At 45.3% G+C, this 72,089-nt stretch overlaps 3 protein-coding genes across 4 annotated transcripts; 1 reads left to right on the forward strand and 2 right to left on the reverse strand.

Annotated features, from left to right (window-relative positions):
* Positions 1-16,665: 16,665 nt before the first annotated feature.
* LOC136517606 (poly(ADP-ribose) glycohydrolase 1-like) lies at positions 16,666-20,217 on the forward strand. The gene is made up of 9 exons (XM_066511220.1): positions 16,666-17,292; positions 17,416-17,617; positions 17,732-17,836; positions 18,125-18,243; positions 18,369-18,512; positions 18,616-18,685; positions 18,960-19,097; positions 19,216-19,278; positions 19,777-20,217. The coding sequence occupies exons 1-9, from the start codon at positions 16,748-16,750 to the stop codon at positions 19,939-19,941; spliced, it is 1,551 nt and encodes a 516-aa protein (XP_066367317.1). The 5' UTR covers positions 16,666-16,747; the 3' UTR covers positions 19,942-20,217.
* A 126-nt stretch (positions 20,218-20,343) lies between these two features.
* LOC136517607 (thiocyanate methyltransferase 1-like) lies at positions 20,344-22,956 on the reverse strand. Of its 2 annotated transcripts, XM_066511222.1 has the most exons (7): positions 22,331-22,956; positions 22,078-22,229; positions 21,885-21,971; positions 21,659-21,766; positions 21,195-21,294; positions 20,813-21,091; positions 20,344-20,697 (listed from the first exon to the last, which is right to left on the reverse strand). In XM_066511222.1, the coding sequence occupies exons 1-7, from the start codon at positions 22,434-22,436 to the stop codon at positions 20,591-20,593; spliced, it is 939 nt and encodes a 312-aa protein (XP_066367319.1). In that variant the 5' UTR covers positions 22,437-22,956; the 3' UTR covers positions 20,344-20,590. The 2 variants fall into 2 exon arrangements, with proteins under 2 accessions (XP_066367319.1, XP_066367320.1); XM_066511223.1 differs by lacking the exon at positions 20,344-20,697 and having other exon boundaries at positions 20,945-21,091; positions 21,663-21,766; positions 22,331-22,763.
* Positions 22,957-23,488: 532 nt separating this feature from the next.
* LOC136518917 (pentatricopeptide repeat-containing protein At2g27610-like) lies at positions 23,489-25,649 on the reverse strand. Its single transcript, XM_066512604.1, has one exon. The coding sequence runs from the start codon at positions 25,647-25,649 to the stop codon at positions 23,571-23,573; it is 2,079 nt and encodes a 692-aa protein (XP_066368701.1). The 3' UTR covers positions 23,489-23,570.
* Positions 25,650-72,089: the final 46,440 nt, after the last annotated feature.

Here is a 72,089-nt window from a genome sequence, read left to right on the forward strand (position 1 = left end):
GAAGGTGGATGCACACTTTGCTACTCTTGATCTTCACTAATGAGGGCTCTCTTTGGGATTCTCAAATCTCAATCACCTCACTAGGACCTTGCTCTTCTTGGCACTCTCTAAGGTGTTTCTCAGCTGTTGGAATGAGCAAAAGTAACTCCACACACGAGTGGAGCTTCTATTTATAACATGGGCTAAAAAATGAACCATTATGTGCCTCTACGGGGTGACCGGACGCTCCGGTCATATTGACCAGACGCTCTGGTCATGTTGACCAGATGCTCCGGTCAATACACCCTGAACTCCAGAGTTTACAGTGTGATCGGACGCTGCCAGCGTCCGGTCAGCACTGACCGAACGCGTCCGGTCACGATTTTCCCTCTCTGGAACCTTACTGGAAATGACCGGACGCTGGCCCTCAGCGTCCGGTCACTTGACCTTCTAGCGTCCGGTCACACCGAACGATTTCACCTTAGTCAAATGAACTGACTGGACTCTGCGCTAGCGTCCGGTCACACCGAAGCCAGCGTCCGGTCAGTATTTGACCCTCCATTCACTTCCAACTCCCGATCATACGTGAATGAAGTGTGCTCCATTAGATCTTAGGCATATGTAGGAGCTACCTAGCGCTAGTTTTAACAAGTGTGCACCACACCTAACTCACTAGAATCACCTAGGTCAAGCTACTCGTCCATACCCCCCTTAATAGTACGACCAAAGGAAAAACAAAGTCCTAAACTACTCTAAGTGTCTCTTCAACTCCAATCGACACTTAGAACTAGTCCATCCTTAACCTTGCCGTCCATCCTTTGAAAACCGAAATGATTTCCATCGTAGGGGCATGACCACCTTGATTGCCCAATCGATCTCCATTACTATGACCTAACTTAATTGCCTCTGCAAAACACTCGTTAGTCATAGTAATCTTGTATTGTCATTAATCAACGAAACCCAACTAGGGGCCTAGATGCTTTCAATCTCCCCATTTTTGGTGATTGATGACAATACCACCTCGAGTATGTGAAAGAATTGAGGTTTTTAACATGCTTGGATCATATAAGCTTTTGTCAATAAGAACAAGAGAGTTAGGCAAGCTTATATGAACCAAGCCAACATGATGTACTCAAAAGATATGAATTAAGCATGAGTACAAGTAATAAAGCTCATTTGCATCGGAGTAAAATGCGGAAGCAATGGCAAATGAGCATAATACAAGTGATATGACATATAAATAATTAAAAGTAGAGAGCACACATGTCATATATCACGGTCACGTAGATATCACTATCACATATATATAGTTCAATGCATGAAAGTAAACACACGATGAATGCATAATAGTGTATCATACATAAAAACTCCAAATGTAATATATAAACTAATATAATAACTAAGCTCCCCCTAAAAAGTTGCTCCCCCTAAGACTATCATACTCGAACCCTCTCCCCCTTTAGCGTCAAACACCAAAACCTAAGGGTCGGTCGGCGGGACTGCAGTGGATGAGCCGGGCACTGAGGTACGAGGGGCAAGGTGGAACTAGGTTCCATCATCGTCTGATCCGGAACTCTAGGCTGTCTTACCCTCTGTAGCTGGCAGTGTCGCTGAAGCGGTCTGGGTCTGAGCTAGGACAGGTGCTGCCTATGACTCTGCTGGTATGCCTGTAGTAGGATCTGAAGATGCAACTGAGGAAGGAAGCCTCTGTGTAGTCACGGCGACAGGAGCTGCTGTAGAAGGACCTAGGGCATACAAATGTGGTGGTGTAGGCTGCCCTGTCAACTCACTAAAGGAGGCTCCAAGACTCCTAGAGACTGAAGTATCTAGCTCAAGCAGCGACGATGTCTGTGCCAGTGTGAAGCCCGTCTGAAATGGAGTGAACTACGGGGCTACCACTGGTGAAGCAAACCACTAGGACACCTACTCTGTAGGAGAAGCATACTGTGCTGGTGGCTGTCCCTAACTCTAAAGCCCATTGGGCTGTAACACTAGAGTCATCGAAGTAGTGGCTGCCTGACCAAGCTGGGGCGAAGGCTGTGGCGGTGGAGCCCCAATAGCAGTCACAACATGCTGCATAAATCCAAGAAGCTGCTGCTGCATGAGGATCTGCTGCTGATGCATGTCCTGCTGCTGCTGCTGTAGAGCCTACGTCTGTTGCTGAATAGCTAGCTGCTGCTAGATCACGTGTTGCTGCTGCTGGAACTCATCCTGTCGAGTCTGAAACTGTGCAAACGTAGCAGCTATCTCCTAAGCCTAGCGTGCCTGGTCCTGCCTCATCTGCTCAAGTTAGCAAGAGAGCGGGGTCTGTCTGTGGGGCAGGTGGCGCTGAACTGGAGCTACCGGCCTCATGATCATGCTGACATGCAGGCATCTGAGGAATAGGATGGTAATCATCATCTGAGCTGTCACTGGGATCACTCCTCTCCTGCTGAGCCTCAAGCTCCTCCTCCTCAGTAGCTGCAATACCCCTGATGATCTCATCCTGCTGGGCTATAGACTCTAGCACCTCAGGACGTCGATGTGGCTGACTAGGTGTTGTAGGTGTACTGTGCCTGATCATCTGCGTCATGTTATAGGCAGGAAACTCTGTGGTGGCACCACTGTACTCAGCAAGCATCTCTGGCGGCCTCACTGTGACTGCCCTATGGATAAGCCATGTGATCCAGTGAGCATAAGGTAGCTACCTATGTCCTCTGAAACCCTCAGCTATCGTGTCCTCCATCTCTGACAGAATAAGATCCCAAATATCAAAAACTGTCTGCTGCATCAGAGAGTTGATAAGCCAAAGCTGTATCCGAGTCAAGCCCTCTCTGTATCCCATCTTGGGAAGCAGTGTCCTCCTCATAATAGCCTCAAGTATGCGAGCAATGGGATTTAGGTCACTGGGGTTCCTGCGTGATCCCTCTCCAAAGGGCTCAGTGAAGCAGTGGCGAACCAAGTCCATAGGGGGCACATTGCCACCATGAGGACATCTGGGGGGTGTTGTCTGGCCATAGCACACCTCGTGAAGTCTGACTGGCTGCTCCTGAAGTCTCAGTATCTCCCTGACTCTCTGACTTGTCAGGCGGTAGTCTCTTCCTCCAAATGCGAAGTGAATATATCTATGCTGTGGGTCAATCTAGAGGGAAGCATAGAACTGCCGAACCCAAGATGGAACATATAGTCTGGTCCGTCCAATCAAACCTGATAGCCCTGGTAGATATGTGAGGTAGGGGCGAATGTGCTCTCCAGCTGCTGCAACTATAGAGTCAATGTGGCACACCCTCTGAGATCTGAAAACTACCCCACTGTTGATATAGGCATTATAGAAATTCTCCTGTAGTGGAGTGTAGAAGCCCTCTGAATCTCTCTCATCCCTCCTTGGCAGAAACCATACCTCAAAATCAACAAATATCAGCTGTTGAACCTGCTTGGCTGTGGCGGCCCTCAAGTCAAGATGGGTCACTGGAGGCGGACCCTGTGGTCTGGGCGGTGGACGAGAACCCCTCCGCTGTGTGTCAGCCCTCGGTGTAACTAGGGCACGAGTACAACTAGAGCGGCAAAGTTGTGGCTGAGGTGCCTGCTCTATCTTCTCGGCCTGCTGGCCCTCCTGAGTCTGCTCTGTTAGCTCTGCTGGTGGGGGCTGCTGCTGTGGCTCCTGCTGTGACTCCCCCTGAGGCTGAGGCTCCTCAATGGCAAGACGTCATTCTGCCATCATGACAGTCCTAGGTGGACCACCATGAAGACGCTCAATACGCTCAAGTCTGCCCTGCGCTTCTGGTGACAGATGATCTACAATAATAACTCCACTGCATGCACCTCCTCTCTCAGCACGCTCTGCGGCCTCAGCGACTGCAGCTGCTCTGGCTGTCTCTACATCAGGGTACTTCCGCTTCTTTGATGCAATCTTCTTCATTGCCTTGCCTTTAGGATCTATAGGCTGGCGAGGCAGGGGTCTCCGAACCTCATCACCAGGACCACCTTCGACGTTCTTCGTCCGAGCCATCTGAAAGATCTAAGGAAAAACTGCCGCTGACAAAGAAACAACTGCCTCTGTCGAAGATCAACTGCCGCTGACACTTTCGAGGCTTGGCCTCGATCCTTACTCATGAGCTTGGCCCCGAGTTAACTGACAACTGCCACACGATCTCAACGACACCGACTCGCTGCACGATGGAATAGATGGATATACAAATAAATACAATATACCTAATAGATGTAAAAACCTAGGAAGCAAGCAATTTAGGTATGAAATTGAAACACGGGCATGCTACCTGACGAACCGGCGATCTAAAAAGAAGAGAAGCAATCTGCGGGAAACCACTGACACGGCTAGGGTTAGGGTACCGACTCGATAATGGACGGCGACACAAAGTGATGAGTCGACGGTGAGAATTTTCAGTGGAGGAACTGGCGAGGATGCAAGGCACTGCAGAGGCTTGCTCGGCGGTGGAACTGCAGTGGGTCACCGGCGCGGTGGTGCTTGGCAGGGCACGGGCATGGAGGAGCAGCACCAGGCGTGGGCGAGCTACGGCATCTCACGGGCAACAGGGAGGCGGCAGCGGCACGAGGGCAAGCGGCAGCTAGGGCACGTCGTAGCTCTAGGAGGTGCTGGCGGCGCGGGAGCAAGCGGCGGCGTGCGCGCGGGCTAGCACGACGGCTGTGGTGGCATGCGGGCAAGCAGATCCGGTGACCTAGGCATGGCTGTGGTGGCTACAGGAGCATGAGACAGCAATGGCGATGGGGGCAGTAGGGATAGGTCAATGTCACGCTAAGATTAAATTGGGTGGCCCCCCAAGCGGATTAGAAGAGGAAACGAAGAAAGAGTTCTGAAGCCGCACGAAAACTACTGATCGAATGCTCCGGTGGTAGTGACCAGACGCTACCACCCAGCGTCCGATCGATTCCAAAGAGGTCCAAATCCTCTAGAATTGTGATCGGACGCGTCCGGTGGACACCGACCGGACGCAGCCAGAGTCCGGTCACCTAGCCTTGACGTCTTCATCATCGACCGGACGCTAAAAGCTCCTTCTGACCGGACGCTGGAAAACACTGTTTTAGCGTCTGGTCACTCCTTCGGCAGCAGGTTCACCTCCTGTGAACTGACCGGACGCTGGACATCAGAGTCTGGTGCAGCGTCCGGTCACTCCTTCTTCAGCAAATCTTTAAATTCCTTTGCGCTACCTGTTCCCAATCAAGTCCCAACTCCAATAAGATCCAAATAAACACCAATTGGGACTGATGTGAGTGACCTCTCTCAAACCCACAAGTTTTTCAAAATATTTTGCCTTAGGCTATAATTCTTTTTAAGAAAATAGGCAATAAGAGGGCGATTTAAGATAAACGACAAAACAACATTCATGCATATGCAATACTTGAATGTAAATGTAGTTTCTTGTCAAGTTTGATCCAAGGTTAAGCTTCTTCACACTGCTTTTCGGCGGTTATCTTAACCATGTTAGACAAGCCCTATATGTAATATAAAGCATTAAACATGTTGTATATTACAATGCAATGCAAGGAACAACACAAGCTCAATTTTTAGTGAAGTTACTAAAATCAAGCATATTGAGCTCATTCCGCAATCTACAAAATGTTGCCTCATCTAGCGGTTTAGTAAAGATATCCGCCAATTGATCCTCGGTCCTTACACCTTCTAGTGATATATCATTTTTAGCAACATGATCTCTAAGAAAGTGATGGCGGATATCTATGTGCTTGGTGCGAGAGTGTTGAACTAGATTATTTGCAAGTTTTACCACACTTTCATTGTCGCACAAAAGAGGCACTTTATCTAGAACTACACCATAGTCTAGCAAAGTTTGTTTCATGTAAAGTATTTGTGCACAACAAGCACCCGCGGCAATGTATTCCGCTTCGGTGGTGGACAAAGCCACACTATTTTGTTTCTTGGAGGACCAAGACATAAGTGATCTACCAAGCAAATGGCACCCTCCGGATGTGTTTTTTCTATCAACTTTGCAACTGGCATAATCCGAATCGGAATAGCCAACTAATTCAAATATAGCTCTTTTGGGATACCAAAGGCCAATGCTTGGTGTGTGCTTAAGATACCTAAGGATTCTTTTTACGGCAATTAAATGAGTTTCCTTAGGATTAGCTTGAAACCTAGAACACATACACACACTAAACATGATGTCGAGCCTAGATGCGGTCAAATACAACAAGCTACCAATCATAGAGCGGTAGAGAGTTTGATCAACCGGGTTACCGCCCTCATCTAGGTCGAGATGTCCATTGGTTGGCATTGGAGTCTTGATTGGCTTACATTCATCCATCTTAAATCTCTTGAGAAGATTATTAGTATATTTCTCTTGAGAGATGAAAATCCCTTCTCTCATTTGCTTGACTTGAAAACCAAGAAAGAATGTAAGCTCTCCAATCATTGACATCTCGAACTCCTTTGACATCAATTCACCAAATTATTTGCATGAATCTTCATTTGATGATCCAAAGATAATATCATCAACATACACTTGACAAATAAAGATATGCCCATCAAGCTTCTTGGTGAATAGTGTGGTGTCGACCTTCCCAATGATGAAGCCCTTCTCAATGAGGAAGTCCCGAAGGTGCTCATACCAAACTCTTGGGGCTTGCTTAAGCCCATATAGTGCCTTGGACAACCTATAAACATGATTAGGATATCTAGGGTCTTTAAACCCAGAAGGTTGATCAACATAGACTAGTTCATTTATAAAGCCATTTAAAAATGCACTTTTCACATCCATTTGATAAAGTTTTATTTCATGATGTGATGCATATGCAAGGAGGATACGGATGGCTTCTAATCTTGCAACCGGGGCAAAGGTCTCTCCAAAATCCAAACCTTCCACTTGAGAGAACCCCTTTGCAACTAGTCTTGCCTTGTTCCTCACAACAACACCTTGATCATCTTGCTTGTTTCAGAACACCCACTTTGTTCCAATGACTCTTGCACCTTTTGGCCGCTCTTTAAGAGTCCAAACTTCATTGCGAGTGAAGTTGTTCAACTCTTCATGCATGGCATTTATCCAATCCGGATGTTGAAGAGCTTCTTCTACCTTAGTAGGCTCAAAGCAAGAGACAAAAGAGTGATGAGCAATAAATGAAGTAAGTTTTTTAGATCAAGTCATTACACCCTTTGATGGACTCCCTATGATCTGATCTTGTGGATGATCTTGAAGTAGGGGTGTATTTTTTCTATTGACCACTTGAGGGGGAGGTTGTGGAGCATCAACATCTTGTGCTTGTACCACTATTTGTTCATGGGAGACATGAGTATCTTTATTTTCTACTCTCCCATCTTTTTCATCATCTTATGGCACACTTGATGATGAAGGTGGATCAATCACTTGTACATCATCTTCATCATCTTTAGGCTTGATGTCTCCAACCGGAATGTTCTTCATAGCCTCCCTCAATGGTTCATCACCTACATCATCAAGATTCTCATGTGCTCCTTGGGAGCCGTTAGATTCATCAAATTCCACATCATATGTTTCTTCAACCAAGCCGGTGGCATGATTAAATACTCTATATGCTTTGGACTTTGATGAGTAACCAACAAGAAAACCAATATCACAACGTCTTTGAAACTTCCCTAGGTGTTGCCGCTTCTTGTAGATGTAGCATTTGCAACCAAACACCCTAAAGAAGGAGACGTCCAGCTTCTTCCCATTGAGCAACTCATAAGGTTCTTGCCAAGGAACTTTTGAAGGAATAGGCGGTTGGATGCATAGCATGCGGTGTTGATTGCTTCCGCCCATAGAGCTTCGGGGGTGTTGTACTCATCAAGCATTGTTCTAGCAAGAGTGATCAATGTCCGGTTCTTCCTCTCAACTATACCATTTTGTTGAGGAGTATATGTTGCGGAGACTTCATGTTTGATTCTAACTTCATCACAATAAGCTTCTATGTTTGTGTTGTCAAACTCTTTCCCATTGTCACTTCTTATCTTCTTGAGCTTCGCTTCAAATTCATTTTGTGCTCTCTTGGCAAACTTCTTGAAGCAAGATGCAACTTCGGATTTGTCATGAAGGAAGAATACCCATGTATACCTTGAATAATCATCCACAATCACAAGACAATAAAGATTTCCTCCCAAACTCTTGTATGTTGTTGGTCCAAATAAATCCATGTGAAAGAGTTCTAGCACTCTTGCAGTTGACATAAAAGCTTTTGTTGGATGGGTATTTGCAACTTGCTTGCCGGCTTGACATGCACTACAAAGCTTGTCCTTCTCAAACTTCACATCCTTCAACCCTCTCACCAAGTCATTCTTCATAAGCTTCTTGAGTGAGCTCATTCCAACATGAGCAAGTCTTCTATGCCATAGCCACCCAAGTATTGTTTTGGTGAAAAGGCATGTCTTCAAGTTTGCATCTTCAGAGGTGAAGTCCACTAGATATAGATTGTTGTATCTAAATCCCTTGAATATCACATGATCATCATCCTTCTTGGATACAACAACCTCCTTCTCGGTAAACAAGCATTGGAAGCCAAGATCACACAATTGTCCAATGGATAGCAAGTTGAAACTCAATGAAGCAACATATAGAACATTTGAGATGGAATGATCATTTGATATTGCCACTTTGCCCAATCCTTTGACCTTGCCCTTTGAGTTATCTCCAAATGTGATTCTTTCTTGCTCATCTACTTCTTCATCTAGTGAGGTGAACATACGAGGATCACCGGTCATATGTTGTGTGCAACCACTATCAATAACCCAATGACTTCCACCGGTCTTGTAGTTCACCTACACACAAGAGATCAAGCTTTAGGAACCCAAACTTGTTGAGGGCCCTTTACCTTCTCAACAAGTGACTTTGCAACCCAAATTTTCTTAAACCTATTCTTATTTGGAGGTCCTAAGAACATCACTTTCATCTTTCCACTTGAATCCTTTCTAAGCATGTAGTGAGCATTGAAAGCAAAAGGTCTATCATGTTTGGGCAAGGGTTGTGGTGGTGGAGTTTGGCACTCATGAGCAAAGTGGCCTTCTTGTCCACACTCAAAGCATCTCTTTGGCTTTGGCTTTGACTTTGATTGTTGTTGTTGAACTTGAGCCTTCTTCTCTTTGTTTCTCATGTACCCAATGCCACTTCTATCCATCTTCATGACGGTGTTCATTAGAAGCTCACTTTGAAGATATTTGCCTCTAGTGAATTTGCTCAATCCAATCTTAAGATGTTCTTTCTCCAACTTGAGCTTCTTGTTTTCTTCCTTGAGTGCATCATTGTTCTTTTCTTCCTTGAGCTTCTTGTTCTCATCTTTGAGCTTCTCATTCTCAAGAATCAAACCATCATCATGAACAATAGTTTCTAGCACAATAGGCTTGGTGGTTTTGAGTTCTTCAAGATCCTTCTTGAGCTTTGCATTATCATTCTTGAGCTTGACATACTCATCATAGTTATTGCACTCAACCACTTGCTTGCCTTTGCCACTAGATCTTTGCTCAATGCTCTCATCAATAAGATCATCACATGATGTAGCTATATCAATCTTGACAACATCATTAGTAGCATCATGTGGCTCATTGGGTAAAAATTCTTGAGCAATAACAAGATTGTCATGATTAATCTTGAGAGTAGTATATTCATCTTTTAGCTTGTTATGGCTAGTGATGAGCTCTTTGTGCACCCACTCAAGTTTATCATGTTTATCTTTAAGCTCTTTCTTAGAAGATTTGAGCTCCTTGAGTTTGGATGACATAGCATCATTTGCTTCTCTAAGCTCAACACTAGTCTTTTTGGCTATGTCACATTTAGCTAAAAGAGAATCATTCTTAATCTCAAGCTTTTCATTTTTAGCTCTAGTCTTTATAATGATCTTAGTGTATTTCTTTAGCAATTTAGCAAGATCATCATAAGTAGGTGACTCATATTCATCATCGCTATCACTATCACTATCATCATTATGAGCATGATCATCACCACTACTATCATCATCATGTGATACCTTGCGTTCACCCTTGGCTATAAGACATAGGTGAGTAGAGGATGATGGCGGTGGTGGCAGTGAAGATGATGGGTCAATAGCAATAGCGGCCACCTTCTCATCGTTAGTATCATCATTGGATGATCCACTAGATGAATCAATGTCCGTGAGCCAATCATCGACAATGTAAGCCTTTCCACTCTTCTTCTTCTTGTGGAAGTCCTTCTTCTTGCCATCTCTCTTCTTGTATGGCTTGTTCTTTTTCTTCTCATCTTCATCTTCATTGCTTGAGTCATCTTTCTTGCCCTTGTTCTTGTTCTTGAACTTGTCTTTCTTGGGCTTTGTACATTGGTGAGCTAGATGACCAAGTTCGCCACAATTGTAGCAATCCATCTCGGAGATTGGCTTTCTTCTTGAGCTTGTGAAGAACTTCTTCTTCTTGCCATTGAACTTGATGCCACTCTTATTGAGCTTCTTTAGCATCTTGGCGGTTTTTTTCACCATGAGAGCAAGGCTTTCATCATCAACTTTATCATCACTTGAGCTCTCATACTCAAGCCTTGCTTTGCCCTTCTCTTGGCTAGCTTTGAATGCTAAGCCTTTTTCTTTCTTCTTTGTAGAGGATGAGCCATCTTGAGGTGTGATGTGCATATACATCTCATGAGCATTGATCTTTCCCAAGATTTATGTCGGTGTAGCGGTGGAAAGATCACCTTGATGTAGCACGGTCACAATATGCCCATATTTGTCAATGGGGAGGACACTCAAGATCTTTCTTACAACATCGGATGGTTGCATTTGAGTAAGTCCAAGCCCATTGACTTCCTCTACAAGAACATTCAAACGTGAATACATTTCATTAGCACTTTCTTTAGGAAGCATTTCAAAAGAGTTGAGCTTTTTCATGACAAGATGATAGTGTTCCTCACGCTCACTCTTAGTTCCCTCATAGAGCGCACAAACGTCCGACCATTGTGCATGGGCGTCTTTGTGGTTCCTCACCCGATTAAACACATCTTTGCAAAGGCCTCTAAAGATGGTGTTTCGAGCCTTTGCATTCCACTTCTCGTAATTTACCTCATCGCCTTGTAAGTTAGTAGTATCCCGAGGTTTTGGAAAGCCTTGTGAGGCGGCTGAAAGCTCTAGTTTGGTTTTGGTGAATTGATGAAACCCTAAGTGCTAACCTAGTTTATCAAGTGATCATGAGATAGGTAGCACACTTCAAGTAGAGAAGCTTATGAAGATCATAGCATGACAATGGTGATGGCATGGCGATGATCAAGGGCTTAAACTTGAAATGAAGAAAGAGAAAAACAAAAAGCTCAAGGCAAAGGTATAAACCATAGGAGCTATTTTGTTTTGGTGATCAAGACACTTAGAGAGTGTGATCACATTTAGGTTTGATAGCCGTACTATTAAGAGGGGTGAAACTCGTATCGGAATACGGTTATCAAAGTGCCACTAGATGCTCTAACTCATTGCATATGCATTTAGGATCTAGTGGAGTGCTAACACCCTTGATAATATTTGCGAAAATATGCTATCACATGTGCACAAGGTGTTTGCAGGGTTGAGATGGGTTTGGGTCCCTCTCTCCCTCCCACCGAGCTTGCGAGGCGGGATTCGGCGATTTCGGGAAAATGAAATGCCTATTTTCTATTGCGCCAGATGCAAATTCTTGGTGGTTGGCACATGGAGCAAGGGTGGAGAAGATAGAAGTGAGAACAAAGCTGATGCCAGCATCGGTCCAGTGACCGGACGCTGGATCCAAAAGCACCGGACGCTGACTGCCTGCGTCCGGTCGCGTTGACTGTCGGGACAGTGGCTAGGGTTTACCACCGGACGCTGGCTGTGTCCGGTCGAGGTGGACCGGACACGTCTGGTCGAGGAAAACTAGGTTTTGACCCTTACTGTACTTGACCGGACGCTGAGGTTCCAGCGTCCGGTCAGTTTTAACCGGACGCGTCCGGTCGAGGTCGGTACCTTACTGGAAACGATCGGACGCTGGGGGTTCAGCGTCCGGTCAGTTGAAGCTGCTGCGTCCGGTCAGCGTCATAGCCGTTGGAATCTGACGAACAACGTTTGAAGGGGATGTCACGTGGCGTCCATCGGGCGACCGGACGCTGAGGGCCAGCGTCCGATCAGTATGACCGGAGCATCCGGTCAGAGCGCGTTTTGCCCAGTGAAGGGGTATAATGGCTCTATTTGATTGGGGCTCTATTTATAGCCCCATGGCCGGCTCAAGGGAGCTCTCTTGCACATTTTCATTGACATAGCAACCTTGTGAGCCTAGCCAAAGAACTCCCACTCATCTACATCATTGATTCATCATCATAGTGAGATTGGGAGTGATCCAAGTGCATTGCTTGAGTGATTGCATCTAGAGGCACTTAGTGATCGTGTTTCGCTGCGGATTTCGCTTGTTACTCTTGGTGGTTGCCGCCACCTAGATGGCTTGGAGCAGCGAGCATCGTTGAGCGGAGGTGGTGATTGTCTCCGGCTCCGATCGTGGTGATTGTGAGGGGTTCTTGACCTTTCCCCAGCGGAGCGCCAAAAGGTACTCTAGTGGATTGCTCGTGGCTTGTGTGATCCTCATCTTGTGTTGGTTGTGCGGCACCCTATTGAGGGTTTGGCGTGTGAAGCCAATTAGCGCGTGAACCTCCAAGTGAGTGAATCGCCACAACGAGGACTAGCTTGTCGGCAAGCAAGTGAACCTCGGTAAAAATCATTGTGTTCATCATTGATTCCGAGGTGATTGGTCATCGTTGTTATTCATCTTCGTGATTGATTGGTTCATTCATCTACACGGCGGTATAACCCTCTTGATCACTCTCTTTACTTTACTGTAAACTAGTTGACAAGCTCTTTAGTGTAGCTAGTTGTGAGAGCTTGCATGCTTGGTTGGTGTGGCTCTTTAGTTAGCCTTTGAGAGCACACTAACATAGGGTAGTGTCATTGCTCTTGTGTGAATTGACACTATCTAAACTAGAATTGTGGTAGGTGGCTTGCATTTTAAGTAGGCTAGCGCAACACTCGCTTCGCCTTATAATTGTCTAACCACTTTGTTAAGTGTTGTTGTAGAAATTTTATTAGGCTATTCACCCCCCTCTAGCCATTAGGACCTTTCAGCGGCCCTAAGTATACCAACATCTAGAGCCTCAAGATACGCCTCCATGCGAATTTTCCAATAAGGAAAGTCATCTCCCTCAAAGATAGGAGGAGGTCCATCCCCGTGAGACATCTTGCTCTAGGCGGTTAAGCCTAAAAATGTGAGCACGAGGCTCTGATACCAATTGAAAGGATCAAGATGCCCAAGAGGGGGGGGTGAATTGGGCTAATTCTAAATTTCTTCGCAATAATTAAGTCCTATGGTTAGCCCAATTAACCCCTTGTGCCTAAAAAGTGTTTCTAATTGTTCTACCGCACAAAAGACTTGCAACCTAAGTTCCAATCCTACTCTAGCATGACAATTCTAAGAATGTAAAGACATGAATTGAATTGCACAAAGTAAATGCTCAAAGTAAATGCTCAAAGTAAATAGAGAGAAAGGAACACGGCGATGTTTTGCTGAGGTATCGGAGAGTCGCCACTCCCCACTAGTCCTCATTGGAGCACCCGCGCAAGGGTGTAGCTCCCCCTTGATCTACGCAAGGATCAAGTGCTCTCTACGGATTGATTCTTAGACACTCCATCGTAGTGAATCACCCACAACCGCTCACAACTTGAGTTGGGTCACCCACAAGCTCCGCCGGGTGATCACCAAACTCCCAATCACCACCAAGTCGTCTAGGTGATGGCGATCACCAAGAGTAACAAGCACGAACTCTCACTTGACCTCGATAAGCCTAATGAGAAGGTGGATGCACACTTTGCTACTCTTGATCTTCACTAATGAGGGCTCTCTTTGGGATTCTCAAATCTCAATCTCCTCACTAGGACCTTGCTCTTCTTGGCACTCTCTAAGGTGTTTCTCAGCTATTGGAATAAGCAAAAGTAACTCCACACATGAGTGGAGCTTCTATTTATAACATGGGCTGAAAAATGAACCATTATGTGCCTCTGTGGGGTGACCGGACGCTCCGGTCATGTTGACCGGACGCTCCGGTCAGTACACCCCGAACTCCAAAGTTTACAGTGTGACCGGACGCTGCCAGCATCCGGTCAGCACTGACCGGACGTGTCCGGTCACGATTTTCCCTCTCTGGAACCTTACTGGAAACGACCGGATGCTGGCCCTCAGCGTCCGGTCACTTGACCTTCCAGCGTCTGGTCACACCGAACGATTTCACCTCAGTCAAATGAACTGATCGGACTCTGCGCCAGCGTCCGGTCACACCGAAGCCAGCGTCCGGTCAGTATTTGACTCTCCATTCACTTCCAACTCCCGATCATACGTGAATGAAGTTTGCTCCATTGGATCTTAGGCATATGTAGGAGCTACCTAGCGCTAGTTTTAACAAGTATGCACCACACCTAACTCACTAGACTCATCTAGGTCAAGCTACCCGTCCATACCCCTCTTAATAGTACGGCCAAAGGAAAAATAAAGTCCTAAACTACTCTAAGTGTCTCTTCAACTCCAATCGACACTTAGAACTAGTCCATCCTTAACCTTGTCGTCCATCCTTTGAAAACCGAAACGATTTCCATCGTAGGGGCATGACCACCTTGATTGCCCAATCGATCTCCATTACTATGACCTAACTTAATTGCCTCTGTAAAACACACGTTAGTCATAGTAATCTTGTATTGTCATTAATTACCGAAACCCAACTAGAGGCCAAGATGCTTTCATTCTAAACAACAACAGTAAATAATTAATTAAGTGTGGTGATAAAATGTGAACATCATGGTGGATATTTCAATTCACGCAAATGGTATGTCCATGTGGACAATTATAATGAGAAAAAGGAAATGCATAGAGAAGAGGGTGCATTACTGGTCAACCCCTTGATTTGTTTCATAGTCATTCCCTCACCCTCCCTGCCCACCCTTCCTTAAATAAACTACTAAGCCCTTGATGGGTTCACAAATGTTTTGATAGTTACCATTTTGCATGGTATACTATAACGTTTTAGATAAGAGCAAGTATAATAGCAGGCTGTAAGCCGGCTAAATGTTGAGGTGGAGGAGATAGGAGATGAGAGAGGAGAGGCGGGTTGTAAGCTTACAGCCGGCTTAGGCACAAGAACCAAGAAACTCTGTGAGAGAGATAAGTGGACCATGCATTAATAGTAAAGAGCTAACTACTATATGATGAGTGGGCTGAGAGAAGACTGCAAAGAAACTTTAGGCTATCTCCAACAACAACACCCAAAATACAAGACACATTCGTCCTTTGGGTGGCGCTACAGGCAAAATATTCAATACATATTCGCCATCTTCTCCAACAACAAGACTCAAAAGAGAATTCTTTCTGCAAATGGGTTTTCAGGAGAGAGGATGTCCATATTTGGGTTGTGCCTCTTAGGCAACCCAAAATAGGATCTCTCGTATAGGTACTCTGTTGGAGGTTGATTTTAGGATCTCTTGCTATCCTAATTTAGGTTTAGGTGCCCATATGAGTTCCTTGTTGGAGATAGTCTTACAGCCAGCAGTCGGCTGTATTATTAACCTTGCTCTAAGCCTTTTCTCATTGTTTGGAAAGCTACTTCTTCCTTTATGAATTTACTAGTAGTCATTTTCACATATATATTGTCCTGTTCACTTGGCTGATAACCGATGACTGAAAGTATTGTTGGCTGATTTATTGTAAGAGAAAAATATTGTTCGTTGACTTGAAAAAGTACGGCTTATAAGTCAAGCGAACATGGCATATAACTTTTAGACTGTTGCACATTTATTTCGAAATCATATATTGCTATCAATCCATGTCCTTATCGTTTGGTCTTCTATTTGCAGTATTTTCGGTGATGTGGAAAGCCTAAGCATAGAAGGATCCAGTTGAGATTAGGTCATCTCAATATGCACCGGTCACATTTGGCTCGCTGGAGACTGCGCTATTCATACAGAAAGTCAAGTTTACGGCAGGAGGAAAACATATGTGGGCTCGAAGATACGTGCCAAGAACCACGTGAAGAGTAAAAACAAAGTTTGGATGTGACTCAGTAACATGAAAATCAAGTGGTTTCATAGATCAGCCCAATTAAACTGAATAATTCGCAACTCCATGTTTTTGCTTGCATGTTAAGATCCTGCTGTAATAAGCGGCCGTCAACTCCACCGCTCGAGACTACCTGCTAATTTGGATTATTTCCGTGTATCCCAGCATGCAGATATGGAGATGTGCCCACTACTGTGTTTAAATGATCTGATTTTATTACTGTGTTTTGGATTTTGCTAGGAGTTTGTTTGCGTTCTGTGCCTCTTTCCAAACTGTTTTGCAGATTGGATCCCTCTCTCTGCATACTTTTTTTTTTGCAATAGAGAAAAATTCTTATTTTCAGGGGAAGATTAGGTTGCCATGTTAAGAATTTTCAAGTTCGGATGCCCCAATGATCTTCGCTAAAATTATCAAATGTCTGCGTCGAATCCCAGTGGATCTCGTCGCCGCGCACCGTCGGTGTCGCCAACGGCAACCTTGCCCTCCCACCCCGCCATTGCCAAGCAGTCGACGATCTGACGCGGTAACCGTGTGGACTCCACTCGGGTGGGCGTGCCGGCCCAAAGCCCAAACCTGCACGGGCTCGCGGCGAAAAAATTACAAAAATGACACTCGAAAGTAGATTTACTCATTGATTATGACGCTGCAAACCACCGATGTCTGGAGTCCCGTTGCAAATCGCCCGCTCGCGGCCGACCCAGACCCAGACCCATTCGCTCCTCCACCTTCGTCCCCGCCGCAATGGAGGAGCCGCCGGCCACGGGCCTGGCGGCGCGCGACGACCTGCGCTCGGCGCTGCCCTTCCTCCCCGTCGTCCTCCGCGGCGGCGCGCTCTTCTGGCCGTCCGCGGCGCAGGAGTCGCTCCGGGCGCTCGCGCTCGGCCCCGACGTCAGCCGCGTCGCCTCGGGGGACGTCCTCGCCGACGCGCTCACCGACCTCCGCCTCGCGCTCGCCCTGCCCGCGCTCCCCTCGCGCGCTGCCGACGGCCTGGCGCTCTTCTTCGATGACCTCCTCTCCCGGGCCCAGGCGCGGGGCTGGTTCGCCGAGGTCGTCCCCAACCTCGCACGCCTCCTCCTCCGCCTCCCCGCTCTGCTCGAGGACCACTACGCCAAGGCCGGCCACGGCGCCTCCGGGCTCCGGGTCCTGGCGCCGCAGGACGCGGGCGTTGTGCTCCTCAGCCAGGAGCTCGTCGCGGCGCTGCTCACCTGCGCGCTCTTCTGCCTCTTCCCCACGGCCGGTAGGGCCCAGGCGTGCCTTCCCACCATCAATTTCGATGGCCTGTTCACGTATGTCCTCTTTGCATTCTGTATTGTTTCGCTTATGATTGTGGGGGGGGGGGGGGGGGGGGGGGGGGGGGGGGGGCAACTAGATTGGAGTACCTATGTTCATGTTCTGTTCACCGATTGCAGGGCGCTGATTCACCGATCGCAAAGCCAGGAGCAGAAAGTGAGGTGCCTTGTTCACTATTTCGAGAGGGTGACTGATTCTACACCTACTGATTTCGTTTCGTTTGAGCGTAAAGTTCTTCCCCGCGGAGGCCTCTCTGATAGCATTCCCTACCCTGACATCCATGCGTGGTTGGCATCTAGTGCACCCCTCTGCCAATTCCGGGTAAGAGACCACTGTATACTGATTTACTGATACTGAATTATCTGTTTGTGTTGTAATGGTTATAAAATTGCTTTCAAGTTATAAATTTTTCATCTGGTTCCTTTTCATTAGTAGGTATTTTCCTCAGGTTTTATAGAAGATGAGGAACAAGAAGCCCTTCAAGTTGACTTTGCAAATAAATATTTGGGAGGAGGTGCCCTTTCCAGGGGTTGTGTGCAGGTACCTTTCTTTTGATTGGCAGATTTTTAGTTTACCCAATCTTCGATTTCGTAGCAACTACTTTGGTTAGGGTCTGTGTGATCATGTGATGCTGTTCATTTCTCAGCAGTTTTCAGATGAATTTGTGCATCTGCACAGTATGAATTGCAATTTATCCACCATTTCCTATTTGTGCTTAAAAAAGTCCTTCGCGTTCTGCTGTGAATTGAAAACTTTTCAAATAGATTACATATGTTACAATGCTCTTGTGGTTTTGTGTAACCACTCTGTTTTTCCTCTATGGTACAGGAAGAGATCCGCTTCATGATAAACCCCGAATTGATTGTGGGTATGCTATTCATGGCTTCTATGGAAGATAATGAGGCTATAGAAATTTTTGGTGCAGAACGGTTCTCACAGTATATGGGGTTAGTGAAAACCCTATCCACCCTTTGCTTAATTTAGTTCATAGATTCGATGAAGTGACTGATATGATCCTTGTATGATTTTCCTTATGTGATACTATGAATCCAGTACCTGTTTCTCCTTGCAGTTATGGTTCCTCCTTTCGCTTTGTCGGTGACTATTTAGATACCAAACCCTTTGATTCAATGGGGAGACGGAGAACTAGGATAGTGGCAATTGATGCTTTGGACTGTCCAGCTAGGTTACACTATGAATCTGGTTGTCTCCTAAGGTAATAAGTTACTTTTTTTTGAATGTCACAGTTGTCACTGATGATATCCTTTATAAGCAAATAATATTTATGGTTTTACTGTTTCTAATTATCCTTTGTTCAGGGAAGTGAACAAGGCTTTTTGTGGATTTTTCGATCAATCAAAACACCAGCTTTATGTGAAGCTTTTCCAGGTTGTTTAACTAATCACTCCATTGAGTTTCACTCAATAGCGCTTTCCTTTTATTTTTGCAGCCAATATGGCCTTAGTCAACATTGCAACCTTTAGTTAGTTTCTTTCTTGTGTTCTGCCAATGATGTAACTAAATGCAGATGAAAAAATGGCACTCTGGTGCTGTAATCTCAAGAAATGCCCAAACATTAAGCCTGTATATGCATAGCATCAGAGGTATGACAGATATGTCATATATTTGCTGATTATGTTTTCCATTTTTAAATACTGTTCAGGATTCACACAACAAGGGTAACTTTCCAAGTATCAATTCCAATGAGTACATAGGAGTTTCAACAGGAAATTGGGGTTGTGGTGCTTTTGGTGGAAACCCTGAAATCAAGAGCATGATTCAGTGGATTGCTGCATCACAGGTACAGGATACATGTGTTTCCATTTAGATGCAGGTGGCTGATTGATGCATAGGGATCAAATAAATCTGTATGCCTCTTTTCTTTTGGGGGTGAAATCCGTATTTTCTTAATCGTGCAGGCTCTCCGCCCTTTTGTTAATTACTACACCTTTGAGGATGCATCTTTGGAAAGATTAGAGGAGGTACTATACATCCCTTCCACATTTTTTTTTCTTACGCCACATGATTAGAAAGTTAAACTCTAGCTGTACAACTTCTAAAGTTGGTGTACCCTTTATAGAGAGTGAGGATCCTCGTTCGGAACAGTTCAATGGAGCCTCTCCTAGAGATAACTACCAATTGGGCCTGATACATTTTTAGAAGTGCAGAACAAGTAGCTTGTACGATGCACAACAAAATTTATTTTGAATCAATTACCACGAGACTCGCTAATTTTTATTGATAAAAAGAAGAGTTACAAAGTTTGCTAACCCTGGGAGGTTAGAAACCAAGTGGATCCATACCAAAAAAGGGGGAAAATTACAAATAACATTTTTCTCACCGTATGAGAGGATGCACAACAAACTTTAGCGTGCCAGTCAAATTCTGAAAGTGTTAATCACAACTCTGTGCTGTTAGGCTTCTTTGTTATTATATATATGTTCCTTGACCTTTTCCCTTGTATCGTCATGCTGTGACAGGTGATCCAGTGGATACTACGCCATGGCTGGACGGTCGGGGAGTTGTGGCATATGCTCATCGAGTACTCATCTCAGAGGCTAAGAGGAGAAACGTACAAGGGTTTTTCCGCTTGGCTACTTCCCAGCAACAGGCCCAACAATGAAGTGCATTACATGTCTGAATAGCCCCTGTTTTGTGAGGTCAGAATCTGTGAGGCGCGCAGCTCTCTAGGAGTGCTGTCTGTTGAGTGTGTACTTGTGTTGAATGTGTAGTTGTGTGGGCACGAACAGAGGGGGAGAATAGTAGTCTATTGCATCCTGGCCGGTTAGCACTCTGGATGCTGTGTAACAAGCAGTGACTACATGGGCGATCAGTTTCAGCACTTGCGCAGAACTTTACTCCATAGCCGAGTCACAATGATTGGTTAGGCCATTCTCAATGCATTTGACTCATGGTTGAAATACCTTCTACAATGCATAGTTTTATTTCTTTTGTGTTTCATATTTGCATTTAGTTCTATGACACATTCAGACTTGGAAAAGTTTCATCTCACCTATATGAAACTCTCATTTCATCTCTATTGTTTAATTCTTTGCCATGTCACCAAGTTTGCTTAGTTGACACCCTATTAATTGAGAATACAACTTCCACTGACAGTGGCCCTACACAGAATGACAGAAAGGGCTCTCTATTTATTCAGTGTACTCCTGTTTTGCAATACATGATCCAAAGCATGATGACGAACAATATTACCAATTATATTGCACACAAGACAGATCTGGTGTCGTCCATATAAATATAGAAGAACATATTTTTATTTCAGAAGCGCCGAATTCATAAGAATCGTTTGATGTTATGGGCTAGTCGATCTGCGTCTCTCCTGCAGAATTCAGGCTGGTTGGGTTTGCCATCCTCTTCCACCTTGCCATTTTTTCCATTCCCTAACAATACGTATAAGAGAAACAAACAAGTTCAGTAAAGATTATTACTGCATTTCTTAGTAATGCTAGGTTCAGGTTGGCCAATCGAATTACAGTATAGAGTAGTATGTAGTACCTTTCGTGATTGGACTGCCACCTCGTTGTCTTGGATGCTGTTCATGACTGAAACCCAAGGGATTCATCACCTTCCTCGTAGCTGCATGCATACACACACATAGAAACAATTTCGTAGTATTATATATTACTTTACTGTTTGCAGCCATGAAATACAGAAGTATAAGTATATATACACTAGACAGATAACAGCATCTGTTCAAAAAAAAAAAAGACAGATAACAGCATCTTACTCGACCACTGCTGTGTTGAATGGTGGCCCAGCTTCCTGTCCTTCCGCCTGCCATGCATATGCATTGACGTGTATATATATGAACAGATCCTAGCACATACGTATATCATGTTTGATCAGTGGATTATTTATATGTATGTTATTATTATACCAGGTACATGAGGGTAATAAGCTCTCCGTCTTGTTTGAGCAGGTCGGCAATTCTCTTGGCCCATGCTGGCCTCATCGACGGCTCGAAAGCACAGAAGAATCTGACAAAGCAATGCAAACCCACTCAAGAAATCGTCTCGTTTAATTTCGCCATGAATTGCATGAAATGAATTACTCCCTTCTGTCCAGAAAAGAATGCAATTATGAGATCCGTGCCACTCAAAGTAACTCAAGTTTAATCAAATTTATAGTAAATAATATTAGCATTTATGTCTCAAAACAAAATTTATTATAAAAATATATATTCTATAGCTAATCTAACGGTACTTATTTTATATCATGAATGATAGTAGTTTTTTATATAAATTTAGTCAAAGTTCAATCTGTTTGTCCTCGAAAAGCGAATTGCATTCTTTTTCAGACGGTGGTAATATTATCAATGGACAGAAGAAAATCACCACGCACGTACGTGTAGTCGAAGATGATGTCAAACTTGTCCGGCGGCTCCCAGGTGAAGAAATCGGCAGCGACGAAGTCGAACGAGTTCCCGTCGGCCGCCGCCGCCGCCGCCCGCTGGTACACGCAGAATCATATCATGCATACCGAATACAATTTGATGAATGCAGAAGCACAACACGGCCCGGCGGTGTACAAAAGCAAGCAATGCCGAAAATGGCGCACGGCGGCGTACCTGTCTGGCCTTGTGAATGGCGGCCTCGGAGATGTCGAGGCCGACGACGAAGCGGCCGGCGCCGGAGAGCGCGACCACGTCGTGCCCCTGCACGCACAACACGATCGAAGCAGCGGCCGCTGAGATATCGATCGATGCATGTGTGAGATGGTGATCGAGGTCAGCATGCATGGTGACCATGCTGTGCACTCACGGCGCCGCATCCCGGGACGAGGACGGTGGTGGCGCGGCCGTCGCGGTCGCCGCCGGGCAGGGTGCCTGAGTTGACGAGGTCGACGACGGCGGGCGTGGGCTGGCCCAGGTCCCACGGCGTCACGCCTTCCTCCCAGCACCGCCTCCACCCGTCTGCACCGACCGTGAATCGATCGATCAATGGTTTATTGCATCCATGTACAACCGATGATGACAAAGGGAACGAACAAACAAGCTCATATGCACGCACGCACCTGAGGAGTACTCCGCCGTGCCGCCGATGAGCTGCCGCACGCGAACCACCTCCGGGTTCGAGACGTTGAGGACCTGGCCGCCACCGGCGATAGCCGTGGATGCCATTGCCGTCACCAGCACCACCACCAGCTAACTTCTTAATATTAACCAATCGGCCGTGGATAGATGTGATGTGCTTTGGAGTTGTTGCAGACGAACTTGCAGTGCAGGGCTACTCCGGTTGTGCCTCTGTCTGTCAATTAATGCAAGAACGACGCGGCAGAGAATGATATATAATGGTCTCAATCATAAGCCTGACGGGTGCTGGTTCGTTGTGAGAGAAAAATACTGTAGTCCTGGCTGAAACCAACGAGCGAATATCTCATTCTCAATCGTCGATTCTCGATTGATTCATCGTCTCACACTCACCGGCCACCACCACGTACACACACACACTACCACAGTCCTCATCTCCTGTCTGTGTGGCTAATAATGGGAGAAACAGCAGCAACACCCGGAAACGAGGCCCTGCGTTGCTTGCCTCTCTTCGTCACAACCATTCACCGCGAGAAGCCGACAATAGTAATTGAGCGAGTGCGAAAGTAGTGGCCACACATCTCACTCTTGATCTTGGCTTGGAAGCTACTCTGGTCCCTCTGTTCCAAATTATAAAATCGTTTTAGTTTTTTTAGATTTATAATGTTTACTATGTATGTAGACACAGTGTATATCTAAGCCTAAACTTACTTATAATTTGGAATTAAGGGAGTGTAATATTGCAGTCTGCTGTGCACTTAAGAAAAAAACTCGATGAGTGGTTGAGATACACGACCACACCTCTCACTCCAACTGGTTGAGCTAGGTTTATTTCTTTGTTCCATCCACTTGTATGTAAACAGTTTCTACCGACTACTGCGACCTAAAGCGCATCTTGTTGCCTATAACGGACTTAACTGTAAGGTGAGAGCCCGAGCCATGTCTGTCTCCCCTTGCGGCCTCACAAACAGAATTTATTTTTTCTTCATTCCTATATATTTTAAATTCCGCATCTGACTTGTATGATTTTTTTACCAGAATAAAGTAAAAAACTAGCTGTACAATAAAGTCATTCCAATCATGTAACTGCAATATCGTGTTATAAGATCAAATGTTTTAAAAAACAAAACTTGCTGTACAGAATAAAGTAACAATTTTACTTTGGCATAAACTATGTGCCACTATACATGTAAAGTCTGCAAGTGATATGCTCATCTTTGACATCTAAATCTGCATATGAACATCTAACTCTGTATCTCGCATCACAACAACGAGCTCTGCAAGCATCTGATAGATGGATGCGGAGTCTGGATGAGACGTGTCTCTTGCAACAAAGGTGCTGACCTCGTTCTTGACCTCGATCCAGCTCCAACCGGCATCCTTCTTCACCCCAATTTCATCCATCCTCCGACGCACCCTCTCGGCATCCTGCCATTCTTCGTGCATCGCGTACAGGTTTGACATCAGCACGTAGCTCGCGGAGTCTCTTTCTGAAAGCTCCATCAGCTTGTCTGCTGCGAGCTTCCCAATGTCAAGATTCCTGTGCAGCCTGCACGATGCTAATAGTGTCTTCCAGATCAAAACATCAGGCTCAAATGGCATATTCTCGATCATGCGTAGCGCTTCATCGAATCTGCCATTTCGACCCAGCATGTCGATCATGCATGCATAGTGAGAAGGGGTCGGTTTGAGACCATATCGATGAGTCATTAGTCTGAAGAATGTATCCCCTTCCTTTACCAGGCCTGCATGATTGCACCCTACCAGGACTGCCAGAAATGTTGAATCGTCTGGCTGCCAACCACTTGAACACATCTCACTGAATGCCTCCAGTACCAAGTTTGCGTCTCCATGCTGTGCGAGACCATGAATCAGTGAGTTCCAAGACATGACATCATGAAGATTCATGACATCAAATGCAAGCCTTGCAGATCCAATTTGACCACACTTGGAATACATGTTAATTAGTGCATTCCCAGTACAAACTTTGAAGTCACACCCCAGTTTCAATGCTAGGCAATGAAGCTGCCTTCCTTGATCCAGCAATGCCAGGTCTGCACAAGAACTCAGACCACTAGAGAAGGCATAGTCATTTGGTGTAAAACCTTCTGAATGCATCTGAAGAAGCAATGCTACGGCCTTCTCACTGAAACCATTCTTGAAGTTTGCAGAAATGGCAACTGTCCAGCTAACAAGATCAGGATTTTCAATCGTGCCAAGCACAGCCTCGAGTTCTGAAACAAAACCACTCCTACCATACATAGAGAGTAAAGCATTTGATACTCGGATGTCAGTCATTAAGTTGCGCTTGATGGCTGAGCAGTGAATTTGACGCCCCAGACAAACAGACCCACAAGCCCCGAGAGCAATTGAAAATGCAAACTCATTTGGCTCAACGCCCTCTGAAATCATCTCACTGAACACTCGCTGTGCATCTTCCAACCTTCCATCCCTAATGCACAGCTGCATCATGGAGCACCACGACACCACGTTCTTGGAGTCAAGATTTTCAAACACCTTCTTCGCCATGTCAAAATCACCGTACCTCGAGTAGAAGTCGATCAGTGCAGTGGATGCATAGACGCTCTGCGAACCCATTACCTTGAGCACATATCCATGTATCTGCTCGCCAATCATACGAGGGCACTCCGCCAACATGCTCGTCATCGTGTGCTCGTTCGGCTGCAACCCCTGCCTCATCATCTGACAGAGCACCTCCACGGCCCCTTCGAGCTCTGCATTCCTGCAGAGCCCCGAGACGAGCGAAGTGTACCCCACGACGTCCGGCGCCTCCATCCGGCGAAAGACCTCCTCAGCCGCCCGCAGGGAGCCGCACCTCGAGTAGAGCTCGATGAGGCAGCTCCCGATCCAGGCGTCGGCGGCGAAGCCCGCCCGCACGGCGAGCGAGTGCACCTGCTCGCCGAGGCCGAGCGCGCCGGCACCCGCGGCCGCGCACGCCGCCAGCGCCGCGTTGCACGCGAAGTCGTTGGGCGCGACGCCGGACTCCAGCATGTCCGCGAACATGGCCGCGGCCGCCTCGGGGCGCCCGTTCCGCGTGCACCCGGAGATGGCCGTGGTCCACGCGACGACGTTCTTACGAGGCATCCGGTCGAACAGGTCCAGGGCGTCCCCTAGCCTCCCGGACTTCATCAGCCCGTCCAACCGTTTGTAGTCGAGGACGACGTCAGGCGGCGGCGCAGAGTGGCGTACATTGGCCGCCGCCGCTGCCGGGGGCGGACGGGCATGGCTCGGTGGCGCGGGGAGGAGACGAGGCGTGGGTTGCCTGGCGTGGAGCGCGACCATTTCCCGCAGCTGCGGCAGAGCGGGACTGAGGGAGGCCGGCAAAGGATAAGCTGGGTGGTGCAACTCACTCGTGCAAGGGCCCATGTGTCAAGTGCGCTGGGGAGACCTCCGCTTCCGCTCGGCACCGCCGCACCGGCGTCTCTCTTCGCAAAAAAGAAATGATTTTTCTAAGATATATTAATCATACCAAATCATTTTTTTGAATTAAAGAAGATAATTTTTATATAAAAATTATAGATCTCGACGTGATTCGACAACTTTCTAGTTTTGAGTTTTTTTCATTTGAAGTCGTTAATATGCTAAAAAAATTAATGACATATTTAAACTTAAGGGTATTTTTGACTTTTCACACCTGCAGTTTGAAGACGTTAGAGTCCAAACTGGCAGTGGCATGGAGAGCATAAAAAAAGTTAGAGAAGTGACGCTGAAGACCGTTGAACTTTTCAGAAACTCGCAGGGCATTGTGATCTTTTTTAATAGCACACAAGTAATTCTCCAAAACTAAGAGGTATGTATAGTCCGGTTGTTGTTAAGTGTCCACCATGTTATGCTACCAGCATACGAAAAGAGCAAGTTTCCCATGCATGTAATCAAGCATGTTATATTGAGAATGTGCCTACAGCATGGACACTTGGAATTTGGAAGTAGTATGAGCTAGCATTGAAACTAGTTGGTAAGTCATATTTTTTCAAACAGAGGGACATCCCTACGATAGAACTGAAAGTATTTCTAGACGTAGATCAGCGGGTAATACATAGCTTAGGTGAAGAGACTTGTTGATGTATCTCATCATGCGCAGCCACGGCCACGGTGCCACCGTGACATGGCCACTAGAGTCAGTAGTAGCAGGGGAAGCAGAGATGCGCCCGCTAGGTCGTCGTAGGTAGCAGCAGTGCATGCGTGGTACTCGTGGCGGCGGCGAAGGGGATGGCGCTTTCCATCGCTTACAACTCCCCCTCCTAGATCGGACTGTGGTTATGATATCATGGTGGGGCTGGCGGCTATGGTGAATCTCGTGTCATGTGCCTCAGCTCCCGCCGTCCTTTCAATAGTGCTACGCGACGGAGGTCCATCAGCCACTTAGAACCGGCTGAGCGCCCCAATCAGGGCGCGGATCAAGGGCCCAATTGGCCGTTGGGCCAACTGGTGGAGATCATCCTAACATTCTCCCCTCTTATCTCACCTTATGACTTAAACTCAACTTTCTTTATCTTTTTCTCATTCCATCATAAATTAGTGCATAGAGCGTGTCTCATCGTAACGGTCAGTTACCATTAGATTTAACAGCTACAATGCACCTCTCTATTTTGAAACAGATACTCAACTAGGCCCTTAGTATCCAGAAATCATAGGCTTTTTCTTAAAATCCATGTCGACTATGTGTTCTCTTAACGCACTGGGTGGTAAGCCTTTGGTAAGCGGATCCATAAGTACTTACTCGGTACTTATATGCTCAATGCTTTCAAAATGATTCTGGATTTTCTCTTTTACAACATATAACTTAGTATCAATGTGTTTGACATCACACTTGACCTATTGTCTTAGAAGTTAACTTACTTTAAATGGTTACTACTGTTGTCTACCATTGTTAAATCCGGGTATAAATTTCCTTAACCTCTTTTGCATGTTTCTTAAGCCTAATGTCAAGCTATATTATGGTATGCATCACTAATGATATCACAACAATTTCTTTGGAGCTTTTCTACAATAATACTCCAACTGCGAGTGTTAGCAACTACTGTGGATTTCACTACACATCTCGCCAAGACTTAACATTTGTACCCTCAACTATTTGAGAGTACTTATTCTTTCTTACTCGACATGATGCCTATGATACTTTGCAAAATTACAAGACATTCTCAACTCCATTCCAGTGATCTATATCTAGACTGGACTTCTGCCAAAATATCCCGGATACGTAAACTACGTTAGGGTAAGTTCTTACTTGTACTTGTACACTCATCGAGATTCCAACGGCTGAAGCATATGGAACCATGTTCATTCGATCGATCTCATATTCGGTTCCTGGAACACTTAAAGTTCCCAAATCTATTACCCTTGACTATATGAGCAGGGGTAGGTTTACTCGCATGCATACTTTATTCTCTTTAAAATCTTTTCTAAGTATGCCTTTGCGATAGTCCTAATATCCCATTTTCTTCTATCTCGGTGAATTTCGATTCCTAAAACCAATGACGCTTCACCAAGATCATTCACAATGAAACTTGAGGACAACAACTTCTTCTCCAATGGCAGATTAACATCACTACTAGTGAGTAGGATGTCATCTATACACACGATGTGGAAAAGAATTTTCCATTCTTGAACTTCGCATAAACGCTATTGTCCTTCTCATTTTCTTTAAAACCCAAACTTTCTTATTGTTTTCATCAACTTCAAGTACTACTATCTAGAGACTTACTTTTAACTCATAAATGGATTTCTATAGGCGGTATCCCATTTGTTCTTTTCTTCCACGACAAAACCTTTTGAGTTATGCCATGTAAACATTTTCATACAAATCCCTGTTAAGGAATGTCGTCTTTACATCCATCTGATGTAACTCTAAATCGTAATGTGCCAACAACGCCATTATGATTCTAGAAGAATCCTTGCATAAGACTGGAGAGAAAACTCTCATTGTAATATATTCATTCTCTTTGCGTAAATCATATTGCTATAAGTCGTGCTTTATATCTTTCTACATTCCCTTTGGAGTCATATTTTATCTTGTAGACCCATTAACAACCTACTATTTTTGCTCCATTAGGAATTACTTCTAAGTCCCAAACATCGTTGGTATTCATCGAATTCATTTCAACTTCCATAGCTTCTTGCCATTTAAACTAGTAAACGCTTCTTATGGCTTCTTCAAATAAGGTGGGATCACACTCTATTTGAATTTCTTTACTAACATAGACTTCATAGTCATCAGAAAAAACTGGTTTACTAATTCTTTGAGACCTTCTGGGGCCTCAGCTACTAGCACTTTCATATGGGACTGTTGTTGCTCTTCATTGCCAAGAGGCAATTGATTCTACAGGCTCCTATATTACAAGATCCTTGTTAACATTATTCATCTTCTTCGAAGAGCTAACAATAGTGTTGTATTAGTCATACAACATCAACAGGTATTGAGAAACTTGTTGCTCCTGAGTCACTGGAGTGGGCACGCAATCTCTCTTCTTTTAAGTCTTAGGTCTCTACATACCTCTACATACCATGCTCCCCTAGATCTTCTCATCTTTTCTAAAAATGGTGTACTATCAAATATCTTATTTTGGGCTTAATCTTTTAAAACCTCATATGGCGCTTTAAGCACCACCTTAACATCTTTGAGACTAACTACGCTATCTTCCTGTCGGAACTTTAAAAGGTCCAGGAATTTAGCTATTTCTCTGCTTAGGGGTATCATTGTTGTGACCGTTGTACTCCTCAACGGTCGCATTCATCTTAATTAATCTTTATCTCACTCTTAATGAAGAGTATCTTTCTTAATTGATCTTAATATTCTCCCTCTCGAAATATGGCTTGAACTTTACTACCATAATTTCGAGAACTATTTAGAAAGCCTGTGAACGAGGAGACACTTATAACTTACTTCATTCACATGATTATGTCATGTAAACAAAGTTATTTCTTTATCCAGTTTAGGAGTACACTTTCTTTATTTCACTTCAAGAACTCAACGAGGTCTTTTATTAACTGCACTTTTGCAAGTCACATTTGCATCTTTTCTTGTCCTTTGATTAGTATTTACATCCATGACGGTGCATTTCTATTGTGCCATGGTTAATACTAGGATAGCATAAGAGCTACCCAAACTTCTCTCGCTATGAGGGATATAAAAACATATGAATCATCACAAAACTTCTCCCGCCATGCAGGATTGACTAGCATAAGTATTATGCCAAAATTTCTCCCCATGCAGGATACATCTATACAAAAACTTAGTCATGACGACTAAAACATTCACTTATACTTCATTTTCAATTAAATCTTCCTGTTGGTTCTAATTTAATCAGAAAATTAGTAAACTAAAAAAATTGTCCTGAACTGGCTTGACTCAAGCCTTTTTATTCACATACACCAGCATTGCAGCCCTTTGGCATGCAGCCGAGTGATCTCGTCGGTTAAAAATAAAACATACAATATGCTTCTGCATCAATTCTACATCACCGTTGTGCAGAAAATAGAATTAATGCATAAAACTCATAAATTAACTTGCAATCCATATAACTACTCTTCAAAATTAAATTCTCCCGTTGGTTCGAATTTAATTGGAAGATAATCAACATCATTGCAGCGAAAACTTTATAATGAAATACATTCTTTTAGTTCAGCAGTATTTCTTGGTCCTTATTTACTCTCTAAAAAATTGACCACATCGGTGTAAAATTTATCAGAGATTTAAACTTCAAACTTAAATTCATTATAATATTGTCATCATCAACGTTGATCAGAAAATAACAATACCATAATCTTACTTAAACAAAAAATGGGCTACTCCTCTAATTTAAATTTTCCATTTGTTCCAATTTAATTAGAGGATAAACATAATCATAGTTTACTAAATATAACTGCTCTTCAAATTAAATTCTCTCGTTGGTTCGAATTTAATTAGAAGATAATAAACATTAAACTTTGCAGCGAAAACTTAAACATAATTAGTGAATTTTACCCACAGAAAAAATTCTCTTTGCTATTTTTCTTTGAGCCATTAATCATTTTCAGGAAATAAACAATTTATTGGAAAAGTAAAAAAAGAAAATAGCTCAATTCGTTCCTGTTCATTCGGCCTGGACTGAATTCAGCCCGGCCCAACTTCGCGCGCGCGCTCGCAACCCCTTCCCAGGCCGCAACCTAGGCCTAGGCCAGGAAAGCGGCCTAGCGCTCTAGCCCACCTGGGCCAAATTCGGGTCCAGTTGATCTACGCCGTTCGATGGAGATCGACGGCTGCGCGTGCTCTTCGGCCGAACAAAAACGGCGATGGCGTCGCTCCCCCTGAAAACCCTAGCTCATTCTCACTCCCTCCTCTTCCTCTCTAACCGTCGCGACGGAGAACAGAGCTGCAGTGGCTGACGGTGTTCGCTGGAGGGCAGGTGACAGCGCCGCCGTAGGCCCCCTGGCCGGCGCACGTTCGTTCCGAGGGTGAGCGCGCCACCGTCGAGCGGCCTTGCGATGGTGCTCTGAGCCCGAGCCGCCGGAGCTCGGCTCTCTTCTACCACGTGCGCCGGCGCGGTCATCTTCCCGCTCAACGGCGGTGGCGACAACGGCGAGGGAAAAACCCAGGTAGGTTCCTCCCCTCTCCTGTCCTTTCTTCTAGGGTTAGGTCTTAGGGTTAGGGTTTCGGGTTTGGCCGGTTAGGGTTTGGTCGAACCCACTGCTACTATTTTTCTTCCCCGGATCCATCTACGTGAGTTAGGGTTCGAGTTTGGGTCGATCCGAATCGGGTCAAATCGTACCCCCTTTCTGCTGTTGTTCTTCCCCTTCTAGGGTTAGGGTTCGGAACCCTCTGCATCTCTTTTCTTCACCCCGACTAGGGTTAGGATTCCAATCCGAACCAGATCGAACCCTCTGCTTCTCTGTCTCTTCAATTTCTTTTTCAATTTTCTACCCCACACTCGATCTACACACTCAGAAACACATGGCTCTGGTACCATTGATATGACTGAAAGTACTTCTAGGCGTAGATCAGCAGGTAATACATAGCTTAGGTGAGGAGACTTGTTGATGTACCTCACCATGTGCAGCCACGGCCACGGTGCCACCGCGACATGGCCACTGGAGTCGTAGTAGTAGGGGAAGCAGAGACGCGCCCGCTAGGTCGTCGTAGGTAGCAGTAGTGCAGGCACGGTGCTCGTGGCGGCGACGAAGGCGATGGCGCTTCTCGTCGCTTACAGCTCCCCAATCTAGATTGGATTGGGATTAGGATATCACGGTGGGGCTGACGACTGTGGTGAATCTCGTGTCATGTGCCCTAGGCCCCACCGTCCTTTTAATAGTGCTGCGCGACGGAGGCCCATCAGCCACTTAGAACCGGCTGAGCGCCCCTGATCAAGGCGCGGATCAAGGGCCCAATTGGCCGTTGGGCCAACCGGTGGAGATCATCCTAACACCCCCATCTCCGTTACCAGACATAACGGAAATACAATGTTTAGAGAGTATCAGGAGCGGCATAAATGATACTGATAGAACAGAAGATCATCAAAATCTACCACCTGATCACTAAGCATTGCGCGAGCTAGGCCTACACATCTGATTCAGATGAGGCATCTATCCATCAACAGAAGAATTTAACAGAACCACGACAGCAGAAATAGAATAGGAGTAACTATACACAGAAAACATTCTCAATCATCAGACCTGATCATGAGCCGATCAACAAAAAACCCAGCAAACGAAGGCCGCCTTCAGTCCCTCTGACGACTCGCGTCCTTGTCCTCCAATGCCTGACGCCCAGCCGATTTCTGCTTCTTGTTCAACAGCTTCAACGCAATCTGCAGCATCATGTTGGCTCCAGCCACCACCAACTCTTTGTCATCCTCCAAAAATAAAGCTGCCCAGTAACGAATGAGCGCAAATGCGTAGTTGGTAAGTCATATGCTTAAGAATTCTGTTCAATGCCAACAAGATAACAAATTGTGCTGAAGTCAGTAGGTTTTGTTTGGCGTATATTCAGTTCTAGGCTTCTTGGTTGAAGCTAGCACAGGTAGTTTTGGATTACATGGAGTCTGGATGATGCCGTAGGTGATAGTGAGCTGCCTTTTGGTAGGTTCATTGGTTCAGTCAGTTGGAAATATTTCACCTGATTCGCATCAACAGATCATGTAACTTGCCACTGGTTTTGGTTATACATACGTTGAAAATCTCGTTATACTTAAAAGTGGAGAAGCTGGAGTTGTTGGGCCAGACATGAGACACCCCTCTTACTCTAGCTTTTTTACTCCGAGAAGCCAAAGCTCCGTAGACTGCCACCTTCTGTATGTTATAGGTGCTCCAGGCCAAATCAGTCTTCAAGCACTGGAAATATGCTTACATGTTTAAGAAAGATCTTTTAGCATAATTGGAAGACATTTAGTTATTTAATCAGCCACTGAATGCTGACATATTTTTCTTCCTAACTAATAATTGGTATTTATTAGCATCCACTTTGCTTTGTATATATGGACATTGACCAGCAGAACTGCTCTTGTTAAGTTAAACTGGATTTTTTTGTTCTATTCAAAGCAATACTTCATAATATTACATTCGCTGCTTGTATTTTTTTCCTGGCAGATCAACCAGGCTGATTTTGAGTTGGTGAAAGTTATGCAAGAAAAGGAAAAGCTATCAGCCAAAATTGTTCATTCCCCTGAAAAGCTTCAGGTAGACTGTATGTTGTTTGTTTTAAACTGCTACAGGCATAAAGTTCATCAGGAATTGAATGTGTTGGAATGCCTAAGCTAAAAAGGCTGAAAGCCATTCATACAAGCAACTCTGTAGGTTCTAGAATTACTTTCCATGGTAGAACAGCAAGCCATAGTTTTCCTACTGTCTTACTCAATGCAACTAGGACTAGCAAGTATGCTGTCACCCCTTCAACTGTCGGAATGACTTTATCTCTTCACAGTTCAGCATAACTATGAATGAATTATTCACTCAACATATCATTGCAATTGTCACTGGGTGCTCTATCTAAGATTGCGTTCTTTTTAAAAAAAAGTGTCCATTTTCCCCAGAATCATTAGTGCTTGCTTCTTTATGTGCTATAAGTGTATTTTTTTTATGTGCTTACATTGTCGAATTGCTTCGATCAGAATTATGAGCTTCAATCAGATAATCATCATCTTGTGCTAGCTTCCATAATAACTATGGATTTAATTTTCTATATCAAAGAGGAGCCTTGAGGAGAAGAACGCAGTCCATGATGAGTTAAAGAACTTAGAGAAGATGGCAATGCAGAAAGTCCAAGAGAAAATCAATATTCTTGAGATGTATACTAAGGTACTCTTAGCGCTCTTCCTGATGCTGATTGGCGCAACAATTTTACACGTGTTGCTATAAATTTGTTGTAAACAATACAAATCATGTGCTCACGAACGGTGTTTCTTTCGATTTTTTTTTAATTTTAACACTTTTTTATAACTAATTTTAAATCTAACACTGCAAGTTTTAAAAAAAACTAACACCTTTGGCCATGCCTATTGCCATAGCCGTGGCCAAATGCCTAGTGCCGCTGCCATGCATGGTGGTGCGGCAGAGGTCTGACGTGGCGACGACCGGTTTCGGTGATCGTTGACGTGGCAGCTCTTGCCGCGCCACCAATCTTGACGCGGCAGTGCCGCGCCTTGATCCATGGCGCGGCAGAGCCGAATAAATACCGCGTGGCCGGCCGGCCCGCCCTCACGCACCCTGCCCGTCCACCTGCCGCCAGCGCCCGTCCACTCCCGCCGCATAGCGCCCGCACCGGACAGCTCCTAAGATACCTCCTCTCGATTTATTTTTTTGCTTATTATTGATTTAGGATAATTAGTGGTTTAGGATAGTTAGTAATTTAGGATAGTTAGGGTTGATTTCATATTTTTTTGATTATTATTGATTTAGGATAATTAGTGATTTAGGATAGTTAGGTTAGTGAATTTATTTGTGATTTACGTAGGTTTAAGATTGTGTGTTCTAGTATAGTTAGGATTTTGGGTTTAGGGATTGTTTATGTATTTATTATTTAGTTTATAGTTAGTTATTTAGTTAGGGATTTTGGGTATAGATACTAGTTTACTCTAAACCCAAAAGGGTTTAGGTATTTTAGGGATTGATTATGTATTTATTATCTAGTATAGTTAGGATTTTGAGTTTAGGGATTTAGGATAGTTAGGTTAGTGATTTGTTTGTGAACTTACTAATGTTAATTTAAATTTTGTTAATTTGAATACTCTAACGCTTTGTTTATCGATTTGTAACAGGATTGCTCCTCCCACGCAGCACCCGTTGTACCCCATTCTTGAGGTGGAGTACGACGATTAGCACCGAGCACACATCTTGAGTGACAATGACGCAGAGGTGTCCTTGCCTCCTTTGAGGCCCCGCACGCACACCAGGGCAAACAAGTGGGACGAGCGTTATGCGCCGTACATACGACGTGCCGGCTTCCTCGAGCTTGTCCGTGTTGTCAACCACGGTCTTCCGCCCCTTGACCCAGCACTACTTACTGCAGCTGTAGATAGGTGCGAGTGCATTCTTTGTACGTAAACTTTCTTCTAACAAATTTGAGGCAACTAACAGTCGTTCTATTCTTATAACAGGTGGAGGCCTGAGACCCACATGTTCCACCTACCTTGTGGAGAGATGACCTTAACGTTGCAGGACGTGAAGGCTATTTTAGGCCTTCGGTTGGGGGGACTTCCAGTGACAGGGATAGTTGACAACGATCACTGGAGGGAGCTGGTGGCTCAGTTTACTAGCTTTCTTCCACCGAACGACGATGCTTCCACGAAAAATAAGTGAGTAATTCAAGCCTATTTAATACTTGCATTGCTTTCCTGCAGCCATGGGGTCTCATTTTCTTTGGTCAATTTTAGGAAAAGTTCTGGGGTTTCGTCGTCCTAGATCACGGAGTTCCGGGAACAACAACAACAACAACACAAGTCAAAGCCAAAACCAAAGAGGTGTTTTGAGTGTGGACAAGAAGGCCACTTTGCCCATGAGTATCAAACTCCACCACCACAACCCTTGCCCAAGCATGCTAGACCCTTTGCTTTCAATGCTCATTACATGCTTAGAAAGGACTCTAATAGAAAAATAAAAATTATGTTCTTAGGACCTCCCAACAAGAATAGGCCTAAGAAAATTTGGGTTGCAAAGTCACTTGTTGAGAAAGTCAAGGGTCCTCAACAAGTTTGGGTCCTTAAAGCGTGATCTCTTGTGTGTAGGTGAACTTCAAGACCTGTGGAAGTCATTAGGTAATTGATAGTGGTTGCACACAACATATAACCAGTGATCCTCGTATGTTCACCTCTCTAGATGAAGAAGTAGATAGCCAAGAAAGAATTACATTTGGAGATAATTCAAAGGGCAAAGTCAAGGAATTGGGCAAAGTGGCAATATCAAATGATCATTCTATCTCAAATGTGTTATATGTTGCTTCCTTGAGTTTCAACTTGCTATCAGTTGGACAATTATGTGATCTTGGCTTCCAATGCTTGTTGATCGAGAAAGAAGTTGTATCTAAGAAGGATGATGATCAAGTGATATTCAAGGGATTTAGATACAACAACTTATATCTAGTGGATTTCACCTCCGAAGATGCTAACCTGAAGACATGCCTATTCACCAAAACATCACTTGGGTAGCTATGGCATAGAAGACTTGCTCATGTTGGAATGAGTTCACTCAAGAAACTTATGAAGAATGAATTGGTGAGAGGGTTGAAGGATGTGAAATTTGAGAAGGACAAGCTTTGTAGTGCATGTCAAGCCGGCAAGCAAGTTGCAAATACTCATCCTACAAAAGCTTTTATGTCAACCACAAGAGTGCTAGAGCTCCTTCACATAGACTTATTTAGACCAACAACATATAAGAGTTTGAGAGGAAATCTTTATTGTCTTGTGATTGTTGATGACTACTCAAGATATACATGGGTGTTCTTCCTTCATGACAAATCCGAAGTTGCATCATGCTTCAAGAAGTTTGCCAAGAGAGCACAAAATGAGTTTGAGGTGAAGCTCAAGGAGATTAGAAGTGATAATGGCAAAGAGTTTGACAACACAAACATTGAAGCCTATTGTCATGAAGTTGGAATCAAGCATAAGGTCTCCGCAACATACACTCCTCAACAAAATGGTATAGTAGAGAGAAAGAACCGGACACTCATTACACTTGCAAGAACAATGCTAGATGAGTACAACACACCTGAAGCTCTATGGGCGGAAGCTATCAACACTGCATGCTCTACATCCAACCACCTATGCATTCAAAAGTTTCTTGGCAAGATACCTTGTCGGGTTCATAAACCCGGGGTCCCTCGGGGGCTCCTATCGGGTTCATAAACCTGGGGTCTCTCGGGGATCGGCTTCTGCGCCAAGGCTTGGCCCAAAAGTCTAAAAACAACAGGAAAGGGGGCGGTCTAGCAACCAACCGGGAGGCTAGGCCCAAGAAGAGCAATGCTCGCTCATTGGCTGCTTTGGCCCACCTATCCGACCGGAACGCTCGATTCAGGCTACAGCCATCTCCGGGCGGCCTCCGATCGGAAGGCTTGCCCCAAGCCCTACTTCTGACTCCGACCCCACGTCCCTTTGACTGAGGCTTGTAGGAACCCTGCTCACCGCTCTTCTCCGACCAGCGCACTCAGAGCTGACTGGAGCCATCTGACCAGGGACGCCCCGTTCGGTAGGAACCAGAAGGCGTGCAGAGAAAGGCAAGGCAAGGCTCACAAGTCAAAAACACTGCACCAGGGACCATACCCTACACGAAATAGTACCCTACAGCCACCCTGACATAAATAGTATTGTAGGCGCCGACATCTCCCTCCACAGTTTTGTAGGGACCACTAAAAACTCCCATACGGTAAGACCCTCCGCGTGTCTCTGGACAATCGATAGCGGTGTGGGCACCAGGATTTACCGTACCGGGTGAACATAGCAAGACTCCTCACATGCCTCTAGGCATCGAATAGTATTTACAGGTACTAATGTCCATCCTTCCTGAAGAAGATAGCATGACCTCTAGTATGCATCTGACATTCTACAGCAACATCAACAGTGTTGTGGGCGCCTACTATTATCCAATCCTCATCAGCATGGGCAACAAGGCTTTAAAACATCCGTACCCTCTCACCTATAAAGCCATCCCCTTCATCTATAAAAGGGGATGTGCTCCCTCCAACAGAAGGGGGGACCGATTCCGGATATCATAGTTCCTTAGATCGATAGCTCACAACCATAGAACCGCGAGGTTCAGACCTCAAGCCTCCGCTTGAACACTTAGCTCATAGCGAAGTTCCTGTCACTATCGGCCCTTCCAATCGGAGCCGACCGGACCTCTTGTACACCCCCTCTTCCTCTCTCTTGTTTGTAACCCCACTGTAGACTTCGAGCACCTAGGCTCAGGAATAAAAGTCACCGACCGACCTCGACTAGACGTAGGGCACATTGCCTGAACTAGTATAAATCTCATGTCATTGAGTGTTAGGCCACCTCCGATCGCAACGTATAGCAAAACTACAAATATTTACTAATTGGTCACTTTCTACACCGACAGTTGGCGCTGTCCGTGGGGAAGACGCTGTACGTTCAACACTATTTTGGTCATCGGATGGCCCATTCTTCCACCACCCCCACCATGGTGGGCTCGGGCGATACGATTCGCTTCGGCTCGTTGGAGTTCCCCACGCTCTCGCCCACCGGGATGTGGGTTCCACCCGTCTTCAAGCCATCGCAAGCCTTCTTCTTCGAAAGCCTAGACTTCGTCGCCGACCGACTCAGCGTACTCTACCTCCATGAGGAGACTCGTGACCCGGCACCCGTCGGGGAGATGTCCTCCGTCGACTCCGGGATGCGCAACTTCGACGTCGCGGCGTCCGCACTTCATTCTGAGCAAACTCTCTGCTCAAACCCCGCTGTGAGTAATATACATGTTGTTATTCACTTAGTGTGTTATGTCATCCGCCAAATACTCGGTGGAACCCCGTTATCCCCAACGCAATCACCGTACGACTGGTTCCCCTATGGCCTCGCGTCTTCTACGGACGCATATGCCCGGGGACTCCAAAAGGTGCTGGCGCCGCACCCTCTCACGTCTGAGTTCATGGGGATGGCGAGCTATGCTCCCACTTGTTTCCTCGACATCATGGATGACGACGTCATGAGTGATGGCTCCAGCATCGGCGATGTGGTGCCTAGCCACCGTCGGTCCCGGGAGTACGCTATGGCAGACGCTCCGGAATAGCCACCAAGGGTAATAGAGTCCTTCCAGACCCATGCCCCGTCGGGCCCTCACGCAGAGACCCCCGAGCTCACACGTGAGCATAGCGAGGATCTACGATGATAGTGGCTGCATCAGCCACCAACTACACCAGCGCGCTCAGCGCACCACACTGTGCCCCATGTGCATAGACCGGCGAACGACGCTCAGGGTCACGCCCGTCAGCCCCAGCGCAACACCTCGGTTAGGGGGACCAATCCCCTACAGTTTGCTCGGGTTAGTCAAAACATTGCTGCCGCGGCAATGCTCCTACGCGACCTGTCTGAGCCGAACAACCCTCGCGAACGAGCGATCCACCAGAACCTTCGGGCACTGGATGTAAAGGCTAACACCGACTGGACGTAGGGCTATTACTCGATCAAAGATCGAGGGTCCGAACCAGGATAAATCGACTGTCTCTTGCATTTACCGTCGAGTTCCGCATACGCTGAAGCCCGAACAAACTGCCCCGGGTACCCCCGTGGTAGGCTATTGGTGGTGAAACATCGACAGCTGGCGTGCCAGGTAGGGGCTTTCGGTGACTTTGCATCCGAGAGCTCGATGGACCTCGACAACATGATCTTCTCAAAGGGATCAACCTTCATCTTCGGTTCGTGGATCTGTGAGGCAGGCGACGATGGCAAGCTCCAAGGCTGTCTCCTCGAAGATTTAGATCAACATTAGGACTTTTCCATTTTGGCGACAATGACAGATCAGCTTGCTGGAAGATTCGCGCAGCTCGTGATGTCCAATCCAACTCAGATTTTGTGACTTCACGCATTCGATTCAAACTCAGGTTCCGCTTGCGAGATGGAGTCTTATCCGAGTTCTTTCAGAAAACCAAGTTCTTTTCCGACAAAGCTCCAAAACACGACGTCGACCTATCAAGAATACTACTCGGAGTACACTCAGAGTACTTTAAAGAAGTCGGGTCCTCTTCCGTTCGGACTCCACAACATGGCAATGTCTTATTAGACACGACCTAAAGGATCCACCAATCCGGTGCTTAGAATGCCACTGAAAGGAGCCCAAGAAGGTCTCGTCTTAACTATAACATCTCAAGACTGCATCGTCCACTGGCCAGGTTCCGTTCCTAAGGATAGCAGCACTCAACTAGTCGACAACACGACAACAACAGCTCTACCCTACCAAGAAGGAGACTCGATCTATGACCTTGAAGCTTCTACTGAAGTTATCAACAACTCTGGCAGTACAAAAACCAAAGACGACGACAGAACAACTCATGCTAGAGAAGTAGTCATGATTCACCGTCCTCGATCACCATTAGTCCCCCTAGAAGCACCCGACGTCAGGTCTTTAGATGAATTCGAATCCAACATATCACCATTTATCCAGGGGCACGATGGTGAGACTGAGAGTCAGAGGCAAGCCAGAGAGAGAGAACAAATTGAAACAAGGACGTCAATGTCGTGCTAAGCAGCAAAAGGAAACTTGGATCAAATATGAGTCAGACCTAGCCGAATATAATAGAAAAAAATCAGAGCGAGAGGTCGAAGAAGGACGAGCAGCGAATACACCCTATGATAAGATCCGAGAAGCATTAGAAGAACTCAGGGCGACTTCACATCCCAATAAAAAACAAGAATAGCTCTGGGACTTCCTCCGATCAATAGTCCTAAGGACGCACGACGGAAGGGCCCGCTCAAGACTACCTGACAGGTCAACATCTCATGAGCAGGAAGATCAAAATCAAAGGAAGTCCACTTTTGAGAGACTTGGACCAAGTGGAAGTCACAATAGAGAAAGTAAAAGAAACCATAGTCTAAACGACTGAGTCGAACAACCAAGAAAGGCCAGAAGCAAAGCACCTACTCGGACAGCCACACAAAACTACTCTCGCTAGGACAACAGTTGGCAAGAAGGGGGCGCTGAATCAGAATACACAGAGGCCAGAACACATGATAGATTCCCCTATTTTGCAAATAGACTTGCTGCAATACGACTGCCTCACAAGTTCAAACCGTCCAACCACTCCAAGTATGATGGCAAGACCGAACCAAACAATGGCTCAGGATTTACTCACAATCGATTGAATTGGCCGGAGGAGACGATGACATCAAGACCTTGTTCTTTCCCATGGCCCTAGAAACCATGCCACTTCAATGGTTTGACAAATTGAATCCAGGATCAATTAGAAATTGGGAGGACTTCAGAGAGCTTTCTGTGAAAATTTCACGGGTATCATTACACATCCAATCACCCACGTAGAACTAAAAGGACTCAAGCAAAAAGGAGACGAAAGTCTCAGAAATTACTATCAATGATTTGGCGAACTATGAGCTCAAGTACATGACATCACACAACGAGAAGTAATCGAAGCTTTCTCTCACAGAATCATGGCTAGGTGACAATTTCAAGACTTCTGCAAAGAAAATCCAAGAAATAATGAAGAATTTAGATGAACAGTGGAAAAGATGATTACTGCAGAGGAAAAGACATGAGAAAGATTCCCAGATAGAAACAACCGAGGCAACCCGGATAGGCAAAATTATCGAAACAACAGACAACAGGAAAGAAAACGTGGACCAGACAACACCGTAGCAGTGACTGACAAATCAAGGAAGTTTTCCAAGCCCAGAAGGTATGACGACATTGAAAACATGCGTTGCCCCTTGCACCCCAAAGGAAATCACACCATCTAAGATTGCTACACCTTCAAAGATCGATACACAAGGAAAGATAGTAAGGAGAATACCAAAGAAGGCAATCAGAAAAAAGAAGATGACAACCACAAAGACAAGGAATTTCAAAAATCTAGGGGGACAGTAGCAGTAATCTTTGCTGGGGTTCTAGATTCCAGAAGCAAACATCAAGAAAAGCTAGCATTACAAACCATCATGGCAGCAGAACCTACTACACCAAGATACCTCAATTGGTCACAGTATCCAATCCAATTTTCAAGAGAAGACCAATAGACTAGCATAGGAAACGTAGGCCATTACCCACTGGTTCTAGATCCAACTATTACCGATATGACTGTTACGAAAGTACTAATCGATGGGGGAGCCGGACTCAACATCATTTTTTTAGAAACTCTAAGGAAGATAGGACTACAACTCGCCGGGATGATTACACCAATAAGCATGCCTTTTTATGGCATAGTACCCAGCAAGGCAGCAATGCCACTTGGACAAATCACTCTACCGGTTACTTTTGGGACTCCCTCAAACTACCATACAGAGTTCATCAAGTTTGAAGTCGCGGACTTTGATTCATCATATCATGGAATCCTCGGGCGCCCAGCACTAGCAAAATTCATGGCGATACCGCATTATCCGTACCTGTTGCTTAAAATGTCAGGGCCTAACGGTGTCCTTTCTCTTCGGAGTAATTTAAAGCGCGCCTTTGACTACGATGTTCAGGCAATCCAAATTGCAGCAAAAGCACAGGCCAACGATGGAAGAAAAGAAATAGCACTATTGCAGCAGAAATGAGCCCAGAAGAGCTAGTGATACCGACTAAAAAACCCAGCATCCTAGCACCACCAAAAGAAGCCGACGTTAAGCAAATCAACCTGGGCACCGGTGATCCCTCCAAAACGGCAACCATCAGCGCCCACCTCTCGGCAAAATAGGAACTCGCGCTCACCAACTTTCTTTGGGACAACAAAGATATCTTCGCTTGGAAGCCGACAGACATGCCAGGGGTCCCAAGGGAGTTGGTTGAGCACGGAATTGATATCAATGAAGGCTCCAAGCTAGTGAAGCAACGACTACGACGATTCTCACCCGACAAGAAGGCAGCAATTAAAAAAGAAATTACAAAACTAATGGCAGCCGGATTCATCAAAGAAATCCTCCATCCAGATTGGCTAGCAAACCCAGTTCTGGTATAGAAAAAGAATACGGACGAGTGGTGCATGTGTGTCGACTACACAGATCTCAACAAACACTACCAGAAAGATCTGTTCGGGCTACCATGCATTGATCAGATAGTTGATTCAACAGCAGGATCTGCCCTATTATCCTTCCTTGATTATTATTCAGGATATCACTAGATTGCATTAAAGGAACAAGACCAGAGCAAGACATCTTTCATCACCCCATTCGGTGCCTACTGCTACAAAACCATGTCATTTGGACTCAAGAATGCTAGTGCCACTTACCAAAGAGCTATCCAAGCATGCCTCTATGATCAGATCGACAAAAATGTAGAAGCATACATGGATGACATAGTAGTAAAGACAAAGAACCCAGATACACTCATTGAAGACTTAAAGCAAACCTTCGAAAACTAAAAAAATGGAGGTGGAAATTGAACCTAAACAAGTGTGTATTCGGAGTTCCTTTAGGACAACTACTCGGATTCTTGGTCAGTCATCACGGAATCAAAGCAAGCGCCAAGCAGATTCGAGCAATAATAGAGATGGGCCCTCCTCGAAGTGTCAAAGATGTGCAGAAACTAACAGGCTGCATGGCGGTCCTCAATCGTTTCATATTAAGACTGGGCGAAAAAGGGTTACCTTTCTTCAAATTGCTAAAGAAGACAGACAAGTTCGAATGGATAGAAGAAGCCAACGAAGCTTTCAAGAAGCTCAAGGCATATCTCACCTCCTCACCCGTTCTCACACCTCCAAAGAAATACGAAGACATGATGATGTATATTGTGGCAACTTCTACTGTGATCAGCACTGCAATTGTCGTAGAAAGAGAAGAAGAAGGACGTGTATATAAAGTACAACGCCCCGTATACTACATCAGCGAAGTACTGATAGAATAAAAAATCTGGTACCCGCATGTGCAAAAATTACTCTACGCACTCCTGATCACTATTTTGAAAGCCACAAGATTACCATGGTGACAGATTTCCCACTTGGAGACATCCTACACAACAGAGACACGACAGGGCGCATATCTAAGTGGGCAGTTGAACTTGGTGCTCTCAATATCAATTTCACCCCACGGAAAGCAATTAAATCTCAAGCCCTGGCTGATTTTGTTGCCGAATGGATAGAAATTCAACAACCTATGTCAAGTACCATCCTTGATCATTGGAAGATGTACTTTGATGGATCACTCAAGCTAGGCGGAGCTGGTGCAGGCGTGCTCCTAATTTCTCCAGACGGAAAGCAACTCAAGTACGTCCTTCAGATATTATGGCAAGCTACAAACAATGAAGCAGAATACGAAGCCCTCATCCACGGGCTACGAGTGGCAATTACCCTCGGAATCAAGCGTTTACTCATTTATGGCGATTTAGCAGTAGTAATCAATCAAGTCAACAAAGATTGGGACTGCACCAAAGAAAACATGGGCGCTTACTGTGCTAAAATACGAAAGATCGAAAAACATTTTCAAGGATTAGAAATTCTACACGTCCTGTGTGATTCTAATATTGCGGCAGATGTCCTCGCCAAGCTTGGATCAGACAGGGTGAAGGTCCCACCTAGTGTATTCATAGAGGAGTTATCAGCTCCCTCTATCAAACAACCCGGTGAGATAACCCCTGAAATCTCAGCCAAAGGCACCTAGATCTTGGTAATCACCACTTCATGGACCTAGGTTTTTATTGATTACATCAAAGAAAATAAGTTGCCAGCGGAAAAAGAGGAAGCTGCCTGAGTTGTTCGCAGAAGCAAGAATTACGTCCTAGTAGGAGACAAGCTCTACAGAAGAGCCGCGTCATCAGGAGTACTCCTAAAATGCGTCTCATTCGAAGAGGGCAAAGAGATCCTAGATGAAATACACTCAGCTTGTTGTGGAAATCACGCCGCTTCAAGAACACTAGTCGGAAAAGCATTTCGCACCGGTTACTACTGGCAAACCACTTTGAAAGACGTAGAAGAACTCGTCAGAAGATGCAAAGGTTGTCAAATGTTTGCAAGACAGGCTCATGTACCAACTCACAACCTCATCTACATCCCACCTACTTAGCCTTTCTCTTGCTGGGGACTGGATCAAGTAGGACCTCTCAAGAAAGCAAAAGGTGGCTTTGAGTACATCTTCATAGCAATTGACAAGTTCACCAAGTGGATTGAATTCAAACCACTAGCAAAATACAGCGCAGCCAAAGCAGTCGAGTTCATCCAAGACATTATGCATCGCTTCGGCATGCCCAATCAAATCATCACAGATTTGGGTTCTCTCTTCACAGCCACAGAATTCCAAAGTTGGGCACAGGACTGTGGCTTCAGAATAGATTACGCATTAGTCGCACATCCAGAGGCCAACGGACAAGTCGAAAGGGCTAACAGACTCATACTAGCTAGATTAAAACCAAGACTATATGAAGAACTAGTGGACTATGGATCAGAATGGATTGAAGAATTACCCAAGGTCGTATGGGGGCTACGAACTCAAATAAGCAGGGCCACCGGATACTCACATTTCTTCCTGGTTTACGGATTAGAAGCCATACTACCTGCCGACTTGATCTGGATGTCACCAAGGATAGAACAATATGATGAAGGAGAAGCAGAACACACCTGAAGATTAGAGCTCGACTGTACAGAAGTCAGAGTAAACGCTACCCTTCAATCAGCAAGATACCTCCAAGGATTAAGGCGCCACTACAACAAGAATACCCAGTCTCGATCATTACAAGTCGGAGACCTAGTACTAAGAAGAATACAAAAAACCGACGGACGCCATAAACTACTCAGTCCATAGGAAGGTCCTTTTATCATCACAAAAGTCACCGGACCGGGAACATACAAGTTGATAACTGAAGACAGAAAAGAAGTCAACAATACATGGCACATCAGCCAGCTATGAAGATTCTACGCATGAAAACAACTCAAGGGAAAATATATATACAAGCCACAAGAGATCAACGTTCATGATCAACAAAGATAGCGCTCATCAACAACATATGTACTATTATGACATATCAATATTCATGATCAATAAAGATGGATCTTTCTCGACAAACATATGTCTTATTATGGCTTTCCCCGAGTTGTTTCCAATGAGCACCAAAAAGCAAAATGGCTGAAAAGACGCCTGAGCATACCGGCCGAGAGCAAAAGAGCTGAAAACATGCTTGAGCCCATCGATGAGGGTAGCTAACAAGCTAACACCCAAAACAAAAAGCAAAATGGCTGAAAAGACGCCTGAGCATACCGGCCAAGAGACGCCTGAGCATACCGGCCGAGAGCAAAAGAGCTGAAAACATACTTGAGCCCACCGATGAGGGTAGCTAACAAGCTAACACCCAAAACAAAAAGCAAAATGGCTAAAAAGACGCCTGAGCATACCGGCCGAGAGCAAAAGAGCTAAAAACATGCTTGAGCCCGCCGATGAGGGTAGCTAACAAGCTAACACCCAAAATAAAAAGCAAAATGGTTGAAAAGATGCCTGAGCGTACTGGCCAAGAGCAAAAGAGCTGAAAACATGCTTGAGCCCGCCGATGAGGGTAGCTAACAAGCTAACACCCAAAACAAAAAGCAAAATGGCTGAAAAGACGCCTGAGCGTACCGGCCGAGAGCAAAAGAGCTAAAAAGATGCTTGAGCCCGCCGATGAGGGTAGCTAATAAGCTAACACCCGAACCAAAAAGGAAAACGACTGAAACTAAGCCTGAACATAAATCAGAGCAATTTCAAGACAAGACCTCCCAGCTCCTTGTTCCAAATAGCAAGAGGATCGAGGGCTACAATCAGAAGATCCCAAGAAGCACTACATGGTTTCGCTCAAGAAAGCACTCGGACGACGCTTATTCCTGCTCGACAAAACTTGAAAGAACAAGACGAGGCTTCTAGAACTCAACCATGAAGTGCTCGGGGGCTTGCCGGTCCTAAGATGTTTTTACAACCAGAGATAGGACAAGATGCTGACCACACTCCAAGTTAAGCCAAAGAGAAGAAGCTGGAGATGTCCTAAGTCTTTTCAGTACTAACAATAACACAAAGTTCGTCAAGACAATGATCTATACTGAGTTGTTTACAAGTCACAAACGAAAGTCAGACAAGCACTCGACAAGTCAAGGAAGTCTGTCAACACATCAATCTACATATACCGAGTTGTTTACAAGGCACAAACGAAAGCCAGAAAAGCACTCGACAGATCAAGAAAGTTTGTCAAGACAATGGTTTACCAAAACCGAGTTGTTTACGAGACAAAGAAATATAGACAAAGAAGACATCAACAAAAAATAAAGATTCTCCATTCAGTTTTCAAGTATAGTGTTTTGTTACAGAAGCTAGAATACAAAGGTCGATTACATCAGGTATTGTCATCAGGGGAAGAAACATCAATGTTAAGATTATCTACAATCTTCCTAGCTAAGTCATCGACCTTAGGCTCCAACCTCTCAATAGCATCCAGGTACTCTTGGCTCTCGGCTTCATCGGCAACCTTGGACAAAGGAAAATCCAAAGAAAGAACCCGGACCTGGGCAAGAACGTTCCTGGTGCGAAGATGGGCACACCTCTTCAGGAACTCCTAGAAATGGGTCAGCACTTGGGGAATGAATTGAGCCCAAGAATGACCATCGTCTGCTGAAGTCTGAAGAAGGTCCGCTACTGACCAAAAAGACTTCCACAAAGCTTTCTAGTTTTCAGTAGCCGTTGCCAACTTGACAGTCAAGTCATCGATGGTCTTTTGGGCCTACACAAGATCTCTATCAGCTCCACGCCTAATCAATTTAGCAAGCGCGAGTTCTTCTTCAGCTTGAGTAATTACCTCCTCAGCCTTATTGTGGCTAGTTCGAACGAGTGTCTTCATCTCCTCGATACCCCCTGAGAGCTTCTGCTTTTCAACTCAGAGAGCTAGACCAAGCAAGAAAAGACAAGTCAGTAGAAAAGTGAATTTGAATACAAAGGGAAGAGAAAAAGAACTCGCGATACCATGGCACTCCTTCTTCATGACCTCCACATCTTTTGAGGCCTCCAGGGCAGCTACATCCCTCTGTTGTTCCGCCTCAACTACCTGGGCACGGAGAGCCTTCTCCTCATTCTGATGCGTCTGACGCTCAGTCTCCAACTCGGCCCGACAGATGTCAAGCTCTGCCTTCAGGGTACTCACCTCAGAAGACAACTTTTTCTCGTTTTTAGACAAGAAAAAGAAGCTAGTATGATCATGAGAAAAAGATTGAGCAAAAAGAGAGAAAGAAAAACAAGACATAAGGACAGAAGAAAAACAAACATCCAAAGAAAGAATTGCAGAAAAACTTACCTGGAGCCTTTCCCCAAAAGAAGTCACAAGGGTCGACAAGCTTCCCCAGGTAGCGGTTAGCTCCGACAATCGATGAGTGGCATCAAACTGCTGCACCACATCATCAGCCGAAGGCGAACCACCGGAAGCAAGAAGAGGAGAGGGAGAAGATGGCCGAGGCGAAGAAGGCACGACTAGGGCAATCTCATGGGAAGCAACGGCCAATACCTCTGATGAACCCGCCACCATGGTCACGGACACCTCGGGAGCCAGAACAGCTAACCCCTCAGATGAACCCGTCGCCATGGCCACGGTCACCTCAGGAGCCGGCAATTCAGCAGCAGCAGACTCTATCCCCCTCACAGCCACCTCGATGACCGTGCGTTCTAAGTCCTGAGACTCAGTACGTAAGGGCGCACCAGAGGTTTGACAAGAAGTCGACTGGAGGCTTAGGGAAGACGAAGGCCTAAAAATTAACAAGGAAACTCGTCAAAAAGAATAAGAAAAAAGGAGAATAGAAGCAAAGAAATAAAACCAGAATTCACTCACCCAGCTATCTTCTTCTTCATAAAGCCAAAAGAAGACCTCGCAGGGGGAACCACAGCAGCAAAAATGTCACCGCCACCCTACGATAGGAGCGGTGTGGCATGTACTGGAGCCCCAGAAGAACTCGAACCACCCTACGACAGGAGCGGTGCAGCAGGTGCTGGAGCCCCAGAAGAACTCGAATCCGATGATCGCTTACTACAAGAGAATAAGACCAAAGCCAGAACAAAAAGAAGGGTTCAACAACAGGGAAACGAGAAAAAAACTCACCGACGAGTAACGAGGGTAGCATCATCACCCTCTTCTTCCTCACTCTCAACCAAGGCCACCATAGCTCTAGCTGAAAAAGGACAAAAGTACTCGGTCAAAGATAAAAACAAGCAACAAAAGGACAAAGCGTATTAATATGCTCACCTAAGAGCATGCTAGCTACAACTGGAGTGCCTAGATGAGTACTCGACTGGCGAGACTTCTTGGCAGCAGATGGAGCAGAAGAACAACTATCCGCTCGCCCCCTCTTTCCAAAAGTGTGAGGAGCTCGAGGAACTAGATGAGGAACATACTCTTTATATACATCAGAAAATGCGAAAGAAACACGAAGAAACATCATGGTAGTTTGAAACTTACTGGTCAAGGAAGCCATAGCAAGACTACCCTCAGCCTCCACATTTGTAGGTAGATCATCAAGGGGAATTGGATCAGCGAAATTACGCCCCAATTCCTATAAAAGAGTAAAACAACAAGACAAGGGAGATTAAGCAAAAGTGAATACAACGAAAGAGAATCAAAAGTACTCGCATAAAGAAAAGAACAACTCACAGCAGGGGGCGGGTTCTTAGCGCTGTACTCAAGGACAGCAAGCGAAACAATGCTTACTCCTTTCAGCATCTTCTGGAGATGCTCGAGCACCTCCTCGTCGATTAACTCAAGGGCAGGGACCATACGAGATGGGTCCTCAGCCCCAGAGTACTCAAAACCGTAATGTTCGCACTCCTTCAAAGGTTGAACTCGGCGACGAAGAAAACTTAAATAATACCGAAGCCGGTCAAGCCTCGCTGTTTTGGAGTGCTAATCCTCTTGAGAAAAGGCTGTATCATCTGGAGCTCAACAGTCATCACAGGGTTCTTCTTCCATCGGTCATTAACCAAGGGACCAGATCCAGAGTGAACAGAAAGAGGAGGAATCAAGTTGGCGGCATAGAACCAGTCAGCACACCAATCCCTTACAGAATCAACCAGGTCATAGTCAAAAAATTTGCTCTTAAGACCCTGGCAAAATTGGATCCCGTAGCCACCAAGAACATTGGTGTCATCGCGGCGGGGTTGTGGCTTCAGGCGGAAAAAATAGAGAAAGAGGGAAAGAGAAGGAGGAATTTCAAGGAAGGTTTCACAAAGATGAACGAAAACAGAAAGATGAAGGACAGCATTGGGGGCAAGGTGATTCAGGCTAATCCCAAAATAGTCGAGAAATCGATGAAGAAAAGCAGAAGCCGGGAGGCAAAGTCTAGCATGGATAAAGGAAACAAAGAGAATAATCTCACCAGGACTTGGGGCAGGGACCCGATGCTCGCCCGGAGCCCTCCATTTAGCAATGTCCTTGCTCTAGATCAGACCATCACCAACAAGCTCGCGAAGCTAGTCTTCAGTCATTGTCAGAGCCAGCCAAACCTTCTGGGTAGCCCTCATGGCCATGAACTCTTGGTTCTCGACCATAGAAAGTGATGACTCCTCGTCCACAAAGGCTGCCTGGGACTTGATCGCGGCTTTCTTCCTACCCATGTACTAGCGGAAGCAAAAAGGCACTAGGGAAAGAGATGGCTCAGACGGCAGCGCTCAGATGACGGCGGTAATGGCGACGGCGGAGTTGCGAAGGCTAGGGTTTTCAAGGCAAAGGCAGGGTACCAAAGAAAAGGAGGAGAAAGACCTTTAAATAGATTTTACATCGGTAAAAACGTGGCCCAACAGGCCTATTTTAACACGGCATGAGGACGCAACGGTCCATTTACCGACGCAACTAAAATGACGGACGGCTCAAATCCACACAACGGTATAGTTCAACGGGTAGATTTCAGACTTATCCATCCAGCACCACGACGGAGTTATCATATGACCACAAAAAGAACTCATCAACAATAAAGCAAAGAAGGGTTATCTCACAAGGAGCGCAACAACCCGGTCCTTACAGAAAGAACTTGGAAATCTCATCAACAACCGAGACATCAGGAAAATAAAGAATTACAACTCAGAAGACAAGATTCCTTCCATTATAACTGGTTTCAAAAAATAGAAGATTACACATCTTACAAGACCCAACGAACTCGGTACCATGAAAAGCAAAGTAGCAAAGAGGAACCCAGACACGGCTAGGCTCTAGAACGACTACGTGTTCCAAATTGCTACTCGGTAGAACAAACCGCCCTTGGCTACACTATTTTCTTCAAAGGCGGACGTAGTGCATCCAAGGTGGAAATCAGTAGCACAGCAGGACAACATGGAGCAAAGAAGGCCGGTAGGTATCTGTCTACCCAAGACCGATGTGATGCTAGATATGGTGTTGATCTACACCGGATAGTCTCAGGGCAAACGACGAGGATCAACCTAGAACTGCCAGATAAAGGAACGAAGCCCACATCACAAGACTTCCTCCAACTACCGCCACGTACATCCTGGTACATTGCTACTGTAGGATTAGCCTACCTCTAATCCCTATCACAAGACTCCCTCCAGCTACGGCAAGATACACAAGAACTGCAAAATATGCCCAGGGCTGCTCTACTTCACAAACTACCATATTCATGACTACAGAGACTTCAGAACAAGCAAGAAAATGCACAATGAATCAAAACAGCACTCTAGGAGGGTATTTATAGACCGAAGGAGCGGTGCACATGGACTAGGAGCACCAGAGGAACAAACCTAACAAAGGACATAGTGAAAAGATAGAATTCAATGAAAGAGGACTCAGGTGTGAAGGAACAGTACTCAAGGACAAGCATATTCGAAAGGATATACCAACATTGTACAACTCGTGAACAAACAGCATTTACACTCAACCACCACCATACAACTACATCTGGCAATAGCAGACTACCAGAGAATATGCCAAGACCCTGCATCCGAGTTCTTTCTGAACAAAAGAACCCAGATATATGCTCAGGGGCTACAATAGGAGAGGTTTTCAGTTCTTTTGAACAACTCAGATTCAAGACCCTCCAACTTTTTGTTCCAAATAGCAAGAGGCTTGGAGGCTACACTCAGTGAGTGCACTTTTTCCTTCAAAAAAGCACACATCACTCAGAAGACTTCTTCAAGACAGATGACTTCACGGCCATACGACAAAAAGAACCCGGACATAGCTATATCCGAGCTCCTTTCGACAAAGAACCCGGGTATATGCTCAGAAGCCCTTCGACGAAGAATCAGAGCAATTTCAAGAAAAGACCCTTAAGCTCCTTGTGCCAAACAGTAAGAGGCTCAGGGGCTACATCCAAATGGGAGTACTTTTTTCAAAAAGGTACACACCACGTGAAGATCTCATGAAGCGCTACATGGTTTCGCTCAAGAAAGCACTCGGACGACGCTTGTTCCTGCTCGACAAGACTTGAAGGAACAAGACGAGGCTTCCAGAACTCAACCATAAAGTGCTCGGGGGCTTGTCGTTGCAGGACCCATGGGATACCCCGTAAGGAAGGAAGAAGATCTAGTCTAACTATGATTCTTCCCCTGTAATCTTAGTAGTAGTAGTATTCTGTAATCCTACTAGGAACTCTCATTGTAAACCAATTAGGATTTTAACCTCCTGACTATATAAAGGAGGGCAAGGATCCTAGAGAAGAGAGACAGAACATAAGATGATACAACACTTTACAATCAATCCAACGCAAAGGCTAACACCGACTGGACATAGGGCTATTACTCGATCAAAGATCGAGGGTCCGAACCAGGATAAATCGACTATCTCTTGCTTTTACCATCGAGTTCTGCATATGCTGAAGCCCGAACAAACTGCCCCGGGTACCCCCATGGCAGGCTATCGGTGGTGAAACATCGATAGTGATCATCCGGTAGAGCTTGTGGATGACCCAACTCAAGTTGTGAGCGGTTGTGGGTGATTCACCATGACGGAGTGTCAGAGAATCAACCTGTAGAGGGCACTTGATCCTTACATGGATCAAGGGGGAGCTATACCCTTGCGTGGGTGCTCCAACGAGGACTAGTGGAGAGTGGTGACTCTCCGATACCTCGCCAAAACATCGCCGTGTTCCTCCTTCTCTCTTTACTTTAAGCATTTACTTTGAGCAATTCAATTCGTGTCTTTATATTCATAGAATTTACATGCTAGAGTAGGATTGGAACTTAGGGTGCTAAACTTTTGTGCAGTAGAACATTAGAAACACTTTCTAGGCACAAGGGGTGAAGTGGGCTAAGTGTAGGGTTCAATTATTGCAAAGAATTTTAGAATTAGTCCAATTCATCCCCCTCTTAGGCATCTTGATCCTTTCAATTGGTATCAGAGCCTCGTGCTCACGTATTTAGGCTTAACCGCCTAGAAAAAGATATCTCACAGGGATGGTCCTCCTATCTTTGAGGAAGATGATTTTCCTTATTAGAAAATCCACATGTAGGCATATTTAGAAGCTCTAGATGTTGGAATACTTAGAGCCACCTCACAAGGATTCCCAAAACCTCAGGATCCCACGCACCTTCAAGGCGATGAGGTGAACTATGAAAAATGGAATGCACAGGCTAGAAACACCATCTTTAGAGGCCTTTACAAAGATGTGTTTAACCGGGTGAGGAACCACAAGGATGCCCATGCACTTTGGTCAGACATTTGTACGCTCCATGAGAGAACTAAGAGTGAGCGTGAGGAACGCTATCATCTTGTAATGAAAAAGCTTAATTCTTTTGAGATGCTTCCTAAAGATAGTGCTAATGAAATGTACTCATGCTTGAATATTCTTGTAGAGAAAGTCAATGGGCTTGGACTCACTCAAATGCAACCATCCAATGTTGTAAGAAAAATCTTGAGTGTCCTCCCCATTGACAAATATGGGCATATTGTGACCGTGCTTCATCAAGGTGATCTTTCCACCGCCACACCAACTCAAATCTTGGGAAAGATCAATGCTCATGAGATGTATATGCACATCACACCACAAGATGGCTCATCCTCTACCAAGAAGAAAGACAAAGACTTAGCATTCAAGGCTAGCCAAGAGAAGGGCAAAGCAAGAATTGAGTATGAGAGCTCAAGTGATGATGAAGTTGATGATGCAAGTCTTGCTCTCATGGTGAGAAAAACCGCCAAGATGCTAAAAAAGCTCAACAAGAATGGTGTCAAGTTTGATGGCAAGAAAAAGAAGTTCTTCACTAGCACTAGAAGGAAGCTAATCTCTGAGATGGATTGCTAGAATTGTGGAGAACTTGGTCATCTAGCACATCAATGCACCAAGCCCAAGAAAGACAAGTACAAGAAGAAGTACAAGGGCAAGAAAGATGACTCAAGTGATGAAGCTAAAAATAAGAAGAACAAAAACAAGCCATACAAGAAGAAGGATGACAAGAAGAAGGACTTCCACAAGAAGAAGAAAAATGGCAAGGCATACATCGTCGATGATTGGCTCATGGACATTGATTCATCTAGTTGCTCATCTGATGATGATAGTGACAACAAGAAGGTGGCCACTATTGTGATTGACTCTTTATCATCTTCACCGACATCACCACCATCATCCTCTACACACCTATGCCTTATGGCCAAGGGTGAATGAAAGGTATCAAATGATGATGATAGTAGTGGTGATGATCATGCTAATAATGATGATAGTGATAGTGATAGTGATGATGATGAATTTGAATCACCTTCATATGATGATCTTGTTAAATTGCTAAATCAATACACTAAGATCATTAGAAAGTCAAGAGCTAAGAATCAAAAGCTTGAGATTAAGAATGACTCTCTTTTAGCTAAATGTGACATAGTGGAAAAGGCTAGTGTTGAGCTTAGAGAAGCAAATGATGCTATGTCATCCAAACTCAAGGAGCTCAAATTTTCTAAGAAAGAGCTTAAAGAGAAACATGATAAACTTGAGGGGATGCATAAAGAGCTCATCACTAGCTACAACATGCTAAAAGAAGAATATACAAATCTCAAGGTTAATCATGATAATCTTGTTATCTCTCATGAGTTTTTATCCAATGAGCCACATGATGCTACTAACAATGTTGTTAAGATTGATATAGCTACATCATGTGATGATTTAATCATTGAGAGCATTGAGCAAGGTTCTAGTAGCAAAGGCAAGCAAGTGATTGAGTCCGATGACTATGATGAGTATGTCAAGATCAAGAATGAGACCGAGAAGCTAAAGAAAGATCTTGAGAAGCTATCAACCACAAACACTATTGTGTTAGAGAACCTTGATCATGATTATGATGTAGAGCTCAAAGAAGAAAATGAGAAACTCAAAGAGGAGAACAAGAGACTCAAGCAAGAGAAAAATCATGATGAGCTAAAAGAAGAGAACAAGAAGCTCAAGTTAGAGAAAGAACATCTCAAAATTGGCTTGAGCAAGTTCACAAGAGGCAAGCATCTTCAAAGTGAGTTACTCATGAACACTGTCATGAAGATGGATAGAAGTGGAATTGGATACTTGGCAAATCAAGAGAACAAGGCTCAAGCTCAACAACAACAACAACAACAACAGCACAAGTCAAAGCCAAAACCAAAGAGGTGTTTTGAGTGTGGACAAGAAGGCCACTTTGCCCATGAGTATCAAACTCCACCACCACAACCCTTGCCCAAGCATGCTAGACCCTTTGCTTTCAATGCTCATTACATGCTTAGAAAGGACTCTAATAGAAAAATAAAAGTTATGTTCTTAGGACCTCCCAACAAGAATAGGCCTAAGAAAATTTGGGTTGCAAAGTCACTTGTTGAGAAAGTCAAGGGTCCTCAACAAGTTTGGGTCCTTAAAGCTTGATCTCTTGTGTGTAGGTAAACTTCAAGACCAATGGAAGTCATTGGGTAATTGATAGTGGTTGCACAAAACATATAACCAGTGATCCTCGTATGTTCACCTCTCTAGATGAAGAAGTAGATGGCCAAGAAAGAATTATATTTGGAGATAATTCAAAGGGCAAAGTCAAGAAATTGGGCAAAGTGGCAATATCAAATGATCATTCTATCTCAAATGTGTTATATGTTGCTTCTTTGAGTTTCAACTTGCTATCCGTTGGACAATTGTGTGATCTTGGCTTCCAATGCTTGTTTATCGAGAAAGAAGTTGTTGTATCTAAGAAGGATGATGATCAAGTGATATTCAAGGAATTTAGATACAACAACCTATATCTAGTGGATTTCACCTCTGAAGATGCTAACCTGAAGACATGCCTATTCACCAAAACATCACTTGGGTAGCTATGGCATAGAAGACTTGCTCATGTTGGAATGAGTTCACTCAAGAAACTTATGAAGAATGAATTGGTGAGAGGGTTGAAGGATGTGAAATTTGAGAAGGACAAGCTTTATAGTGCATGTCAAGCCGGTAAGCAAGTTGCAAACACTCATCCTACAAAAGCTTTTATGTCAACCACAAGAGTGCTAGAGCTCCTTCACATGGACTTATTTGGACCAACAACATATAAGAGTTTGAAAGGAAATCTTTATTGTCTTGTGATTGTTGATGACTACTCAAGATATACAAGAGTGTTCTTCCTTCATGACAAATCTGAAGTTGCATCATGCTTCAAGAAGTTTGCCAAGAGAGCACAAAATGAGTTTGAGGTGAAGCTCAAGAAGATTAGAAGTGATAATGGCAAAGAGTTTGACAACACAAATATTAAAGCCTATTGTCAAGAAGTTGGAATCAAGCATGAGGTCTCTGCAACATACACTCCTCAACAAAATGGTGTAGTAGAGAGAAAGAACTGGACACTCATTACACTTGCAAGAACAATGCTAGATGAGTACAACACACCCGAAGCTCTATGGGTGGAAGCTATCAACACTGCATGCAATGCATCCAACCACCTATGCATTCAAAAGTTTCTTAGCAAGACACCTTGTTGGGTTCATAAACCCAGGGTCCCTCGGGGGCTCCTATCAGGTTCATAAACCTGGGGTCCCTCGGGGACCAGCTTCTATGCCAAGGCTCAGCCCAAAAGTCTAAAAACAACAGGGAAAGTGGGTGGTCTAGCAACCAACTGGGAGGCTAGGCCCAAGAAGAGCAATGCCCGCACGTTGGCTGCTTTGGCTCACCTATCCGACTGGAGCGCTCGATTCGGGCTACAGCCGTCTCCAGGCGGCCTTCGATCGGAAGGCTTGCCCTATGCCCTACTTCTGACTCTGACCCCGCGTCCCTCCGACTAGGGCTCGTAGGAACCCTACTCACCGCTCTTCTCTGACTAGCGCACTTAGAGCCGACTGGAGCCATCCGACTGGGGATGCCCCGTTCGGTAGGAACCAGAAGGCATGCGAGAAAGGCAAGGCAAGGCTCACAAGTCAAAAACACTACACCAGGGACCATACCCTCCATGAAATAGTACTCTGCAGCCACCCTGACACAAACAGTATTATAGGCGCCGACATCTCCCTCCATAGTTTTGTAGGGGCCGCTAAAAACTCCCATACGGTAAGACCCTCCGCGTGTCTCTAGACAATCGATAGCGGTGTGGGCACCTGGATTTACCATACCGGGTGAACATAGCAAGACTCCTCACATGCCTCTAGGCATCGAACAGTATTTATAGGTACCGATGTCCATCCTTCCTGAAGAAGATAGCACAACCTCCAGTATGCATCTGACATTCTACAGCGACATCAACAGTGTTGTGGGCGCCTATCATTATCCAATCCTCATCAGCGTGGGCAATAAGGCTTAAAAATATCTGTACCCTCTCACATGTAAAGCCATCCCCTTCATCTATAAAAGGGGATGCACTCCCTCCAATAGAAGGGGGGGACCGATTCTAGAGATCAGAGTTCCTTAGATCGATAGCTCACAACCACAGAACCGCGAGGTTCAGACCTCAAGCCTTCGCTTGAACACTTAGCTCATAGCGAAGTTCGTGTCACTCTCGGCCCTTCTGGTCGGAGCTGACCGGACCTCTTGTACACCCCTCTTCCTCTCTCTTGTTTGTAACCCCACTACAGACTTCGAGCACCTGGGCTCAGGAATAAAAGTCACCGACCGACCCCGACTAGACGTAGGGCACATTGCCCAAACCAGTATAAATCCTATGTCATTGAGTGCTAGGCCACCTCCGATCGCAACGTACAGCAAAACTACAAATATTCACTAGTTGGTCACTTTTTGCACCGACACACCTTATGAGTTGCTCAATGGGAAGAAGTCGGACGTCTCCTTCTTTAGGGTGTTTGGTTGCAAATGCTACATCTACAAGAAGCGGCAACACCTAGGAAAGTTTCAGAGACATTGTGATATTGGTTTTCTTGTTGGTTACTCATCAAAGTCCAAAGCATATAGAGTATTTAATCATACCACCAGCTTGGTTGAAGAAACATATGATGTGGAATTTGATGAATCTAACGGATCCCAAGGAGCACATGAGAATCTTGATAATGTAGGTGATGAACCATTGAGGGAGGCTATGAAGAATATTCCGGTTGGAGACATCAAGCCTAATGATGATGAAGATGATGTACAAGTGATTGATCCACCTTCTTCATAAAATGTGCCACAAGATGGTGATAAAGATGGGAGAGTAGAAAATAAAGATACTCATGTCTCCCATGAGCAAATGGTGACACAAGCACAAGATGTTGATGCTCCACAACCTCCCCCTCAAGTGGTTCATAGAAGAAACTCACCTCTACTACAAGCTCATCCACAAGATCTCATCATAAGGAGTCTATCAAAGGGTGTAATGACTCGATCTCAAAAACTTGCTTCATTTATTGAACATAACTCTTTTGTCTCTTGCTTTGAGCTTACCAAGGTAGAAGAAGCTCTTCAAGATCCGGATTGGATAAATGCCATGCATAAAGAGTTGAACAACTTCACCCGCAATGAAGTTTGGACTCTTGAAGAGCAACCACAAGGTGCAAGAGTCATTGGAACAAAGTGGGTGTTCCGCAACAAGCAAGATAATCAAGGCGTTGTAGTGAGGAACAAGGCAAGACTAGTTGCAAAGGGATTCTCTCAAGTTGAAGGGTTGGATTTTGAAGAGACCTTTGCATCGGTTGTAAGACTTGAAGCCATTCATATCCTCCTTGCATATGCATCACATCATGAAATGAAACTATATCAAATGGATGTGAAAAGTGCATTTTTAAATGGCTTTATAAATGAACTAGTCTATGTTGATCAACCTTCCGGATTTGAAGACCCTAGATATCCTAATCATGTTTATAGGTTGTCTAAGGCGCTATATGGGCTTAAGCAAGCCCCAAGAGCTTGGTATGAGCGTCTTTGGGATTTCCTCATTGAGAAGGGTTTCACCATTGGGAAGGTTGACACCATACTATTCACCAAGAAGCATGATGGATATATCTTTATTTGTCAAGTATATGTTGATGATATAATCTTTGGATCATCAAATGAAGATTTGTACAAAGAGTTTGGTGAATTGATGTCGAAGGAGTTTGAGATGTCTATGATTGGAGAGCTTACATTCTTTCTTGGTTTTCAAGTCAAGCAAATGAGAGAAGGGATTTTTATCTCTCAAGAAAAATATACCAAGGATCTTCTCAAGAGGTTCAATATGGATGAATGTAAGCCAATCAAGATACCAATGCCATCTAATGGACATCTCGACCTATATGAGGGAGGTAAAACAGTTGATCAAACTCTCTACCACTCTATGATTGGTAGCTTGTTATATTTAACCGCATCTAGGCCCGATATCATGTTTAGTGTGTGTATGTGTGCTAGATTTCAAGCTAATCCTAAGGAAGCTCATTTGATTGCCGTTAAAGAATCCTTAGGTATCTTAAGCACACACCAAGCATTGGCCTTTGGTATCTCAAAGGAGCTATATTTGAATTAGTTGGCTATTCTAATTTGGATTATGCCGGTTGCAAAGTTGATAGAAAGAGCATATTCGAAGGGTGCCATTTGCTTGGTAGATCACTTATGTCTTGGTCCTCCAAGAAGCAAAATAGTGTAGCTTTGTCCACTGCCGAAGCAGAATACATTGCCGTGGGTGCTTGTTGTGCACAAATACTTTACATGAAGCAAACTTTGTGTAACACCCTAAAATTTACCTCTTTTAAAATAGAGCTAAAATGATTTATTTATGAATTTTTGTGCACATGAAATATAGCAAAATAAAATTTTTCATTAAATTAAAATACATTATAAGGTAGTAACATGTGTGAGCATACATGTTGTTGCATCTTATTTATTGTGATGGATGGTGTTGATCCAAAACTACAAAGTAAATTGGAATGTTTTTAAAAAGAGTTTGAAAATGGCTTTGAAATAAAAGAAAAGAAAGAAAAGAAAATTAGAAAATAAAAATATTTTTAAAGTTGTAAAGTTTATCTTGGAAAGCCTAATAGAATTGTCCATTTTTATTGAATGGGAAAGTATTTTTGAAACCATACTCGAATTGGATTTGAATTTAGCTTAGAATTGGAAGATTAGAAAAAGAAAAGGAATTGGAAAATGTAAGAACTTAAAAAGTTATTTTTGGAAACTTCCCGAAAATTGGTTCATCTATGTTGGACTTAGAAAGTATATTGAAATCATATTTATGCTTGATTTGGTTCATAATTGAAATGGTTTTGAATTAAGAAAAGAAAAAGAATTCAGAAATATAAAAGGATTTTTTTATTTGAAAAATATTCTATTCTTCATTTTTAAGCCCAGCCCAGGAATTGGCCGGCCCAGCTGCCCCTCCCTTTCCCTCCTTCCGGCCTGCTTTACATGGCCCGCTCGGCCTGCTCTGCTGGCCTGCTCCACTCCACCTCTTTCCTGTTTTTCCTGGATTCGGCCCGCTCGGTAGCCTAGCTCGCACGTCGTCGCCCGCGCGGCCCAGCTCCACCGCGTGGCCCAGCTGGCGCCCCGTCCGCTTGGCCTGCTCCGTTTTGGCCTGCCCACGCGCCTACGCCCGCCAACAGCCGCCTCCCTTCTCTCTCTCACTGCGCTGGCGGCCCCGCCTGTCAGCTGCCCGCATGCGCTCGTCGTCTTCCCTTCCTTTCTTCCCCGTGCTTCTTTCCTTTCTCTCCCCCACCGATGGCGCACGCCCGAACGGCAAGCCACCACCGCCGTCTCTCCCGCAAGGCAAGCGCCCCATCTCGCCCGCGCGCCCCGCTCCCCCTTCCTTGTACGCCGTGCCTGCTCACCTATAAAGCCCAAACCGAGCGCCTCCCTTCTTCCCTTTCCTCTGCCCACGTCCAACAGCTCACCACCGCCGGTGAGTCCCCCACTCCCGAGTGCAATCCTCGACGCCGACGTGCCCGTGAGATCCACCACGACCCGACGCAGCCGTAGGTGCCTCCCCTTCTCGATTTTGGTTTCGTTTTTCTCGGATTCCGTTCACCCGCGCCCTCTCTCTCCAGCCATCGCCGTCGACGGTGACCCACCCCATTGAAGCTTCTCGGACGACACGACCACCCCAGTACGAGTCGCGGTGAGCTCCTGGACCCCCTCGTCCCCTCCTTGTCGAGTTTAGTGCCTTGGAGCGTCGTAACAGCGAGCTTCTGAGCCGCCAACAATGGCGCCACCGCGGATCATTGCCCCGATGAGATCCCTGCCCCCGTTAGGTACGCCATAGAGTTCGTGGAGTTCTGAGCTTCACGTAGATGCCTTCAGTTCACTCCGGGGAGGTCCAGAACGGCCTCCCGACGACCGCTGCCAAGCTCGGCTCGCCGCCGGTAATGGCAGGCTCACCGGAGGATCTCCCGATCATGCTGCGCCGTCGGTTTCATCTGAACGGCTGAGATTAGAACGCACTGATTGGTTAAGTGGCCGGCCCACCGTGGGCCGTAGACCCGTTCCACCCCATCGCATCAGCACTGGTCCACTGCCACGTGGTAAACCGCACCAACCCTATGCCGCCACGCGTCAGCCTGGTCAGCAGCCGAGTCAACCCCCAGTCAAAGCCCTGCGTTTTCTAGTTAAGCCCTCCTATTTTTGTAGAATCAACCCGCAGTCTGGTTTAGTTCAAAATAAATACAAATCAGCCCTATTTTTATTCACTTTAGATCCTGTGTTTTCCAGAAATAGTATGCCTAGTCCAAAATACATTTAAATTCAGAATTTTAATTGTTTTAATTCAAAAATGAGTTCAAATATTTACAGAAATGCCACTGAACCTTATTTCATGCGTAACTTTTGCGTTTTAAGTCTGATTTGACCCGTTCAAATTGTGTTAGGATCGTATTTATGTTTTCTACATGTTTATACAACTGTTAGGCATGTCTCCAATATTTCAAATTCATGGGTAGATTTAATCTATTATTTAACTAAAGTAAAACTTGTTTAAATCGTAACTTATTCCTTTCAACTCTGAAATAGTCCGTTCAAGTTGCGTTTGTTTCATAACGATGAGATCTACGTATTAGTAATGATGTTTACTATATTACTATTTTATAAAAATCATAGTTTAAATCATATCTTGATTAATAATTATGCAACTAGGTTTTATACATAAAATATGATTTGTTTTACTTTTGTTTTATAATTTAAATCTAAGATTGACTTAATTTAATCTATATTATTTATAAATATCTTTTGTATATGAATTCATATAGTTAACATAAATGAAGCCTATAGTTTATTTTCCACGTATTAAGCAAATCTCTCGGTAGTTGTAACTTTTGAACCATAGCTTCGATTAGCGTGCCTCTCGCGACTGTGTGTTCATAGTGATGCGTAGAATCGTATATCAATCTCTTTTACTTATTTTTCTATGATTGGTGTACTGTTCTGATATAGATGCAACTGTATGCTATGCATATATGTGTATGGATGTTTGTGTGGTGTTCTATGATTGTCCAGTCGGTGAGATACACGTGGTGATCCAGAAGAAGAAGAAAGACATCAAAGAATAAAGCTTACCAATGGATCGGTGTGTAAGGCAAGTATAGCATGGGATTATCCTTGTTACCTATTCACATTTAAACACTTAATTCATATTGCATGTGTCTACCTTGATGCCAAATAGGATATCCTAGATATTTGATAACTTTACCTTGAAAACCTTTGGGATAATGCATTGGGATAGTTTTTGCTAGTGCTTAATCAAAACCATGATCTTGTAACTTGACTAATGATATATGCAATAAACATTAAAACATGACTTTTTAGTAACATGGACACAGGGGGCTGAAGTGTTTATATGCTTCAGATTCCTCTCCCTAAGGACTTATCTGTAAGCGATCATCCGGGACTTACAGTACAGCTGTGAGGGCCATATGGCTCTGGCTTTAGCTCAGTATGAGGATCTTTTCTAGCTTGTTAGTGGTTACCTTTGAGGCGTAGGGTATGTTTCCTTTGCTGCTGGGAAGTGTGTACCGTGCTATGATGCCCATGCATGCCACTCCTAGAGATGGGCCACATACGCCTGGCGGCCCTAACATGTTAGACGAATTCTTTGAAAGGCTTCATAGTGAACCTTGCCGACCTTCCTTGGAAGTGGGTCAAGAGAATAGCTACCTCGGGTGAAAGGGTAAATCACGACTCACAGTGAATGTGTACAAACTCTGCAGAGTATAAAACTATTATAACAGTCGTGCTCACGGACATGAGCGGCCTTGGACCCTTATGGAATAGAGATGATCACTAATGGATAATGATGATGCTAATAATTGATTGTTTATGCTATACATTATTCATGTTTACCTGATCATGTGTTTATAGGAATGATAAATTCTTTGCCACCCAACTGCTTTAAAAGATTATCTATTAAAGCTAATCGCAGTTAAACCAGTGTCAGCCCTTTTGAGCCTCATGAACCCCATGATATAATTGTTAAGTACGACATGTACTTACGCTTGTTTTACTTTTCTATACTTTGGATAAAAATCCTAGATGGGTACTAGATTACTGGTTTGGAGAAGTTAGACTTGTGGTCAACTAGTCAGTCGTCCTTGTGGATTTGGAGTCTTCACCAGAAGATTGGAGTCAACTTTTCGTTGTCTATACTCTGAGGTTAATTTCCTTTTACTAATACGTTATGTAATAAGTATTGTCTCTTGATATTACCCTTATTTATGGCTATATGTGAGATTTGACTTCCTGGGCTCACATATAGTGTGTATCTGGTTTTATCTTTAAAACCGGGTGCTACACTTTGCTAGACTATGGTGTAGTTCTAGAAAAGGTACCACTTTTGTGTGACAATGAGAGTGCGGTAAAGCTTGCTAATAATCCAGTTCAACACTCTTGCACCAAGCACATAGATATCCGCCATCACTTTCTTAGAGATCATGTTGCTAAGAATGATATTTTACTAGAAGGTGTAAGGACCGAGAATCAATTGGCGGATATCTTCACTAAACCGCTAGATGAGGCTATATTTTGTCGGTTGAGGAATGAGCTCAATGTGCTTGATTTTAGCAACTTCACTAGAAAATGAGCTTGTGTTGTCCCTTGAATTGCATTGATATATACAACATGATTATTTTTTTGGTAATGCATTTAGGGCTTGTCTAACATGGTTAAGATAACCGCCAAAAAGTGAGTGAAGAAGCTTAACCTTGGATCAAACTTAACAAGCAACTAGAATTACTTTCAAGTATTGCATTGCATATACATGAATGTTGTTTTGTCGTTTCTCTTCAATCGCCCTTTTATTGCCTATTTTCTTAAAAAGAATTATAGCCTAAGGCAAAATACTTTGAAAAATTGAGGGTTTGAGAGAGGTCACTCACATCAGTCCCAATTGGTGTTTATTTGAGTCTTATTGAAGTTAGGACTTGATTGGGAACAGGCAGCACGAAGGAACTTTGAAGATTTGCTGAAAAAAGAGTGACCACACGCTGCACTAGACTCTGAAGTCCAGCGTTCGATCAGTTCACATGAGGTGAACTGTTGCTATGAAGGAGTGACCGGACGCTAAAATAGTTCTTTCCCAGCGTCTGGTCAGATGGCGTTCCTGCGTTCGGTCAAGCAAAGAAGAAGATCTAAGGATCGACCAGACTCTGGTTGCATCCGGTCAGTGGTAATCGGACACATCCGGTCGTGACTTGAGGGGTCTTGGACCTCTCTAGAGTCGATCGGACTCTGGGTGGCAGTGTCCGGTCGTTGCCACCGGAGCGTCCGGTCAATAGAAGTCGTGTGGATTATGAACTCTTCCTATTTCCTTTTCTAATCCATCATGGGGGCCACCATATAACCGTAGCACCACACCATCTTGACCTAATCTCGTACGCCTACGCCGACTTCACCATTCTCGAGCTGAGCCATCGCGCCGCATTGCGCCTCCCTATTGCACCCACACCGCCACAACTCTCCAGCGCCGCTGTGCCCGTAGTTGCGCCACCGCCCACCGTCGCATCATGTTTTCCTCGCCGCGCCGCCTGCAACGCCATGCCCATGCCACACTGCAGCCCTAGTGCCACCGTGCCCCACTGCAGCACGCGAGCCCATGCCCTAGCACCACCGGCATCGCCAGCGCTGCCACTAGAGCCTCGCTGGGACCCTAGCTACCATCCATGCTACAGCTAACAGCTTCCACGTCCTGTAATAGTGCCGCATTGCTCGATCACCGCATCACGATCCTCACCCTAGGCGACTCTCGGTGGTTCTCTGTGATCCATTTCTCTTCTCTTCGGTCACCGATTCATTAGGTAGCAATCCCTCAATTCTAATTTCATACCTATTGCTTGCTTCTTAGGGTTTCGTATCTATATATGTATATTGAAATTATTCATATATCCGATCTATTCTAACGTGCAGCGAGTCAGTGTTGTTGAGGTCACTTTGGCAATTGTCAGTCAACTCAAGGCTAAGCTCGCGAGTATGGATTGAGGCCAAGCATCGGAAGTGTCAGTGACAGTTGGTTCTTGTCCATGAGTGCAGTTTGTTTCAGTTTCAGCAATGGCTCGTGTTAAGAACTGAAACAACCCTGATTTCCGTGAAGGGAAATCCACAGAGTCAGAGTGTAATATGACCGTCGAAGATCATATTACCCAATTTCCAGTCGAATATCACATCCATACAACATATTATCAGAGTACAAATAGTGTGGAATTACATAATTTATTACATCACCGCATTGGCAGAATCAAAAGTAGCATTCATTCAGAACAGCTTGAAGATAAGATCGCCAAAACTCGAGCATAGGCACGAACCCCTCAACCGTCAAACTCCTCGGAGCTATACTCCTTAGCAGAACCTGTGTACCAAAATTTATCAATACGATTTGTACTGGCCACTCCCACCCTATGAGCGATGCTTTGTGGAAATTGGATGCAAGTTGGATATAATCAAAAGGAACTTATAAGGCTAGGGTTTCCTATGCAATAGCATATCAAGTATATAATAATAGTTGGTCAAGTTTTAACACCATTTCCACACCCATTCCACCCCATTTCCATCCAGAGCTAGGTTTTGATCCTGGGATCGATATACCACCATCTCCACACCACCACCCCATTTCCACCATACCATCGCTCAGTCGACAGGCCAACTCCCTCTCGGCACTGTCTCAAGGCCCGTAGCCCCTGGCTACGACCGACACTCTCTCCCAGGGGAAGAAAAGAAGGACTCATCTTCTATCTAGTTTAAGCGAAACCCAGGAAAGGTCCATAGCCGACAAGTCGGCACATGTATCGATCGATCAACCATACACTCTATAGAGGTTTTACATACCCACAAGATAGCCATCCTTGATGGTGCCCCATCTAGGCAGATTCCGGCCGCTTGCTAGCCTAGAACGATGCCACCCTACCTCTCAGCCCTGGAACATCCCAAGTCTAGTCTGGGATGGCTGATACTGTGAGTCGTAGACAGAGCCGGGGCCCTTCGAATCTTAGGAGTCGGGTCCACAAGGCCTCCTAAAGTCTCAGAAGGGTGTGGGGGGAAAACCGCGCACCCCGTACCTCCTCGCACACGTTCGCCTAGCAGTAGTGGCACCGCTCTACCAAGTAGTCCGACCGTCCCACACCATATAGGGCGAGTGGGATGTAAGGCTTCCCAGTGAATCTGAGTACTAGTAAGTCCTTAGGGAATAAGCCAGAACGTCTTCATCAGGGTTTACATTTTACGTGCCACCACAGCACCTCTACCCTGGGCTCCACCTCCCCGAGGTTCACACCCAAGGTCACCTCCAATTACCATTTACCCACCACAGGTATTCCATATCCAAGTGCCCAGGTAGCACCACATGGCAAGACTCGCCCCAGGCTCATCGTTATTCCAGCTCAGTCGACACAACCCTCACCCTCCACACACCCAAGTTATGACTGTTTTAAGGAAGCTGCTCGAATCAGGGATTTAGTAGACACAAGATGCAAACCGATGGTGATACGGAATAGCGGTGGGTGAAGGGATCAACACAAACTAGAAAAGAATACAATCTAAACCAGCAACAAGACTTTGACCTAGGACACAAACTCAACAAAGCGGACTCTGAAACTGAATCATGCAAAGGCTATGACGCGGATGGTTATAGGATAGGAAACAAATATGGCATTGGACTATGGGATAAAAGCAAAAACACTCAAACTAAGGGTAAGATGTGAACTTGACGGTATACCTGAAGCTCTGATTACCACTTAATGGGGACGAGGGTCCCGATCTTCCGTTAGGTTCAAGATAAACAACGATTTGTTTGGAGAATGACACACCGATCCGGCTTCAGATCGAAAGATCGAACCCTGCAATCTTAGCACCACAGCTCCTCTGGTTATCAACCAAGTCATGGACCAGGTTGACCTCGCCAAGAAGGCTAATCCCTACCTGCGCAACGAAGAACACAAGCAAGAACAAGAAAGAACGCAACCAAATTGCAGATGAAAGATTAATCTCACGAGTTGGGGTCTCACAAACCGAAGAACGGCGAAACTGTTTCTTGACAGAATAATCTAAGCAAAACCCAAACCCTAAAGTAGGTGGTGGCTACTGATTATATAGCCTAAGGGACATCCAAGGATCCCTCTTCATATCCTAAAGGTGTCCCAACACGTTACAAGGCCCAACGGCCCAAAAGAAGGTGTCGTGGCACCCTGACAGATTCTGGACGCTGACTTGTTTCGATGATTCCCGTTGATTCCGAAGAGCTTTTGATGTGAAACCACTTGGATTGGCTTCCTTATCAAATTATCTTTCCATCCATATGTGGATCATCGAAAACGGAGTTCGGATGCGTCCAGAGCATCCGTTTTATTGCAGACTGGTCCTGATGGCCGAGGTAGACTCGAACTCGGATTGGACTGGGCCTCTGGCTTGGCTTAGATGTCCTTGCTGGCCTCCTAAGGTGGTGGCCAAGGAGGAGGACGTCCAAGGCTATCTCTTAGGCGTTCTCCATCTTCTTGGGGCGTGCTCCAACTTGGGCCTGGGTCCCAAGGATGTCTAACAAGCCCGTGACGACAGTGTAGCTCTCGCTAGAAATAGCGACAGAATATATTGGTGATTTGGAGGCCTTGCCGATGTGATATTGAGATGGGACCAGATCTATTTGAAATCTTATCAAACAAGCTTTCCATCAAGTGCTCATTGACCTCGATCGCACTCCAGATGGATGAGTTATGGCCTTCCTAATGAGGCACTATCGGGCTACCGACGAACCGAAAGTTCAACTTTGATGAACTTCCATTATGAAACACATTTGAACCTACAATCAAATAGTGACATGTACATGTGGAACCAAGTGAATTATAACCAAAGCCACTATGCAAATGTAGGAATGAGCGCACCTTATAATCATTGTTCGTATTCAAAGGTGCCATGTCCTCATCACAGGTATTCCATATCCAAGTGCCCAGGTAGCACCACATGGCAAGACTCACCCTAGGCTCATCGTTATTCTAGCTCGGTCGACACAACCCTCACCCTCCACACACCCAAGTCACACACGCAGCACTCTCCCCATAGTCCAGATATCACCAGTTTCCACCACACATCAATGTAGTAAAAGCGTAGTAGAAGTAGTAAGTAGTGAAATATAGAGCAAGCGTGTGACTTAGCCTAACAGCAGGGTGAGAAGGGGTAAGGTTGCGTCAAGATAAAGGCCATCAAGAAAGCATACTACCATGCAAGTCCTATCATAGTGTGTATATAACATTAAAGCAAAGCAATAGTAGTTCTACATGAGCCATGCGTAATAGGTGCTACGAGATTGGGTGGGATGTGGCACCTTCAGTGCAGTCGTCTCCGTACTCCTCTTAGTACTCTCGGTCCTCGTCCGTCTGGTTCTCCTCCGAGTCTGCAAACGATCGTATTGTAGTCGCATTAGCGACATCTATAGAATAGCACAAAGAAGCAATAAGAATTCAAAAGAGCCAAATGTACTCAAACATGGGTTCATCGCGTAGAGCTTGTTTTTAGATGAATTTTGGTCCTAGTCTTGTATTTTTCTGAGTTCGTATGAATTAGTTATAGAAGGGTCACTATGGTCGGTGAAGTGGTCGGAGAGGTCACTGTGGTCGGTGAAGTGGTCAGAGAGATCACTGTGGTCGGTGAAGTGGTCGGAGAGGTCACCGAGGTGGTCGGAGAGGTTGCCTAGGTGGTCGGAGAGGTCACCGACATGTGGCCCCGATCAACGGTCAATACAGGGCGGGTCCAAACTGGGCCGTTGGGCCTGGATACGGGCTAGGCTTTGGTCCACTACGTGGCGCACGCTGGTGCGACCACGTTGTCTTACTGGGCCACTAGCGGGCCGTGGTCCACGGGCGCAGGTGAGGCACGGTTCATGGTGAATCAGCCTGTGTTGGTCCATAGATCGCAGAGCTGGTCTATGAAGGACTTGGTCCACTTACTCCTTCCTAGGGTTTGGTTCACGTGCACGACGTAGTCGTGGTCGGAGGCTCGGCGGAGCTGCTCGGAACATGGTCGATGTGCTCGTGGTCGGAGTGGTCGACGTGCTCATGGTCGGAGCTTCTCGGCGAAGCTGCTCGGGATGTGGTCGACGTGGTCGTGGTCGAAGTGGTCGACATGGTCGGAGAGGGAAAATATCCCTAGCTTTTCCCCGATGGGGCTCTCGACGGCGGTGAGGTCACCGGCGAGCTTCTCGGGCGGTACTAGTGCACGATTAAGGTAGGCAAACGTGTCCCCACTCCATGGTGACTGCAATGGTGGGGTCGGGGTGGTGGCTAAGGCTGCCTAGGGCTCTGGCCGTGGTAAACGGTAGCGTGGGTTCGTCGGCGTGCATGGTCAGGGCTGTAGTGGTAGCGAGAGTTCGGTTGGAGAAGCATGTGAGCTCCATAGTGCTTCTACGGAGCTCCTGGTGCTCCCAGTGGCTCTGGCCACAGTAGTGAGGGTAAAACAGAGGCGGTGGCGCTCTGACAAGGTGCGGTGCGGCAACGCAGGGCTCCGGTGAGCTTCTTCCTCGGCTAATGTGAGTGCGGTGCATCTCTCGTTTTGGCGGAGCCAGTCGGTGTGTCAACGTCGCCTTTACCGTGACGTAGAAGACATGGTAGTCTCGCCATGGTTGTGCTCTCGGCCATGGTGAGTGTGCTCATGCATGTGCGCTCCTGCTCTGATGTACTATGTCAGGGCTGGGATCCTCCTCTTGGCCGATGGCAGCGCGCATGGCGCGTCCTGGGTCTCGGCAAGCGTGGCCATGGCAGTCTTCCTAGCTAACCAGTTGGGCTAGGCCGGGGCTCAAAGCTTCATCAAGCTTCAATCATGGCGGTGCACATTCTAGTTGGCTAGGGAGGTGGTCTTAGCAAGATGGCTCACCGTAGGGTTCATGGTGATAGGATGGCGGTGCAGTGGCGAGGCAAGGCCATGATGAGGCGATGCAGTGCCGTGCCGAGCAGCTACATCGATGTAGCTGATTGGGGCGGCGCTCCTGGATCTGGCGAGCTCCTCCCCGCGGTGGCCTCCATCTCCTCCTTGCTTCTCCCTCCTCCCTCTCTCTCGGCTTGACGCGGTGTGGTGCTGTGCAACCAGCGACGGCGGTGAACGGGTTGAGGGTTAGGGCTCACGGACGTTGGCTTTTATAGCCGAGCTCCAAGGGCTCCGATGGTGGATGGTGATCGGGCGGTGGTGATGCATGCGGCGCATCCGTCGGCCCTCGTGTGGTAGCGTAGGCGCGGTGCAAGGGGAAAATAGGGTCATGCGATTTGCGTGACCTAGGCCCGCGCCTACTCCGTGGTCGGCTCTCGGTCGCGTGGTGGAGGGAGTCGTGGGGAAGACGACGATGCTGTAGCTGGGCGGCTGATAGAGGGGGCCCGTTTGTCAGCTTGTCCTGATGCGGCGGTGTGCGGTGCGTGACGTCTGATGGGTGGGTCCAGCTCATCAGTGGCTTGTGCGCGCGCGCATGGTAGGGTGTTGCTAGGCTGGCTTCGTGGGCCATGTGCGCAAGTGGGAGGGCAGGCGAGCTGGCTCGCAAGGTCGAGCAGGTCTGGGCTACTGCTGCTCCTTCTCCTTTCCTTTCTCTTTTTCTTATTCTTTTTCTATTCTGTTTTCCTTTCTATTTTATTTGCATAACAAAAGATCAATAAAAAGCAACTCACTTGTTTAGAAATTAAAATGCATGCAAGAATGTAGGTGTTAGGGATTTTAAGCACACACCTATACAACAAGTGACATGCTATGCTTATGAGTTTGTTTAGTTGGATCACGACTAATGCAACACTTAGGGTTAGCTCCTACAAATGTCACTCATCATCACATGGGGTTTTGAAGAAAAATTTTGTAGTTGGGATTTTTGGTGTGTGGATTTTTGGGTTGTTACAGTCCTACCCCCTTAACAGAATCTCGTCCCCAAGATTAAAGCGTAACGTACTCTTCAAAGAGATAAGGATATTGTAGCCGGAGGTCAGACTCTTTCTCCCATGTTGCTTCTCTCTCAGTGTGGTTGCTCCATTGGATCTTGCACATAGGAATAGTTTTGCTTCGGGTCTCTTTGGTATCTCTGCCCAGAATTCTGATAGGGTGTTCTTTATACTCAAGTGTATCTTGAATGTCAAGTGTATCAGTTGGAACTACTTCATTGGGCACTCTCAAACATTTGCATAGCTGTGAGACATGGAATATGGGATGTACACCCATCAATTCCTCAGGTAGCTCAAGTTTGTAGGCGAGCTTCCCAATCCTCTTGCAAATCTTATATGGGCCAACAAATCTAGGGGCAAGCTTTCCTTTTACATGGAATCTGAGAGTCCCACGTAGCGGGGATACCTTGAGGTAGACAAAATCTCCCACATTGAACTCAAGTTCTCTTCTCCTTTTGTCAGCATAGCTCTTGTATCGACTTTGAGCAATTCTCAGATTCTCCTTTACTTGAGCAACTCCTTCTTCGGCATCTTGAATCTTAGTGGAGTCAAAGAATGCTCTTTCTCCCGGTTGGGACCACATCAAAGGTGTCTTACAAGGTCTGCCATACAGAGCTTCAAATGGTGACATCTTGATACTGGCTTGGTAGCTATTGTTGTAAGAGAACTCTGCATAGGGCAAGCATTTCTCCCAATCAGAGCCATAATTCAGCACACTAGCGCAAAGCATGTCTTCTAAGATCTAATTTACTCATTCCGTCTGTCCATCTGTCTATGGGTGATAAGCGGTACCAAAATCAAATTTAGTTCCAATAGACTTGTGCAAAGCTTCCTAGAATCGAGACACAAACTAGGGACCACGATCAGACACAATACTAGAGAGAGCTCCATGCAATCTGAGGATATGCTCAACATATAGATCTGCTAATTTTTCGGCATCGGTCCTGGTCTTAACTAGTACAAAGTGAGCAATCTTGGTCAGACGATCAA

Source organism: Miscanthus floridulus, chromosome 17 (genome assembly GCF_019320115.1).
Source record: "Miscanthus floridulus cultivar M001 chromosome 17, ASM1932011v1, whole genome shotgun sequence".
Lineage (NCBI taxonomy): Eukaryota > Viridiplantae > Streptophyta > Magnoliopsida > Poales > Poaceae > Miscanthus > Miscanthus floridulus.

Excerpts from the sequence above, each read along its gene's own strand:
- LOC136517606 (XM_066511220.1), top strand. The coding sequence starts at position 16,748 with ATGGAGGAGCCGCCGGCCACGGGCCTGGCGGCGCGCGACGACCTGCGC. Across the intron at positions 17,837-18,124 it reads TTTCCAGGGGTTGTGTGCAG|GAAGAGATCCGCTTCATGAT; the intron begins GTACCTTTCTTT and ends TCTATGGTACAG. Across the intron at positions 18,513-18,615 it reads GAATCTGGTTGTCTCCTAAG|GGAAGTGAACAAGGCTTTTT; the intron begins GTAATAAGTTAC and ends TCCTTTGTTCAG.
- LOC136517607 (XM_066511222.1), bottom strand. The coding sequence starts at position 22,436 with ATGGCATCCACGGCTATCGCCGGTGGCGGCCAGGTCCTCAACGTCTCG. Across the intron at positions 22,230-22,330 it reads CACGGCGGAGTACTCCTCAG|ACGGGTGGAGGCGGTGCTGG; the intron begins GTGCGTGCGTGC and ends CGGTCGGTGCAG. Across the intron at positions 21,092-21,194 it reads TTATTACCCTCATGTACCTG|GCGGAAGGACAGGAAGCTGG; the intron begins GTATAATAATAA and ends TATGCATGGCAG.
- LOC136518917 (XM_066512604.1), bottom strand. The coding sequence starts at position 25,649 with ATGGTCGCGCTCCACGCCAGGCAACCCACGCCTCGTCTCCTCCCCGCG.